A 72,089-nucleotide genomic window follows, 5' to 3' on the forward strand; every position below is an offset into this window, starting at 1 on the left:
ATAATTTACTGGTCTGGCGTGCTTTATGTGTATGACAGACACAATAACTTTAACTCTTTCCCCGCTATTAACATGTTAAATCTTCAATTAAGAGAAACTCTTGACTGCCAGGTTGCGCTCCCCAACTTATAAAACCCCGAAGTATGCTCTTAGGGCAAACAGTTCAAACTCCATGTATGTTTTGACAATCGTTCTTAATCTGATCTCTATCAAAAGTCCTTCACAAAAATGCAATTATTTCAGCTTTTTGCTGATAAAAAGAGAACAAAATGAAGGTAGGATGAAATGATCTGATATGCACCGAACTGTGACTTCTGTGTACTGTTACTCCCCTAGTGTGTATGTATCCCACAACGCTTTGATTTCAGATAACTTGGAGTTTATATGGATTATTAAAAATGGTTAACAATGATCATTTGGAGTTCCACTTTCATTTGAATTATATTAAAATGACCAACTCCGTGCCTAACCCTAACCCACAAAGGAAAGTCATACGAGAAAGTCAGAACCCACTGCGCAAAGTGACGTCGGAATTACGTCTTTTTCATGTAATTTTTGGACGTCCGAATCCAGTCCAAAAAAGGGGTTGTTTTGTAACGCCAGGCGACATTTTTTTTTCGACGTGTTCTGCACGTCTAAAAATGTTGACAACCGTAGGACCGCCGTGTAAGGAAAAGAGACATGAAAAAAGCAAAAAGACATGATTGCCTCTGCACTTCACCCATCCACCGCACCGAAACCTTTCAGACATTTCCTGCCGGCTGTGGGATTCGAACTCCCAATCTCCAGGTTACAAACAAGTCTCTCTAACCACTCGGCCATATGGCCATACTTTCAAGTCGTAAATAAGGCATTCTTATTGCATTCATATCATGAACAATTTAATATGAGAATATTTTCATGTTAAATTGTTAGTATGGTCATATACTTTTAATATAACGAACTACACATTTAATTACATATTTTGAATGGTACATTTAGATGAATTTTGTATGTAATTCAAGAAAGCAGAAAAAAACAGTACTGTAATAATAATATAGACTATTCGTATGTATTAATCATGTTGGTAAAATAATGATGATATTTGTAAATAAACACATTTTTATAGGCCTAATCATGTAATATAGACATAGACCTGTCATAGACGTCCTAATGACGTCCAAAAATTACCCAGTTTAAACGTCAAATGTGGCCCATAAATATGACGTCCAAATGACGTCCAAAAAATTACCCAGTTTAAACGTCCAATGTTGCCCGTCAATATGACGTCCAAATAGGGTCATGGTGGGACGTCCAAATAGTGGACCTAGTTTGGACGTCGAATACATGTCCAGAATTGGTCATGGACCGACGGACCCAATATAGACATGATCTGCACGTCTATCCGACATCCTGTGTTTAGTGGGAATTTACAATTTAAGTTAAGCCAAACCCTTTAACTTTAAACAGTGTAAATTTGGTAGGGCTGTGAAAATTAATCGTGCAAATGCGCGTTTTCTCAATGAATGAATTTGAATGAATTACGGTGAAATGGCGCCATATCCAAAACCCAGATGGCGCTCTCGTGCAGAAACTCCAATTGTGCCACAGAAGAAGTAGCATTGCAAACGCTATTCCAGGAAATGTCTATAAGAATATTTATATTGCTGTTTTTCAAATAGTTTCAGGTATTTTCATGATAATAAAGAATATTTTGAATGATTGTGTTTGACATGTTGCTTTTTTAAATGCACATTATAAATGACTCAAACTCAAAGTGATTTTAGATTGATAAGGACTTCCTACACAGAGTCGTAGTACACGCACAAGCTGAGCATGAAACACAGAATCGGAGACTTGCGATTCAGAATCGATTTCAGACAGGCATTTTTAATGGGGAACCTGATGCATCAATGCACAGCCCTAACATTTAGTACTAGACATTGACTAAACTAACAGGCTGGCTTTTAAATAAAATAAATGTTGAGAAATGTAAGAAAACTGTTGGGAATTAGTAAGCACACTGGAGGGTAAGAGCTAATCCCATCAAATAAGAGGAAGCAGAATAAATCCACATCAAACATAACCAATTAGTAAGCAGATAAGGATTGAAAGTCTTGCTATGACAGAAACAGAACATCTAAGGATTTTAGATGATGCTTCATAATAATGTTAAGTTAGTTTTTGGGTACTGATTACTTATCATTTATAAATCATTATTATACAGAACATGATGTATAAAGGTCACTTACACAAGTGTATATTGTATGTATGAAAGTCTCCAATATAATATGCATGTTTCAGTACACTATGTGCCCTGTGTTTTGAGCCATCAGTTGAGTTGTGGAAAAGTTCTATAAGAGATTCTGAATTGAGCTTGAAAGTTCACTTTCTTAAGTAAGACATTATTTGTATCATCAATCATTGTGGCGCAAGCTAGCTGGGGAAATACAATACGATAAAATGTTTTCTAGAAGTGACAAAATAAACTAATCCTGGAGGAAATTTATTTGTCCACATTTTAGAGAACAATATGTCATTTTACCACTTTTCATATTTGTATTATTTAAATTTCATTGCCAGTTGTTGGATTTAAAGGATTCAAATGTGGTACCTGATGAATTGTCCTGACATTATAAATGTTTGAATTATATAACGTTAACAGACATTTTTTTACATTCGACTGGGGCAAAGAGCTTGTATTTCTAATAATGTGATAGATGCTGCTTTTCTCTGTTTTAAGTTAAACATGCTGCCTGAAGGGGAAACGAAAATAAAATTGTATAAAATAAAACAACCTAACCACCTCACCTCCTCTGACACACACCTTGATATCATGAATATTAGGTACACATATGTGAAAATGAGCATGTTTTAGGGCAACATATGAGCAAAAAAGCAGTCAAAGCTGTCAGGCCACGATCCAACCTGCCATCTCAGCTATTTATCATGAACCACAAGGTCAAACAGAGCTGCTGATGCTGACTGAACACTGCGGCTACCAGGAAAGGAAATTGACTAGAAGAGAGGAAGAGGAAGTGAGGAAGGAGGATGATAAAATACAAAGGGAAGAACTATTGAAACTGCCTATTGTGTTAGGTATCCTTCGAAGATAGGCTACTTAGGGCCAGATTTACTAACAGCTTGTGTGAGAGCAAACAACTGTTTTTCCATTAAAAAGTCTGTCAGGATTTACTAAAGACCTGCACTGAAAAATTAGTGCAAAAAGGTGTGGACTTTTTTTGGGAAAACCCTTATGTCATATGCATCTGTAGGAACTTGCATAGACTCAATTTACTAAGGGTTGCGCTGGTCACTTTGCTGTACATGCAGAAATGTAGGCAGTGGTAAGTATGACGAAGGAGCCTGGGTTGCAACTGCTAGTCATAATCTGGTAAGACAACATTCTTGTGTTGGTCTGAGCATCCTGATCGGATCGACACAGTTACAATGACTCAATCAATGGTTTATGTTTGGGTTTTTACAGACCAGCGGCAGTTGGGGACCTGTTTAATCATTTACATAAAACTCTATGGCAGTGGTGAGTCCAGAAATAGGGTGGACCTCAATACCTACTCTTAAATTACATCATTTTACAATATGGTGGTTAAACAGATTATAACATTACATTTTTAATGTCATGGATAGAATAATTTTCAGCAAAAAAACTAAAATAAAAAAATGGAAATAAGGAAAATAAATTAAGAACAAATCAAGAAATTATAAGCATATGGAAATGGAAAAGAACAAAGTACAAATAAAGTTTAACAGTAGTGTTTAGAAACAGAAATAGGATCAAAAGAATAACAAAAACAAAACCATCATCTTCATTCTATAAATTAAATATAAATCTTTTTAAAGCTGCATAAGTGATTTTCCTTTTGTCATTTGAGTATGTGTGTGCATCTGTGTCCACAGAAAACAGCTCACTATATAATCTTCTTGCGCTCGAATTGTTTAAAATGGCTTGAATGTTAAACTGCCGTTTTTCGTTATCCCATTTTTCAAACCTTAGTTAGTGTGCAATAAAGCAATAAACCCCAAGAAGCAGTGGGTTACCAGCAGGGGCGGACTGGCCATCTGGCAAACCGGGCAGTTTCCCGGTGGGCCGACATACTTTTTGGGCCGATACATCTCATACTATCTTTGTCTGAGCAGCCCAGTTAGCGTCTTTTTTTTTAAGACCGGCCCACTGACATTTAAGCAGCAGCCCATTGTTTTTTTTTTTTTGAAAGACATTAAGCTGGCCCAATCACCGATTTGGTCTCTGTGTAAGCGAGCTAGCATCGTCGGTCAGTTCACGTGTCAAAATAGAGAGAGAGAGATGGAGAAAAAACGCAAGGGAGGCGCAGAAAAACTGCGCGACAATAAGAAACAGGCGCTTCAGGCATACGTTGCAAAATGTGTTAAAAAAACACAAATGTATTCTGCTGCAGCAGGACCTTCAACTCGCGTCGCTGGTGATGATGATGGTGGCGGTGGTGGCACTGGCAGCACCAGCACGCAAAGTGTCAGTGAGAATAGGGATAGATACGAGGGAGAAGTAAGTGTAGTCAAAAACACAAAATTATGGTAATAAAGCTGCAATAAAATAATTGCACTCTTTGCTCTGTGACTACGAGAGTGTATCTGATTCGTAGATTTTTCGTTGATTGTCTGTTTTAAAACGTATAATTTCTCTTCAAGCTAAATCAAACAATCCAGGAGATCTGCTTACAGAAAAAGATGTTTATTGTATATAACAACACACTGACAGATAATGTTAAAAATCTCTATTACTGTAATCACACAAGTTTAGTTCAGTGAATGTAGTGAATACTTTCCTGTAAGTACTGCAAGTAATAATCCGTTTTCAATATTAATGTAAGCAGCACTTGTATTTTGTAAAAGTCAGCAATTCAATGGCAAATTTTGCCAATTGCATGAAGCTTGTTTTAGGATTCATAAGTGTGGATTATACAGTTTTATTGTATAATAGTTTGTTGGGTAAACTCTCACTCTTTTCTACCTGCTATTAATGGGGTTTAGTGCTTTTAAGGAATTGGAGTTGCTATTGCTATACATATTTAAAGGCGTGCAAAGATGGATGGTATTTGTAATTTTACACTGCAAAAAATGATTGAAGAAAAAAAAATCTTAGTATTTTTGTCTTGTTTTCAGTAAAAATATTTAAACATTCTTAAATTAAGTTGCTTTTTCTTGATGAGCAAAATGACCCCCCAATAAAGTCTAGTTTTTAGACCAAAAATTTTAAATTTTAGTGATTTTGTGCATAAAACAAGCAAAAAAATATCTGACAATGGGGTAAGCAAATTGTTCTTGCATTTAGTGTTTAAGAAAAATGTTCAATACATTTTTGCTTACCCCATTGGCAGAATTTTTTGACAAAATCACTTAAATTTAAAATTTTTGGTCTAAAAGCGAGACTTGTTTTCTTGGATCATTTTGTTCATCAAGAAAAAGCGTCTTAATTTTAGAATTTTTAGATATTTTTACTGAAAACAAGACATAAATACTAAGAACATTTTTTCTTGAAAATCATTTTTTGCAATGTATGTAGTGTGGGCCGGTTTGGGCCAAAATGCCAGGGCCGAATTTTTGTCCCAGTCCAGCCCTGGTTACCAGTGCATTTTATAACAGCTAAGGGGCGTTGTTAGGCACGACGCGAAGCGTCGCCACCCAGTGGATATTAGCGGACGTATGAACTTAAGTTATAAACTCCTAAGACAACGTTTTCTCTTTATCGACGAGATGACTAAACAATATTTATTGACATTTATCTGGATATTGCCATTAATTGTGCAATTGTAGACAAATTTAAAATATGATTTAAGACTGTGGTGTTTATTTTCATAAATCAGTACGCAGCAACAGTGGCGCAGTGATACTTATGTAATGTGGTCTGAACCGTGAGGTTACCGGTGTATTTTATCACGGCTTAGAACACGTTTCAACCAATCAAAATGAAGAACCAGAACTGCCCGTTTTATAATGTTGCTTTTAGAGCATAAATAATACCTGCTAAATTTTATAGCTCCACATGGATCTAACGTCACACAATCCCATCTGTTTCAGCATGAGGAAGAAGTCACTTCAATCTGACAAGAGACATGAGTTTATGTTAAGAAAGTTTATGTTTGCTGCAAACGAGCGATCCAGCAATGAGGCAATATCAGATCAATAAGCAATAATTAACTTTACGGAGTGAAAATATTAATCTACCTAATGTGCCATTAAACTATATACACAATATTTTAAAGAACATAAAGAGTCCTAGTTTTAGATTTATGTAGAATCATTTATTTTAAATGCAGGTATGCAAATCTGTGTGTAAACATGTAGGTTAACAGAATTGTTTTAAAGGAGCGGTGAATCAAATACTCAATTTTAACTTGATAATTTGTTCTATAAGAGGTCATCCTACTTAAATGAACATCCTGCAAGTTTGAGAACTGAAAACGTCCGTGCTACTGAAATATAACAGTTTTTGGCACCAAGCCAGCTAAACACTCCAGTGTGGAATTTGGAAATCTATGACGTCAAAGTAGAATTGAAGCACCTCCCCATAGCCAAAATCAATGACCACTTTTGTAGCCCCGCCGACAGCTTTGCGTGACACACGTGTGTCAACAATAAGTAAACATGTATTTAAAGATTGCCAAATGTAACCAAAATGACTTTTAAATACATTTTTTCTGAGAGACTTTTATTTTGACGCGGTGATCTGAAGTAACCATGGAAATGCATTTTCGGTTGTGGAAGAACGGTCTATGGGAAGAACACAGACGCTGGATAACGGAGTCTCAACATTAGTGTATAAAGTTTGCTTTTGAAGAAGTTCCAGCTCGAGTGGGGAGTGTTTGTTTACTTTGTGTACACGGATTCATTTTACAAAGAAGTCGATGCTGGATTTGCAGAGAGACTGTGATTAAAAACACCACTAATATTGGATCTGACAAAAATGACACAGCAGTATGCAGTAAGACATTTTACTTTATTTAAGTCTGCGTTTCACTATTGCTTTGTTAGAAGAGATCGCTTGATATGTCCTGTTGTAACATCCATGTCTAAACACGTATGTTTGACTGTTTTAATTTACTAAAAACATTAAACGATTAATAAAGATACACCACTTAACAACACGACTGTAATTTAACGGTAGAAATATACAGTGTTATTGATAAAGAAGGATTTATCAGCCGCAGTTTAGATTCTGATGCCCGCTTACTGTGTTGTATACGGTAATTTAGGTGAGTTTCGTTTGAAAGGTCCAACACTCAACAAAGCTTTTTTATCATATAACTGTGGTATGTAACGTTACGTGTATGTCAGAGCAACCTCACAAGCACAATAGAAATATACAAAGTTATTGATAAGGATTTATCAGCCGCAGTTTAGATTCTGATGCGCGCTTACTGTGTTGTATACGGTAATTTAGTCACGTCCAGTTTACATTTTTGTTTCTACTTTACTATACGTATTGTCATTTATGTGTATCATCTTTAGCACCCAGAATCTTTTGTGGCTCAAACATATATGTGTTCGGCTGCTATTTTTACACATTAATGTTTTTAAAACATTTCCCCACATGTAATGACGGGTAATGAAGCTGTCCAATCATAGCAGTGGGTGTTTACGTCCAGGTCTTCAGTGCGGCCCGCCCCTTCAAACGAAGCATTTCTCCAGACAGCCACTAATCCATGTTACAAAATAGCGTATTACTTATTGCTTTTGATGTTTTTGAATGTAAAAACCACGCGAACATCATACATCAGACAACAGTATAAAACAATAAAATCGATAAATTCACCGCCCCTTTAATTCAGCCACATTTGAGGATTTTTAGTGGATTAACCACCTTTTTAAGTTCTAATTCAGGTCAGAACTTTGACTAAGCCACTCCATAGTCTTCCTTTATTTTTCTTCAGCCATTCAGAGGTGGACTTGCTGGTGTGTTTTGGATCATTGTCCTTCTGCAGAACCCAAGTTTACTTCGGCTCGAGGTCATGAACAGATGGCCAGATATTGTCCTTCATGATTTTTTGATAGACAACAGAATTCATTGTTACATTTATCACAGCCCCAGACCATCACACTACAACCACCATATTTTACTATTGGTATTATGTTCTTTTTTTTTGAAATACTGTGCTATTTTTACGCCAGACGTAATGGGAGACACACCTTCCAAAAAGTCTGTCAGTCCACAGAGTATTTTCCCAAAAGTCTTGGGGATTATCAAGATGTTTTCTGGCAAACTGAGACAAGCCTTTATGTTCTTTTTCCTCAGCAGTGGTTTTCCTCTTGCTACTCTATCATGCAGACCATTTCGTCCAGTCTCTTTCTTATGGTGGAGTCATGAACACTGACCTAAACTGAAGCAAGTGAGACCTGCAGTTTTTTAATGTTGTTGTGGAGTCTTTTGTGACCTCTTGGATAAGTTGTTGTTGCGCTCTTGGGGTAATTCTGGTCGGCCAGCCAATCCTGGGAAGGTTTACCACTGTTCCCTTTTTTCACCATTTGTAGATAATGGCTCTCAGTGTGGTTCACTGGAGTCCCAAAGCTTTAGAAATGACTTTATAACCTTTTCCAGACTGATAGATGTCAATTACTTTTTTTCTCAGTTGTTTCTGGATACAGTATCTTTGGATCTCTGCATGAAAGCTAGCCTTTGAGGATGCTTAACCCTAACCCTTTTGGCCTACTTCACTTTGTTAGGCATGCAAACAGAAATCAGGCCTGGGTGTGACTAGAGAAACTAAACTCAGGTGTGATGAACCACAGTTATGTTTCAATGGGTGGGGGCAAGCACTTTTTCACACAGGGCCATGTGGGTTTGGTTTTTGTTTTTCTTTTATAATAAAAACCTTTATTTAAAAACTGCTTGTTGTGTTCCCTTGTGTTATTTTTGACAAATATTTAAATTTGTTTGGTGATCTGAAACATTAACGTGTGACAAACATTAAAGTGCAAACAAGTTAACTCACCATTTGTATCTGCCATGATGATTTGAGTGATCTCTTCTCTAACAGAAGGATGATGATCCAACACACCATTTATCATTTCTCAGGCTATCAGCACGATTGTTCATTTTAAGCGTTGTTCTGTGCCCGCAATGTTTTAAACTTCTCCCAAACCGGGAGCGGTGTGTGCTGGATCCTTAGCGTGATGAGTTAGGCAATGTATTTTAACGTTTCTTTGTTTTTACAGATGTTGAGCATTTTCTTCAGTTCAAATTAAGAACATAGCAGGTATCTTTTGTTGATCAGTGATGGTGATCCAGATTTTTTAAACTCTTTTACAAAAGTTTTAAATCTGCTGGTTAATCCACAGATAAAGGTAAACGCGCATCTTGCAAGATACTCAAATAAACCTTTGTCCTTAATCACTTCTCTAGCCCCATCTGGCCCTCATTGGCCCAAGGTATTCAGTGGAACAGGGAAACCTGGACTTTGGCCACGAGGAAGCCCCAGCAAGGCATGATCAAGCACCGGATATAACAGTACAAATGCGACTGCCCTGGCATGCAATAGCGCACCGTTTGTGGCCCGATAAAGCAAGCACGGCTATTTTGGTGCTCATGTGACAGATGCGAGATTAAACCAGGCCCTCATCCTGTTATCCTCTGCTCTTCCCATAATTTCCTGTCATTTCCTCACTTACACTAATAACTAAACAGCACAAAAAACAAATATTGTTCCATATTCCAGCAACATATTGTCTGCAAACACATAATCAACAGTAAACCCAGGGAAGCGAAGGCCACGACAGCAAACCCTCTTTCCTGTGATTATCTTTAATAACAGTCTGTTTGTTATTTATCATCCAGCAAATTTCCCATTTAATTGTCTGATTTAAATATATCAACAGATGCCCACACAAAACATGGCTACCATCATTATGCAAAGTTAGCGCTAATTAATAACTCGCCATCATTTTGACAATCTTTTTTTAATTATGAAGATGAGCGTAAGTCTTTCATCTGAAGTAATGATAATTACCTGCGGCTGTGTTGTAAACTCATCATTCTTTCTTGCTGTCCAGGGTTAATATCATCAGGGTGCATTACGCCCCTTCTGCCCATTAGCTCAGTACCTTGTGTTTTTATGGATGTTTTTAAGTGGAACACCTACAGTAGCCATCCAGACACTTATCTCAGCAAGTATACAGACTGATGTATAGCCTGGGAGGTTAATGGGGGAATGTGTTTCATTAGTGTGTGAACACACATTACTTCACACGGACGAGGTTAGAACATGCCTCAGACAACACACAATACTGTAGATGCAGTCATATTGCAAACTTAAGTGGATTCTAGGATGTCAAAGAGACTGATCCAATAAATGAAAGGGGACACATGTAAAGATAATATGATCTGTATTTCTCCTACAGTCTATTCACAAAACATGCACACAGACAGACCTCAGAAGAGATGGAAAATGTCAGACAGTATGAGAGTTCTTTTAATCAGACTTTTTCAAAGCATTAAGCCCCAAATGCATTTGCAGAGGGAGGTCCAATCTGTTTGAACTATTTGAAGATTCTCGGGTACTGAAGGTACTCCCATCTGGCACACAACATTTTAAACCTGCCTTACCAACCATTTAAATACTAAATATTAGCACTTTTTAAAATTATATAAATTATACTGTGGCAATTTTCATTAAGTATGGTCTCCATTATAGCCTATTCTTGCCATGAGAGTCTATGTTCCCTGCCTTAAAAAAAAACAATAAAACCATTACAGAAAATTCTAATGGGTTCCATTAAAATACCAATAGGAACCATTAGCTTTTACCATTAAAACCACTACACTGTAGTGTGTTTTGGGCCATATTCCATTAGAACCAATAAAATTCCCAATAAAACCACTAAATGCACACAAGCAATGTTTTAGTAAGGCATGTTTGTTAAAACTAATTATATTTCATAATTAAACTAAGGCCTAGTCATGGCTTCAGCTAATCCCTGTCCAGGGAAACCACCCCGTAAAGTGCGTTATAAATAAAATTTATTATTGTTATTGTTATTATGGAAATTTTGTATGTTTGTTATTATAATTGGATTCAAAAGTTATTTGATTTTTTGCATTAAAAAAAATCAACAGATTACCTCAGCCGTAATTGTCATGCGAGTAAATACATTGAAGATACCGACATTTCTTCTACCTACATTTCTTCATAACCTTAAAATATGTTTCTCCTGGTACATATATCTGCATTTTTCAATTGGAGTGTCCACTAGAGGCTCTTATTTTTTATACGTTTTGATATGGATTCATTCAAGGTTATATACTTAGCATTATTGGCGTATATTTTCAGTTCATGCTTTTTTAACTGTGGTGGATAAACGTCTGATGTCTTTACTGTCAGGATTGTGTTTGGCCGAGGTGTGTCAAGAACTTGTTGTTTACATAGGAACATAGTGATGACTTACAAAAGGGACAGTAATAAAAAATTAAAATACCTTTGTATGTTCCAGTAGTCTGTGTTTTATTAAAACTAAACTGCAAGAACACCATAAGGGGCGGTTCACATTTCGCATCTTTTGCGTGCACAAATGCGTTCTTTTCAATATAGATGCGTGGCGGTTGCAAACAAATAGAGAGCTCTTTTTCAGGTGCGTCAGTACCGCAAGTCATGTGACAAGATCCAATCAATCAGCGTCACCCTTTGCATATCAACCATAGACTGTAAAAAATATGGACGCAGTGTCCGTGACGTCACCCATAGGTTTGTGAGGAAAGTAGGCGGTGCCTGCCGTCACATCTTATCACTGTGCATCACTCCCAGATAACCGAAAATGGGTAAAGAGGCGGGACATGAATGAAGCTGAGGCTGCTGGTTGCTGAAACCAAGCCCGCCTAGCTCGATTCTAGTGACAGCAGTGGCAGTTCACCCGTCACTCAAGTGGCCACACCCTTAACTCTGCAGAACTATAAGGCTTAATATAATTTAAACAGATGAGTAACACAAATTTCACCCCCCTCAAATTTGTCATAAAGGGCAAAATTAGCTATAGACCAAAAACATTTTGTACCAGGCTGTAAACATATTATTTTGCTGTAAAGTTGGGCATTTAAAACATGGTCTATGGAAATTTACTCCCTTCTGGAGCCTTCCCTTTAATGGCCAGTTGATGAATTGCTGTTTAAGTCACTTCCGTTTTGGCTTCATCGGAGAGATTGGAAGGTTGCCCTTCAGTATCAACATTGGGCCATGCACACATGGTATCATTCTATTTTAACTCAAGGTAGAGGAACAGCTGAACTATCAATTTTGACACATATACAAGAAGAAACAATGCATGGAGACACATTAATAAATTTATCGGGAGTGTGGCTCAATGTTGCTTTGCACATCCGCCCACACGCGTTTGAAAAACAGGAAAGCCGTATGGTTGTGTATTCCATGCGGTTTTAGATGCGAAATGTGAACCGCCCATAAACCATTATGTGTTTGTGCGCATATGACAATAAATAAGAACAAATGACACAAATCTACTTAACCAAGATGAGCAGGTTTTAATTTGTGTATTTGTCTGCTTCGTAACTTTTACGACCCTGCGTAAAAACTCTAGTGGATATTTTAACGAAAGATGCAGCGATAACCTGAAGCAATGTATTTTAGGTTATGCAGAAATGTAGACAGTGGTACATATGGTGGGTAAGTCTGGGTTGGAAGATACAGTACAGGAAAGTGTTGTCATGACAATACAGATTGGCAACTGCAACCACAAGAACATTGCATTCCCCCAAAAAGTACCGTAGGCTCATTTAATGCTCTCATGAACCATATTGTAAAAAATAATGAGTACTGAATTGAGTACTAGTAAAACATCCATATCCATTGATCTATAATTGTCTAATTGACAAGACCACTCGGAAAGTGAGTTCACGCTGAATCTATAGCCCTACAATATTTTTGTATTTAAGTATTTGTAGTTCATATTTAAGATACACCTATTTTAAATCAGGCACATACTGTATACCCGTTTTTATGGATGGCTCTGTAAGAACCACCAGACTACAATTTTGTTTTTTACTTATAGTCAAACTAAGTCCACATTTTATAGGATAAGGTAACATATTTGAAAGTAATCGCTGACAAATTATCCCTCCCCCAAATAATAATTTATCCAGGCACTCCATCTGGCCTCCATGAATGAGTTTGGCTGCAGCACAAGCCTCAGGTGTGAGAAAAAGGATCCCATCTCTTGCGGTGGAAGAAGATGTCATTCCAGAAGTGCTCCACTGCTCCACTCCCTGCTCCAGGAAAACTCCATACAGGGACATTTACTGCTCTCCTTCTTTCTGTTCTGTCTCTCCTCCCTTGAAATTGGACGGTTTTCTCGTTCTCTGTTCTTCCCTGGAGGTTATTGGCTCTCTTAAAAATACAGAATTCACATTCATTTTGGTGGCCAGTTGTTCCCCCAAATCTGTTTCATGCAGAAGGAAGACTACAAACACAGGGATAGGTCAAATGTATTTAAACAGTGTCTTTTGGCTAGGTTTTTCCCTGAAGAGTATTCTCATCTCATCATGCCCATCCGTGCCCAATGACAACACTATCGCAACTGGGCAAAGAAAGAGAGAGTGAAGGAGAGAGACTCCAGCTCTTGGCATAGTCTGATCCTGTCCCTACATAGTTCAAACAGTATTTTCCTACATCCATGGTGTTTCTCAATAGCTGGACTGGGGTTACCGAGTCTATACTTTGTTTTTCTCACCCTTATGCTGCGTTTACACCAACAGCAATTCAGGCATCAAAATCGCGTCTACCGCGCCTAGTTTGCCGCTTGAACAGTTTGAATGCATTCGCACGTCAAGAGCGAAGTAGATGCGCAGAAAAAGCAAGCATTTTACGCGCGTCAGAGGCAAAATACGCTTCTTGTGCGAGGGGCAAGTACTATGCGGTTGATGTTGACTGTGCATTTATCGAAAGAGTTACCAGTTTGTATGTAGTCACCTTACTATAGGGGGAAAATAAACGGTGCGGGACTCAAAAGTGAAATGTGTATTTACAACTTACTAGGTTGCCCAATGTCCTCACTGACACTCTTCCAAGCGAGGTCCTTTTTATTCCTGTCTCTATAGACCCTTTTACAGTTGGTAAACATTGTGACGTATTTGTGTGGGCGGGGCTTAGCTGGAGGCAGAAAGAGCCGCAGAGGCTATGTTGACAAGCTTAAACTAGCACGTTTTAGGAGGGATTTATTAAACATGGATGCAGAAGAAGTTTCGGATCTGTCCGAATATGTACAGTCACTGATTCTGCGGGACCGTGACAGGTATTTTTGTAAATTAACTCTTGCGATTTTAACCAGGTTTTAGATATTTCCTAGACAACATATGAATTACTTTCAGGTGGATTTGGGTAATTTTGTCTAGGCTTACTGTCTTATGTAACTTATCACTGGGCTAACTATGATTAGCAATGTGGATTATTTTAAGAGACTATTCAAACGATGGCATACACATCTATCGCTGTATTTTTGTTTAACATTTAAGCTAAACAATAGCGCGGTTGGCGACTTTTCACCTATAAAACAGAAACTTGCTGATTTGTACTAGATAAAACCAACACAACAGTACATATGCATAGATTATTTTACCTGATATGAAGTGTGCACTGCAAACACGAGTATTTTTTATTATCGTCTCCGTCTAGTCTGTACGCCGTATTGCATTCAACCACAATTGTCTTCTTGATTTCTGTGAAGAAATGTCTGCCGGGATCCGGTAAAACTTAATTTTTGAACCAAAAGTGCTGTTCCTTCTAATCTGGCAGCCAAAAACACAACAAGATGACATTTTAAAGTCAAAAACTCAAACTTTTAGCGCGCCGGCTATTAGTTCCTACTTATTTTTTGCCTCCAGCTAGAGCGGTGACGTCACAGTGACGTGGGCTGTAAAAGGGTCTATAGAAATAAGAACTTGTGTCGTATAGCTCCGGGTGACTGTTCACGGACAATATCAAGCCTTCATGCTGAATGAGTGACTCCGAGCGGGGCTGCCACCACATCAGCAAGCAGGATCCTGATTGGTTAACGCGGCTCGAAAATCCGGCAAAGTTAAAAAATTTCAACTCGGGCGTCAGCCGCAAATTCGCGTCAAATGCAAAATGCACAAAAAGCACCATTCGCGCTTACCGCGCGTACCATAAGCTCAATTCACGCGAACTAGACACGTTAATGAGGCGGAAACGCCTCTACAGTGTCGCGGGACCTCCAGACGCGCGTCAACGCGTCTTCACATTGACTTATAATTGAAATGACTTAACATTGAAATCACCCGCGCTTGCCGCCTCTACCGCGGCTGATTGAAAACAAAAATAGCAAGAGCCTTTTCTATATAGCTAGCTCCAATCTGTCTGTCGGTAATTTATTTATTTTTTGTAAGCGTAAACAGGGTTTTTATACATCTACATACTACAAAGGTTCTTTTAAATACTTCCAAATAAGTCAAAAGTCATTAGATTAGCTAGTTTCATGAAATTAAATCACAATAAAGCTTTTCATAGCCCCGTGGTATAATGATAGATGTAAGTGCTTTTTGGAGCTTCACTATGGCTCCTATTTAAGAAAATATCAATCATTAAGTCATTTTAATACAATTGTTTGTGTTAGGCTGAAGAAAGGAAGTCATATACATCTGGGATGAGATGAGGATGAGTAAATTATGAGAATCTTCATACTTGGGTGAATTAATCCTTTAGGCTACAGTACTGTGTGTAATATTTGGTTCAGTGTTGTCTCGTTTACTTTAAAATTTGATGCCTTTAGTTGTTGCTTGATGTTTTTTTTGCAACATTGCCATTTTTAACCTTCAAAATGGAAACAATTGCAATAGTCTACGGTCTATTTAGGCTTCCTGGACTGCTCAATGTGACCCTGTGACCTCTATACAAAACACAATGTGTAGTGTCTGACAAAGTGAGTTTATCCACATCAACCTCAGCTGAACGGTGAGGTGTGCAGGATAAATGAGCTCAGCTGCCCAAAACAGAGAAAATGAGCTTGTCAGTGTCTAGATACACCAGAGTTAGAGGAATAAGGCCAGCGTGATACAATCATAAGAAGGGTCACACCATTATAAACAAATAAAAAAGAAATAAGCAAAGAATTATGGGAAATAAAACAGTGCATGTGGAAGGTTTCTCTTGATGTGGCATTGCAACTGAACCTGCTGGGTCAAAAAGAAATGCAAGCAGAATTTGAGACATGAAAGATTGCCTCAATGAATCGCATACTTGTGGTGCTAGCATCAGTTTAATGAAAATGAAACTTTCCATTTTATTGTTTGGACCACCAATACACTATTATGGCAATTTGTACGTAATCATTTAATTTCCTAAGACCAAATTTGTACGTTTTTGCTTTCGCCCCTGTGACATTGGGTATACTTATTGTAATTATATAAAAATATGCAATTGAAAAAAACTAAATTGCATGCATTAAAATGTTTACAATTGATTTTTCATTACAGAATGTAAAAAGTGATAGAAATGACAATTGTTGATTCAGAAAAAAATTACTCTGAAAAAATAAAACAATGTAATTCTTCTGTGGTGTGTGTATATCCATTGTATGACTTGGGGAACGTTTAAAAAAACATGTTTCCCTTTTTTTTGACACCCAAAGTGCCAATAGCTGAAAAAAACCTTCAACGAGCTTAATGACATTGACACTGCTCAAGTAACCAAGTTGCGGACACTGACAGAGCAGATGTGTGATTCAGACTTCATTTAACATTTTATCTTTAGATGCGATAGATGAGCCAAGTCAACCATAGCGTAATGCAGCTGCTAATTTGGTATGTTTCTCACACAGTCACTGCAGCGCTTGTGCGACATGCTCGCAAGGCCTTTATCACAGCTAGCCAGAACTCCCACAATTGCAAACATTTGCTTCACTTCATTATGCCGTCAGCAGACAATGGGAATTCGAACGTTCCATTTCATCATTCCAATCGGAATAAAGCTGGCGACATGTAATGCAACCTGCCCAAGGGTAACAAGAGCGGCTCGACTGAGCGCTTGAGCGTATGCGCATATGTGCGAGCGCGGGCAAACTCGCACAGACAAAACAGGCACAGCATGAAAAATGGGTCCGATGTTCATTCGCCACTGTCATTCTGATTATTTCCTCGGCAGCAGAGGTCACTGCATCTCTGTCTGGTTCCGCCTGCGGAGGCTAAACTTAATTTAGTCGCGTATCTTTTCCGTTAGCAAGACACGCATCCAATACCACATGGCTCCCGAATGTAATCAATTATATTCGCTCAAACGATGGTGAATGCAGAATGCTGATAAGGGTTTGTTGACTTTTCCTAATGAAGAGTGGCGAAGTAAGAACGATTTGATTTAGATCCTTTGGGGGGAGTTTTAGTGTTTCTTCACAAAAAAAAAAAATGAGCAAGAAATGTTTCCTCTCAGGGGAAGAAAGTCTTCGCTTCCAATAAGTATATTTACCCTTGTCTGTGGGAATGGAGAGCTATATGGCCGTTTCTGTTTATATGTGAATGGGAATCAGGCAAAGCCTGTGGGTAATATGGTGCAGAGCATGTCAAAAACAGTGTATTGTCTCAACAACACTTAGGGCACACTTACATTATCCAAACCGCGCCCGAGCGCATTTGACCTCCAAAGCCTGGGTGGTTTGAGTAGTGTGATCGCTCTGTACCGTGCCCAGGGGCAGTTTGGTTAATCGCGCCCTGACCCATTTGCAGAGGTGGGATCGGGTATGGTTTACTTGGGCTGAGGCGCAGAATGTGCAGTGTGATCGCAAATCATGCCAGTGCACGGTTCACTTGTGTGACCGCTCACCTTCATCTGCTTTCGTAAAAACCTTCTGATGAACACAGCAGTGATGTGTGTGAATTTCTGAACTAAGCAATGTGAAAGAGCTGTGTGTTATCATGCCTCAAATGACTCCAGTTGGCTCCAGTGTTAAGAGAACGCTTTACATCCTGTTTTCTTAAAAACAATGGCATCCTGATGACGAAAACATGCTCAGGCTTGGATCGATAAAAAGTACAGTGATATTACAGTGAATTGTGCTGTGAATTATTTTCTTTCTCTCTCTTTCTCTCTGCTCTAAATGGCAGTGCTGTAGTTGGATTGTGCAGATTAAGGAGCGGTATTGTTATAATAAAATCTCCTTATGACATCATGTGTGTATGATTATTAATGATGTAGTATTTTAAGTTTATTCTGCTATGATAAGGAGAAAACACGTCAAAACGCGACACCGCGTTTTTGGACCCATTGGGTTAAAGCTATGGCATTCCTTGTTACATCCTAACAGAATATTGATAATGATAATAATTGTTGTTTTAGAGAATTATTGAATTTTTGAAAGGAATAAACCTTAAACTATACACTATAAACCTTTCACTAATGATTAATAACTACTTTGCATGACTCTGTGCATGAGCTCTCACAAGAGGAAGACCTAATTGTGTCCTCCTATAAAATGGGTCACACTGACCTTTCATAGAAATAACATCTGCAGGATGTTTAATATGTTTATGTGTGTTTTGCACCACTCAGGAACTGGCTGGGTGGCTGTGACTGCTGTTTGTTAAATATTTAACAATAATTCTGTGGCAATGAGCTCATAAAGAAACCCTCTCACTGGGTCAGGATGTCTGTCTGTCTTTTACGTTTCTCTAAAGTAAAAGATTCACTGCCCGAATCTAAGCCACTTTACCATCTAACAGAATGTGCATCTGTTCTTTTAAACAAATACACAGCACTGTGAAATTAAAAATCTTTAACTGCCCCTAAATAATGTTTTCCATAGTTATATGTATATATATATGTACGTACAGTAATACTAGCGTGTTTCTTTTTGGTTTCTAATCGTATTATGCATTGCATAAATTCTGTATCAAATGGTGCAGTTAAATTGAATTTTTCAGGCAGATTGTGGCTGAATGCTCATTCTTGCAAACTCGATTTCATGCTCTACTGGAGAACAGGGGCATATATCTTAAACATAAACAGGAAACTGTTGAAGTACCACTAAACAGGCTTTGGGATAATAGTCCATATCTGGTTTTATCATGCTTGCTCTCATCTCTATTGGTTTGATGATGCTGGTCTGTTGTAATGAAGCACAGAACTGTGAAAATGTCCTCCACAGTTTCTGTCACTGAAACCACACAAATTTTATTCGATATTAATACTATTAAAAAAGTTAAAATTACAACCAACAGTTTTAACCAGTGGCGAGGCTACCCTGGCCCACCCAATCAGAAGAGACACAAAATCATACATAAATTAAAATAATCTCTTTAATAATAAAATTTAATAATCTCTCAAATACCCATCATTCAGAAATATTTGTATAGAATTTATATAGAAAGTTCATCATTTGCATGTTTCTAAAACTTTTTTTAAACAATTTGAGCGCAAGATGTTACAGAGAGCAAAGACACACACACAAATTCAGTTGGACACCCAATATGCACGCACGGAGACGTGCGTTTCAAAAACCACACAAACACAGAATCTTAATATGCTTGACCGGACACATACCTGCAAAATTATCTCGAAATACCACAGTCTTGGCAAGTATTCTCATAAAAACAATCAGTTATGACTTAAAGTAAACACAAACAGATCAAATTAAATTGCTTTCCCTTTTTTGCTGATCCAAAAATTATGTTTGACTCAAAAAAACAAAAAAACAAACAAACCGTAATATAATCGATTTAATCACTTCTATATTGTAAAATTATGTAATTTGATAGTAGGCATTGATGTCCACCCTATTTCACCTAGGTCCACTTTGGTTTTAACCACTATTGATTTGTTTGATTACAGGGTCTAAAGCACCTCCATCGCCACCCTGGTCAGCGGAAGCTTCCCCAAGTTTTTTTTTGGGGGGGGGGATAGTTCCCGGACACAGGAAGGAGGCAGAGGTGTACCCAGATCCAAGCCTGCCTCATGACCCGGGTCCATTCCTGCCACATGACCCAGTTCCACGTCTGCCCCGTGACCCAGTTCCTCGTCTGCCCTGTGATCCGGTTCCACGTCTACCCCGTGATCCGGTTCCACGTCTACCTGTGATCCGGTTCCACGTCTACCCCGTGATCCGGTTCCACGTCTGCCCCGTGATCCGGTTCCACGTCTGCCCCGTGATCCGGTTCCACGTCTGCCCCGTGATCCAGTTCCACGTCTATTTTGTACTTTTTAAATTTGACAACCTGTTCTGGGGGGGATAAGCAATCATTTTATTTCTGTAATTCAGTTTTATTGTGTGAGACTGACGACTGCTGTGTTGACTTGTTTAACAGGTTGTTTCAGCAGATGTCAGCTGCTTTCCGAATACTACCACTGAACAACATACTATATCCGTGTTTGTGGGAGAGAAATATGCTTTTCTGGCTGTTTTCAGCGATTCAAGGTCAGAACCCAGGCAGTGAGTCCGATCGGTTCATTTAGAGATGGGAATTGAATTGTGAAGGTGTAGCTTCAGGCAACATGCAAGAGTATGGGGATCAAGGTACCTGTGGGTCGCCTGTACAGAAATTGAGATAAAGCAGTGCTGCATAAGAGATCTACAGTAAGCATATGCACTGTGATACACCTCATGCTAGGCCTTTAATAAATTCAGAGCTCAATTTTCATTTTATATTCAGCATACATTGAGGTGGGGTGGAAGAGCATTTGCCACTTTATTATTGGCACTTGAAAGGACACATGGAATTATTCAGTGAAAGGAGAGATCTACATTACCAGGAATGTAGCACTACACATCTGAATTTACATTTTCATCCATTTCATAGACAATATAATTATTACTTTCTATTATTCATACTTGATTGAGTATGTGTGTAGACACTCATTCGCACAGCGAGAAATACTCTTTCGGACTCTGACAGCGATGTGGGAACTGTGTACATTATTGAACACTTGCCAATTAGAATTCTCTAAGCACTTCTCAAAGGTCTCCGCGCTATGCATGAACTGAGTGATCAGCCAGAGGAAAATAAATGACTCGCGTGAAATTTTGTAGTGTGTTAAGCACAAATGGCGGGCTTGGTGGCATGATTAGGGATCTCGGAAAAATATTTAGGAAGCCCGCTAAATATACCGCCCCTGAGACACTTCTCATGGCCAAGCTAACCAAGTGTGAAATAGCTTTGGCTAAGTAAGAAGAGGGAACCATTAATATTGATAAAAACAGGTGAGGTGCTCTCAAGGTGAAATGGAAGTTCTAACTAAAGAAAGTGATTAATGTCACCTTTAGCTCAGGTTAGAGAAATACATTTATTAGGGTACTGTGAAGATTGGGTGCACATCCACACTAACCCACTCAACTCTCCCTTTCTCTCTCTCTCTAACTGCCTGTATCCCTGGCTTTCTATTGCTCTCTCTGTCTTTCACATGTCACTACAAGATTAATGTACTTAGAATCTGAGAAGTTATTGATTGAAGTCATGATTAAAAGAATAGTGTACCCAAATGTACTCACCATTATGTCTTTCAATTTGTTCCGTTCAATTCAAGTTTATGTCTATAGTGCTTTTCACAATTTTGCATTGTTGCAAAGAAGCTGAACACAATAAAGGGGGGGGGGGTGAATAAACAATCAATATAAACAGTAATAAAATATAGGAAAATTTGAAAATATATAATATTATATAGTACAGATTAAAATGTATTCACTGTAAAAAATGGTGCTAAATAGCACTAAAAGTGGTTCACTGGCTTGTAATCATTGGGAACCACTTTAAGCACGACATATCACCCATGTTGAACCGTAAGTGGTGCTATAGTCCTGCATAGCACCACTTATGGTTCTAGAGAGATGCTATATAGGTGCTCTGTAGTGCTAAAAATGGTTACCCTATGATTACGAGCTTTTAGTACTATTTAGCACCTTTTCTGAGTGTACAGTAGTAAATGCTAAATGGGCATATTCATGCATGTGCAGTGTCAACACGCAAGGGCAAAGCACGTCCTGATTTTGCCAAGTGGCTGATGTCCTCAGACCAACTTTTTTAATGTTGTTCCTGGAACAACAACTGCCGCTACCAATCAACGCTTGAGGTGTCATCAAATTGAGCCGCGCTCAAAAACTGGGGAGGTGCTTAACGCGAAATTGTTCAACCGCTCCAGGAGTGAAGGATATCAGGCAGGTTGCAGATTTATAAGTTGCATCGGTAAGCAAATTTTTATAAAATTATGCATTGAAAATGTGTTTCTACTGAGCACGATGTATTGCTTGTAGTTTCGCGAAGAAATAAAATTTGCGCAAAACCAAAGCTGTTAGCTCGCTCATGTAACGTAAGTTAACGAACCGAATCCATTTGCACGCTCGCGGCAGGATGGCGCGCTTGACTGTTTCTCTGTCTGCCCCCCGGGAGATCGTAAAGCCGGATCTGTTCACCCGTTTCGCCCCAATATATCGCACAATACTATATCATATTTATAATATTATTTATTCTGCAACGCGACGACGCCTTCAGACCATCATTTAAGTGTTGATCTCAAGTCATCTTATCATATATATTTATTCTGTAACGCGACGATGCCTTCAGACCGTCATTTAAGTGTTGATCTCAAGTCATCTTATCATATATATTTATTCTGTACGCGACGATGCCTTCAGACCGTCATTTAAGTGTTGATCTCAGTCATCTTATCATATATGTTCATTCTGTAACGCGACGATGCCTTCAGACCATCATTTAAGTGTTGATCTCAAGTCATCTTATCATATATATTTATTCTGTACACGACGATGCCTTCAGACCATCATTTAAGTGTTGATCTCAAGTCATCTTATCATATATATTTATTCTGTACACGACGATGCCTTCAGACCATCATTTAAGTGTTGATCTCAGTCATCTTATCATATATATTTATTCTGTAATGCAAAGATGCCTTCAGACCGTCATTTAAGTGTTGATCTCAAGTCATCTTATCATATATATTTATTCTGTAACGCTACGATGCCTTCAGACCATCATTTAAGTGTTGATCTCAGTCATCTTATCATATATATTTATTCTGTAACGCGACGATGCCTTCAGACCGTCATTTAAGTGTTGATCTCAAGTCATCTTATCATATATATTTATTCTGTACACGACGATGCCTTCAGACCGTCATTTAAGTGTTGATCTCAGTCATCTTATCATATATATTTATTCTGTACGCGACGATGCCTTCAGACCGTCATTTAAGTGTTGATCTCAAGTCATCTTATCATATATATTTATTCTGTAATGCAAAGATGCCTTCAGACCGTCATTTAAGTGTTGATCTCAAGTCATCTTATCATATATATTTATTCTGTAACGCGACGATGCCTTCAGACCGTCATTTAAGTGTTGATCTCAAGTCATCTTATCATATATATTTATTCTGTAACGCGACGATGCCTTCAGACCGTCATTTAAGTGTTGATCTCAGTCATCTTATCATATATATTTATTCTGTACACGACGATGCCTTCAGACCGTCATTTAAGTGTTGATCTCAGTCATCTTATCATATATATTTATTCTGTACGCGACGATGCCTTCAGACCGTCATTTAAGTGTTGATCTCAAGTCATCTTATCATATATATTTATTCTGTAATGCAAAGATGCCTTCAGACCGTCATTTAAGTGTTGATCTCAAGTCATCTTATCATATATATTTATTCTGTAACGCGACGATGCCTTCAGACCGTCATTTAAGTGTTGATCTCAAGTCATCTTATCATATATATTTATTCTGTACGCGACGATGCCTTCAGACCGTCATTTAAGTGTTGATCTCAGTCATCTTATCATATATTTATTCTGTACGCGACGATGCCTTCAGACCATCATTTAAGTGTTGATCTCAAGTCATCTTATCATATATATTTATTCTGTACGCGACGATGCCTTCAGACCATCATTTAAGTGTTGATCTCAAGTCATCTTATCATATATATTTATTCTGTAATGCAAAGATGCCTTCAGACCGTCATTTAAGTGTTGATCTCAGTCATCTTATCATATATATTTATTCTGTAATGCAAAGATGCCTTCAGACCGTCATTTAAGTGTTGATCTCAAGTCATCTTATCATATATATTTATTCTGTACACGACGATGCCTTCAGACCATCATTTAAGTGTTGATCTCAGTCATCTTATCATATATATTTATTCTGTAATGCAAAGATGCCTTCAGACCGTCATTTAAGTGTTGATCTCAGTCATCTTATCATATATATTTATTCTGTAATGCAAAGATGCCTTCAGACCGTCATTTAAGTGTTGATCTCAAGTCATCCTATCATATATATTTATTCTGTACGCGACGATGCCTTCAGACCATCATTTAAGTGTTGATCTCAAGTCATCTTATCATATATATTTATTCTGTAACGCGACGATGCCTTCAGACCGTCATTTAAGTGTTGATCTCAAGTCATCTTATCATATATATTTATTCTGTACACGACGATGCCTTCAGACCGTCATTTAAGTGTTGATCTCAGTCATCTTATCATATATATTTATTCTGTACGCGACGATGCCTTCAGACCGTCATTTAAGTGTTGATCTCAAGTCATCTTATCATATATATTTATTCTGTAATGCAAAGATGCCTTCAGACCGTCATTTAAGTGTTGATCTCAAGTCATCTTATCATATATATTTATTCTGTAACGCGACGATGCCTTCAGACCGTCATTTAAGTGTTGATCTCAAGTCATCTTATCATATATATTTATTCTGTACGCGACGATGCCTTCAGACCGTCATTTAAGTGTTGATCTCAGTCATCTTATCATATATTTATTCTGTACGCGACGATGCCTTCAGACCATCATTTAAGTGTTGATCTCAAGTCATCTTATCATATATATTTATTCTGTAATGCAAAGATGCCTTCAGACCGTCATTTAAGTGTTGATCTCAGTCATCTTATCATATATATTTATTCTGTAATGCAAAGATGCCTTCAGACCGTCATTTAAGTGTTGATCTCAAGTCATCTTATCATATATATTTATTCTGTACACGACGATGCCTTCAGACCATCATTTAAGTGTTGATCTCAGTCATCTTATCATATATATTTATTCTGTAATGCAAAGATGCCTTCAGACCGTCATTTAAGTGTTGATCTCAGTCATCTTATCATATATATTTATTCTGTAATGCAAAGATGCCTTCAGACCGTCATTTAAGTGTTGATCTCAAGTCATCCTATCATATATATTTATTCTGTACGCGACGATGCCTTCAGACCATCATTTAAGTGTTGATCTCAGTCATCTTATCATATATATTTATTCTGTACACGACGATGCCTTCAGACCATCATTTAAGTGTTGATCTCAGTCATCTTATCATATATATTTATTCTGTAATGCAAAGATGCCTTCAGACCGTCATTTAAGTGTTGATCTCAAGTCATCCTATCATATATATTTATTCTGTAACGCTACGATGCCTTCAGACCATCATTTAAGTGTTGATCTCAGTCATCTTATCATATATATTTATTCTGTAACGCGACGATGCCTTCAGACCGTCATTTAAGTGTTGATCTCAAGTCATCTTATCATATATATTTATTCTGTATGCGACGATGCCTTCAGACCATCATTTAAGTGTTGATCTCAGTCATCTTATCATATATATTTATTCTGTACACGACGATGCCTTCAGACCATCATTTAAGTGTTGATCTCAGTCATCTTATCATATATATTTATTCTGTAATGCAAAGATGCCTTCAGACCGTCATTTAAGTGTTGATCTCAGTCATCTTATCATATATATTTATTCTGTACACGACGATGCCTTCAGACCATCATTTAAGTGTTGATCTCAGTCATCTTATCATATATATTTATTCTGTAACGCTACGATGCCTTCAGACCATCATTTAAGTGTTGATCTCAGTCATCTTATCATATATATTTATTCTGTAACGCGACGATGCCTTCAGACCGTCATTTAAGTGTTGATCTCAAGTCATCTTATCATATTTATTCTGTAACGCGACGATGCCTTCAGACCGTCATTTAAGTGTTGATCTCAAGTCATCTTATCATATATATTTATTCTGTACGCGACGATGCCTTCAGACCATCATTTAAGTGTTGATCTCAAGTCATCTTATCATATATATTTATTCTGTACGCGACGATGCCTTCAGACCATCATTTAAGTGTTGATCTCAAGTCATCTTATCATATATATTTATTCTGTACGCGACGATGCCTTCAGACCATCATTTAAGTGTTGATCTCAGTCATCTTATCATATATATTTATTCTGTAACGCGACGATGCCTTCAGACCATCATTTAAGTGTTGATCTCAAGTCATCTTATCATATATATTTATTCTGTAACGCGACGATGCCTTCAGACCGTCATTTAAGTGTTGATCTCAAGTCATCTTATCATATATATTTATTCTGTAACGCGACGATGCCTTCAGACCGTCATTTAGGTGTTGATCTCAAGTCATCTTATCATATATATTTATTCTGTACGCGACGATGCCTTCAGACCATCATTTAAGCGTTGATCTCAGTCATCTTATCATATATATTTATTCTGTAACGCGACGATCCTTCAGACCGTCATTTAGGTGTTGATCTCAAGTCATCTTATCATATATATTTATTCTGTACGCGACGATGCCTTCAGACCATCATTTAAGTGTTGATCTCAGTCATCTTATCATATATATTTATTCTGTACGCGACGATGCCTTCAGACCGTCATTTAAGTGTTGATCTCAAGTCATCTTATCATATATATTTATTCTGTAACGCGACGATGCCTTCAGACCGTCATTTAAGTGTTGATCTCAGTCATCTTATCATATATATTTATTCTGTAACGCGACGATGCCTTCAGACCGTCATTTAAGTGTTGATCTCAAGTCATCTTATCATATATATTTATTCTGTAACGCGACGATGCCTTCAGACCATCATTTAAGTGTTGATCTCAAGTCATCTTATCATATATATTTATTCTGTACACGACGATGCCTTCAGACCGTCATTTAAGTGTTGATCTCAAGTCATCTTATCATATATATTTATTCTGTAACGCGACGATGCCTTCAGACCATCATTTAAGTGTTGATCTCAAGTCATCTTATCATATATATTTATTCTGTACACGACGATGCCTTCAGACCGTCATTTAAGTGTTGATCTCAAGTCATCTTATCATATATATTTATTCTGTACGCGACGATGCCTTCAGACCGTCATTTAAGTGTTGATCTCAAGTCATCTTATCATATATATTTATTCTGTACGCGACGATGCCTTCAGACCATCATTTAAGTGTTGATCTCAGTCATCTTATCATATATATTTATTCTGTAACGCGACGATGCCTTCAGACCATCATTTAAGTGTTGATCTCAAGTCATCTTATCATATATATTTATTCTGTAACGCGACGATGCCTTCAGACCGTCATTTAAGTGTTGATCTCAAGTCATCTTATTATATATTTATTCTGTAACGCGACGATGCCTTCAGACCGTCATTTAGGTGTTGATCTCAAGTCATCTTATCATATATATTTATTCTGTACGCGACGATGCCTTCAGACCGTCATTTAGGTGTTGATCTCAAGTCATCTTATCATATATATTTATTCTGTACGCGACGATGCCTTCAGACCATCATTTAAGCGTTGATCTCAGTCATCTTATCATATATATTTATTCTGTAACGCGACGATCCTTCAGACCGTCATTTAGGTGTTGATCTCAAGTCATCTTATCATATATATTTATTCTGTACGCGACGATGCCTTCAGACCATCATTTAAGTGTTGATCTCAGTCATCTTATCATATATATTTATTCTGTACGCGACGATGCCTTCAGACCGTCATTTAAGTGTTGATCTCAGTCATCTTATCATATATATTTATTCTGTAACGCGACGATGCCTTCAGACCGTCATTTAAGTGTTGATCTCAGTCATCTTATCATATATATTTATTCTGTAACGCGACGATGCCTTCAGACCATCATTTAAGTGTTGATCTCAAGTCATCTTATCATATATGTTTATTCTGTACGCGACGATGCCTTCAGACCATCATTTAAGTGTTGATCTCAAGTCATCTTATCATATATATTTATTCTGTACACGACGACGCCTTCAGACCATCATTTAAGTGTTGATCTCAAGTCATCTTATCATATATGTTTATTCTGTACGCGACGATGCCTTCAGACCATCATTTAAGTGTTGATCTCAGTCATCTTATCATATATATTTATTCTGTACGCGACGATGCCTTCAGACCATCATTTAAGTGTTGATCTCAAGTCATCTTATCATATATGTTTATTCTGTAACGCGACGATGCCTTCAGACCATCATTTAAGTGTTGATCTCAAGTCATCTTATCATATATATTTATTCTGTACACGACGATGCCTTCAGACCGTCATTTAAGTGTTGATCTCAAGTCATCTTATCATATATATTTATTCTGTAACGCGACGATGCCTTCAGACCATCATTTAAGTGTTGATCTCAAGTCATCTTATCATATATATTTATTCTGTACACGACGATGCCTTCAGACCGTCATTTAAGTGTTGATCTCAAGTCATCTTATCATATATATTTATTCTGTACACGACGATGCCTTCAGACCGTCATTTAAGTGTTGATCTCAAGTCATCTTATCATATATATTTATTCTGTACGCGACGATGCCTTCAGACCGTCATTTAAGTGTTGATCTCAAGTCATCTTATCATATATATTTATTCTGTACGCGACGATGCCTTCAGACCATCATTTAAGTGTTGATCTCAGTCATCTTATCATATATATTTATTCTGTAACGCGACGATGCCTTCAGACCGTCATTTAAGTGTTGATCTCAAGTCATCTTATCATATATATTTATTCTGTATGCGACGATGCCTTCAGACCATCATTTAAGTGTTGATCTCAGTCATCTTATCATATATATTTATTCTGTACACGACGATGCCTTCAGACCATCATTTAAGTGTTGATCTCAGTCATCTTATCATATATATTTATTCTGTAATGCAAAGATGCCTTCAGACCGTCATTTAAGTGTTGATCTCAGTCATCTTATCATATATATTTATTCTGTACACGACGATGCCTTCAGACCATCATTTAAGTGTTGATCTCAGTCATCTTATCATATATATTTATTCTGTAACGCTACGATGCCTTCAGACCATCATTTAAGTGTTGATCTCAGTCATCTTATCATATATATTTATTCTGTAACGCGACGATGCCTTCAGACCGTCATTTAAGTGTTGATCTCAAGTCATCTTATCATATTTATTCTGTAACGCGACGATGCCTTCAGACCGTCATTTAAGTGTTGATCTCAAGTCATCTTATCATATATATTTATTCTGTACGCGACGATGCCTTCAGACCATCATTTAAGTGTTGATCTCAAGTCATCTTATCATATATATTTATTCTGTACGCGACGATGCCTTCAGACCATCATTTAAGTGTTGATCTCAAGTCATCTTATCATATATATTTATTCTGTACGCGACGATGCCTTCAGACCATCATTTAAGTGTTGATCTCAAGTCATCTTATCATATATATTTATTCTGTAACGCGACGATGCCTTCAGACCATCATTTAAGTGTTGATCTCAAGTCATCTTATCATATATATTTATTCTGTAACGCGACGATGCCTTCAGACCGTCATTTAAGTGTTGATCTCAAGTCATCTTATCATATATATTTATTCTGTAACGCGACGATGCCTTCAGACCGTCATTTAGGTGTTGATCTCAAGTCATCTTATCATATATATTTATTCTGTACGCGACGATGCCTTCAGACCATCATTTAAGCGTTGATCTCAGTCATCTTATCATATATATTTATTCTGTAACGCGACGATCCTTCAGACCGTCATTTAGGTGTTGATCTCAAGTCATCTTATCATATATATTTATTCTGTACGCGACGATGCCTTCAGACCATCATTTAAGTGTTGATCTCAGTCATCTTATCATATATATTTATTCTGTACGCGACGATGCCTTCAGACCGTCATTTAAGTGTTGATCTCAGTCATCTTATCATATATATTTATTCTGTACGCGACGATGCCTTCAGACCGTCATTTAAGTGTTGATCTCAGTCATCTTATCATATATATTTATTCTGTAACGCGACGATGCCTTCAGACCGTCATTTAAGTGTTGATCTCAAGTCATCTTATCATATATATTTATTCTGTAACGCGACGATGCCTTCAGACCATCATTTAAGTGTTGATCTCAAGTCATCTTATCATATATATTTATTCTGTACACGACGATGCCTTCAGACCGTCATTTAAGTGTTGATCTCAAGTCATCTTATCATATATATTTATTCTGTAACGCGACGATGCCTTCAGACCATCATTTAAGTGTTGATCTCAAGTCATCTTATCATATATATTTATTCTGTACACGACGATGCCTTCAGACCGTCATTTAAGTGTTGATCTCAAGTCATCTTATCATATATATTTATTCTGTACGCGACGATGCCTTCAGACCGTCATTTAAGTGTTGATCTCAAGTCATCTTATCATATATATTTATTCTGTACGCGACGATGCCTTCAGACCATCATTTAAGTGTTGATCTCAGTCATCTTATCATATATATTTATTCTGTAACGCGACGATGCCTTCAGACCATCATTTAAGTGTTGATCTCAAGTCATCTTATCATATATATTTATTCTGTAACGCGACGATGCCTTCAGACCGTCATTTAAGTGTTGATCTCAAGTCATCTTATCATATATATTTATTCTGTAACGCGACGATGCCTTCAGACCGTCATTTAGGTGTTGATCTCAAGTCATCTTATCATATATATTTATTCTGTAACGCGACGATGCCTTCAGACCGTCATTTAAGTGTTGATCTCAGTCATCTTATCATATATATTTATTCTGTACGCGACGATGCCTTCAGACCGTCATTTAGGTGTTGATCTCAAGTCATCTTATCATATATATTTATTCTGTACGCGACGATGCCTTCAGACCGTCATTTAGGTGTTGATCTCAAGTCATCTTATCATATATATTTATTCTGTACGCGACGATGCCTTCAGACCATCATTTAAGCGTTGATCTCAGTCATCTTATCATATATATTTATTCTGTAACGCGACGATCCTTCAGACCGTCATTTAGGTGTTGATCTCAAGTCATCTTATCATATATATTTATTCTGTACGCGACGATGCCTTCAGACCATCATTTAAGTGTTGATCTCAGTCATCTTATCATATATATTTATTCTGTACGCGACGATGCCTTCAGACCGTCATTTAAGTGTTGATCTCAGTCATCTTATCATATATATTTATTCTGTAACGCGACGATGCCTTCAGACCGTCATTTAAGTGTTGATCTCAGTCATCTTATCATATATATTTATTCTGTAACGCGACGATGCCTTCAGACCATCATTTAAGTGTTGATCTCAAGTCATCTTATCATATATGTTTATTCTGTACGCGACGATGCCTTCAGACCATCATTTAAGTGTTGATCTCAAGTCATCTTATCATATATGTTTATTCTGTACGCGACGATGCCTTCAGACCATCATTTAAGTGTTGATCTCAAGTCATCTTATCATATATATTTATTCTGTACACGACGACGCCTTCAGACCATCATTTAAGTGTTGATCTCAAGTCATCTTATCATATATGTTTATTCTGTACGCGACGATGCCTTCAGACCATCATTTAAGTGTTGATCTCAGTCATCTTATCATATATATTTATTCTGTACGCGACGATGCCTTCAGACCATCATTTAAGTGTTGATCTCAAGTCATCTTATCATATATGTTTATTCTGTAACGCGACGATGCCTTCAGACCATCATTTAAGTGTTGATCTCAAGTCATCTTATCATATATATTTATTCTGTACACGACGATGCCTTCAGACCGTCATTTAAGTGTTGATATCAAGTCATCTTATCATATATATTTATTCTGTAACGCGACGATGCCTTCAGACCATCATTTAAGTGTTGATCTCAAGTCATCTTATCATATATATTTATTCTGTACACGACGATGCCTTCAGACCGTCATTTAAGTGTTGATCTCAAGTCATCTTATCATATATATTTATTCTGTACACGACGATGCCTTCAGACCGTCATTTAAGTGTTGATCTCAAGTCATCTTATCATATATATTTATTCTGTACGCGACGATGCCTTCAGACCGTCATTTAAGTGTTGATCTCAAGTCATCTTATCATATATATTTATTCTGTACGCGACGATGCCTTCAGACCATCATTTAAGTGTTGATCTCAGTCATCTTATCATATATATTTATTCTGTAACGCGACGATGCCTTCAGACCATCATTTAAGTGTTGATCTCAAGTCATCTTATCATATATATTTATTCTGTAACGCGACGATGCCTTCAGACCGTCATTTAAGTGTTGATCTCAAGTCATCTTATCATATATATTTATTCTGTAACGCGACGATGCCTTCAGACCGTCATTTAGGTGTTGATCTCAAGTCATCTTATCATATATATTTATTCTGTACGCGACGATGCCTTCAGACCATCATTTAAGCGTTGATCTCAGTCATCTTATCATATATATTTATTCTGTAACGCGACGATCCTTCAGACCGTCATTTAGGTGTTGATCTCAAGTCATCTTATCATATATATTTATTCTGTACGCGACGATGCCTTCAGACCATCATTTAAGTGTTGATCTCAGTCATCTTATCATATATATTTATTCTGTACGCGACGATGCCTTCAGACCGTCATTTAAGTGTTGATCTCAGTCATCTTATCATATATATTTATTCTGTAACGCGACGATGCCTTCAGACCGTCATTTAAGTGTTGATCTCAGTCATCTTATCATATATATTTATTCTGTAACGCGACGATGCCTTCAGACCGTCATTTAAGTGTTGATCTCAAGTCATCTTATCATATATATTTATTCTGTAACGCGACGATGCCTTCAGACCATCATTTAAGTGTTGATCTCAAGTCATCTTATCATATATATTTATTCTGTACGCGACGATGCCTTCAGACCATCATTTAAGTGTTGATCTCAAGTCATCTTATCATATATGTTTATTCTGTAACGCGACGATGCCTTCAGACCATCATTTAAGTGTTGATCTCAAGTCATCTTATCATATATATTTATTCTGTACACGACGATGCCTTCAGACCGTCATTTAAGTGTTGATCTCAAGTCATCTTATCATATATATTTATTCTGTAACGCGACGATGCCTTCAGACCATCATTTAAGTGTTGATCTCAAGTCATCTTATCATATATATTTATTCTGTACACGACGATGCCTTCAGACCGTCATTTAAGTGTTGATCTCAAGTCATCTTATCATATATATTTATTCTGTACGCGACGATGCCTTCAGACCGTCATTTAAGTGTTGATCTCAAGTCATCTTATCATATATATTTATTCTGTACACGACGATGCCTTCAGACCGTCATTTAAGTGTTGATCTCAAGTCATCTTATCATATATATTTATTCTGTAACGCGACGATGCCTTCAGACCATCATTTAAGTGTTGATCTCAAGTCATCTTATCATATATATTTATTCTGTAACGCGACGATGCCTTCAGACCATCATTTAAGTGTTGATCTCAAGTCATCTTATCATATATATTTATTCTGTACGCGACGATGCCTTCAGACCGTCATTTAAGTGTTGATCTCAAGTCATCTTATCATATATATTTATTCTGTAACGCGACGATGCCTTCAGACCATCATTTAAGTGTTGATCTCAAGTCATCTTATCATATATATTTATTCTGTACGCGACGATGCCTTCAGACCATCATTTAAGTGTTGATCTCAAGTCATCTTATCATATATATTTATTCTGTACGCGACGACGCCTTCAGACCATCATTTAAGTGTTGATCTCAAGTCATCTTATCATATATATTTATTCTGTACGCGACGATGCCTTCAGACCGTCATTTAAGTGTTGATCTCAAGTCATCTTATCATATATATTTATTCTGTACACGACGACGCCTTCAGACCATCATTTAAGTGTTGATCTCAAGTCATCTTATCATATATATTTATTCTGTACACGACGACGCCTTCAGACCATCATTTAAGTGTTGATCTCAAGTCATCTTATCATATATATTTATTCTGTACGCGACGATGCCTTCAGACCATCATTTAAGTGTTGATCTCAAGTCATCTTATCATATATATTTATTCTGTACACGACGACGCCTTCAGACCATCATTTAAGTGTTGATCTCAAGTCATCTTATCATATATATTTATTCTGTACGCGACGATGCCTTCAGACCATCATTTAAGTGTTGATCTCAAGTCATCTTATCATATATATTTATTCTGTACACGACGACGCCTTCAGACCATCATTTAAGTGTTGATCTCAAGTCATCTTATCATATATATTTATTCTGTACACGACGACGCCTTCAGACCATCATTTAAGTGTTGATCTCAAGTCATCTTATCATATATATTTATTCTGTACACGACGACGCCTTCAGACCATCATTTAAGTGTTGATCTCAAGTCATCTTATCATATATATTTATTCTGTACGCGACGATGCCTTCAGACCATCATTTAAGTGTTGATCTCAAGTCATCTTATCATATATATTTATTCTGTACACGACGATGCCTTCAGACCGTCATTTAAGTGTTGATCTCAAGTCATCTTATCATATATATTTATTCTGTAACGCGACGATGCCTTCAGACCATCATTTAAGTGTTGATCTCAAGTCATCTTATCATATATATTTATTCTGTACACGACGATGCCTTCAGACCATCATTTAAGTGTTGATCTCAAGTCATCTTATCATATATATTTATTCTGTACGCGACGATGCCTTCAGACCATCATTTAAGTGTTGATCTCAAGTCATCTTATCATATATATTTATTCTGTACACGACGATGCCTTCAGACCATCATTTAAGTGTTGATCTCAAGTCATCTTATCATATATATTTATTCTGTACACGACGATGCCTTCAGACCATCATTTAAGTGTTGATCTCAAGTCATCTTATCATATATATTTATTCTGTACGCGACGATGCCTTCAGACCGTCATTTAAGTGTTGATCTCAAGTCATCATATCATATATATTTATTCTGTAATGTGACAATGAATTCAGACTGACAGAAGGTTTTTAATGCCTCTTTATAAAGATCATTATCTTTCCAACTATTCAATACATGCAGAGCTCAGAATCTACATGGCATTTTATTGTTTTGAGATTTTAGTTTTTTTACATTGTTGGTGTTTGTAGACTAATTTTTCGTTTGTTTCCCTTTGCTTTTAGGTGTTATTCTGTACATCTATAATGGATGATTATATAAAGACAGCTGTGTTCAAAGAGGAGAGATGTAAAGGAAACAACAGAAATACTGATATTACAGTTCATGTTCTGAAAACGATTCTGAAGCTTCTAAGTTCATTCAAGATAGGCTAACCACCATAAACACCTCCAAAGATGCAAATTTTAGGATTGTGAATTCTGCAAGTCTGCAAAATCAGAGAGATGGATATTTTTTGTTTACATGCAAACGCTCTGGAGCATGCATGCCCCGAAGTTATCGAGCCAAAGGATGTAAGGCCTATGTTTCCTTTAAAAGGAGGACAGATTGGGTCAATAAACTGGATATAGTTGAAAGGATTTACAGTATTCATTCAGGACATGACCCAACAAGTTCTTCTGAGGTTCACTCAGAAAAAATTTGTGAAGAGCTAGTAAAGCATATTCAAGATCTTTTATCTCTTGGTGTTAAGCCAGATACAATTCTCCTAAAATCTCATGAATGGTCCAAGGAACAAGGGCATACTGATCTTAACAACCGAGCATATTTTGTTACTCCAAAAGATATAGACAATATTCGGACATGTATGATGCGAAAAAATCAGCAACACAAAGATGATGCCAATAGTACAACACAACTTCTTGAGGGCCCTTTTAGAGAGTGTGTTGTTTTTTATCAGCTTTACAGCCCCCAAACAGATCTTGTCATAGTTTTGCAAACACCATCGATGAGAGACAACCTTCGAGAATATGGAAAAGATATTGTCTTCATGGATGCAACACACTGTGTCAATCAGTATGGATTTCCTTTATTTACATTAATTGTTAGGGATAGCCATGGTCATGGCATACCTGTTGCCTATATGATCTTGGGAAATGAAAAGCAGGCTACAATTCAGCTGGCACTAGAAAAGCTGAAACCAACGTTTTACATAGCTCCAAGGTAATATAAAGTGATGTAAACTAATTAATTTCAAAGGATACAATAATGATGTGTTAAGTGTTTCTTTAATATTTAACTTTTATGCATGTCTTTCATTTTAATTGTCTTTATTTTTAAGAGAGGTCTGAAATAGATTTGAATGGTTTATATAGATTCTAGTTTCTCTGCCTTTAAGCCTAAAATATTTGTATTTTTAGGTGCTTCATGGTCGATAAAGACCAGGGTGAAATCAATGCCATCCGCAAGGTATTCAAAGAGTCAGATGTCCTGCTTTGCTGGTACCATGTCACACAAGTAAGTACTAAGTTAAGTTGAAATGAAAACTGCTATGATTTTTGCTCCTTTTAATAGTAATGGAATAGAAGTGTATTTAATTGTAACAGTTACAATGATTACATAATGTCTGATGATTTAAAGGTGGTTTCCTGGACATGGATTAGGTTAAAGGTGCTCTAAGCGAATTCATGCATTTTAGACAATAAAACATTTTTTGTTACATACAGCAAACATCTCCTCACTATCTGCTTGCCGCCTGTCCACTGATCAAACTGTAAAAACCGCAATCTCTGTAGACAGCCCAGGCTCCACAAACTGCAATAAAGACACAGTGGCCAAACCCATAGATATGTATAAAGGCTAGATGTCTCGCCCGCGCTGCTGGCCAATTGAGTGGAACGTCCGCATTTTGGCGGCCATCTTACCACATGACGCTCGCTCACTCGTACGATTGAGTTTTAATGGTACAGGTACTTTTAAATGACCATAACTTGCTTAATTTTTTACAGATTTTCAAACGGTTTGTTTTTTTATAAACATCAAAGATGTACCTATGACACTGCATGCTTATACTAAAAAAATAGAAAAAATTCATGAAAAATGTTAAAGCATCCAGAATTATAGCCACGTTAATAACGTTTGTAAGAAACCAAACCGTTTGAAAATTGGTAGAAAATTGAGCAAGTTATGGTCATTTAAAAGTACCTGCACCATTAAACTCGATGCTTAGAGTGAGCGAACTGTCTGTGGTAAGATGGCCGCTAGGTGAGGACGTTACAGACTCCGCCGTAAGACATCTAGCCTTTACATATCTATGGCCAAACCTACCACCACGAAACATAACAAAGTGTTCCAACCAATAAACGACAAGAAGGATTTGGGGGTGGGTGTTGGTCGCGTTCATGAAAGCACGGAAGGGAGGGGATTCACAGATTCCCTTAGACCGCCTTTAAGACAGTTAATTAGGAAAAATAACTTGTTTAAACAAACATGCCTTACTTAAAACATAACTTGTGTGCATTTTGAAACAAAACAAAGGGCACTGATGTATTTTAAGATGTGTCAGTGCAAATTGTTTTCAGTTCAGACATTATTCAGCTCTTACATTTAGACTATTATAGGACTAGTCTAGTCCCTGTCTGGGATAAACCAACAAGTTTAAATGAGAATGGTCTACTCTTAAATGTCCCAGATGGTCACTTAGTTTTAGACATGGTGTTTGCAAAGTAGCAGGACATTTCAAATATAAGTTTTGTCATAGTTTAATCTAGAGGACTATCTACAGGTGCAAGCAACTACAAATAATTGAGAACAAGTTTTCATTGTAGCCTAGTGGACTATTTTATTAATTCTTTGATTGCTGTGTTGATTTTTTCCGTTAACACAGCATTACTCTCATTTTAGTGCTCAGACTAGTTTAGCCAAATGCATTGGATCAATGGAAGGTTACAGCATAAATATTTTCTTTACATTTTCCCATCATGATTATACACAGGCAGTTATCCGTTGGCTGTCAAGGTCAGAGTCTGGAGTGAGTGGACCTGAGAAGGCAGATACAAGAGGACAAATCATGCAATTGATGGCAGAGCTGAAATCCTGTTCCACGGTGTGTTACTTTTTCATTTACATATTTTCAAATAATTCAATTACAACATTGATAACGTGCTGTAATGCAATATGAACATGCAGTGCCTGGCTTAAGAAAACCTTTTAGATATTGTATAATTTTTTTTACATAGATTATCATGAAAAACAGCTATCATAATTCAGTTTTTAAAATTCTTTCACATAAGAAATTGTACACCTGAAAGGGTAGATGAGTTGAGTAACACAAACATATAAAAAATATTTCAGTCTGTCCTTGATAAGGTGTGTCAATGTGTTACTGTAAATACAATAAGCATATGGTTATTAAATGTCTTCAGTTTCATATTGGCCTAAATTGTTATAAAACCATCAATCATGAACATGACAGAATCTCAGAATACACAAACTGGGGTCAAGGATTACATAAATGCCCTGGGGTCCGTTTCAGTAAGGAGGTTCAACCAAATCAGAGTTAAAACTTGAACTCTGAGTTGACTTTCTCTGAGATAGAAAAAAACGAGTTTTCAGTTACAAAACAGCTGAACTGAGTAAGTTCAATTGACTCAGAGGTAGGTTGACTCAGAATTAAGCGTGTGCACAACCACTATGTAAAAATGAACACTCAAAATCACGTGATCACGCGCTGTCAAGAGCATGCCACACCAGCAGGTGTTGATACAACTCAAATCGTAAAGCCACCTTGGCCAATCAGAAGCCTAACAAAAGTGACGTTGCAAGGCAAAAACCCTGGTTTTACTGTCAACACGACAACACCGCAACCTGCGTTTCTTAAAATACTCACCCTGGTAGGGGTTTTCCAAAATGTTCTGTTTCAGTGACGTCATATTGCGTTTCTGTGTGGACGGCCGGCCGAACCGCGTAAAAAGTCACGGTGACAAGGCCTTAACCTACTTTCTGGAATGGCCCCTGTAAATCATTTGCAGTTCAAACTAATAATATTGTATTTTTTGTCCATTTTCACAGGAACATGAATTCAAAGAAAAGGCTGGGATATTCCATTGCAGGTTTAAGAACTTAAAAAATGTGTGCATGTATTTCCAGAACCACTGGGAGCCAATTGGTCATCTGTGGTCAGACTTTGGAAGATGCTATAAGCATGGAAACTCTGACACAAACAATCTAATAGAACGGTATATATTTTATGCATGTTCTCTTCATTGCTGATTAATGCCAAATTTTCCAAGATTTTTATAACTTATATTTACTTGTCATTTTTATTATTCAAATTGTTTAATAACATTTTCCGTTGTGTGACAAACTCGAAACACACATTTAAAATAGCTTTACGCAACATTTAAATTTTGGTTTTAAAATTCACAATGTGAAAAATTGTGTGTTGTTTGTAGTACTGCTCAACATGTGTATTATGCAATGACTTTAATTGGCTTATTTATTTAGTCCTTCTACTCTTCTGATTTGCCTATTTCTCCCAATCATCAGCTGCTTTCAGCTTGACTACAATTTTTCAAAGAAAACATACTTATGTAAATATGTTTGACTTTTATAACTTGTTAAAGCCTGACTAAACCAATAGTACATTCAAATTTGATCAAGTCTATTACCACTTAACTAATCAAGCGGTCTCTTTGTTTTTTCCCCTAGTTTCTTCCACCGTTTAAAATACCAGTTCCTCTGTGGTATCCGGAATCGCAGATTGGATCACCTGATTGATGTGCTACTGAACAAGACAGAGAAGTACTTCAATATAATACAGGATCTACAGTCTGTTGGGAGAGTCTATAATCCTCTGCAATGTAAAATAGAAGAAATGAAAAATTCTGCTCAAAGGATGCTAGACAATGGTTGGGCCAGAAAAGTTAGTGTAGCTTCAAGAGAAACGTACATCTACAATGTTCCATCTGAGAACAATCCACATTTAGTTTACTGTGTATGCCCTGCAGAACAGTTCTGCAGTTGTATAGCTGGTACAAGAGGATGTACATGTAAGCATCTAATTTTATTAAGTCTTCTCACTTGTGGTGATAGTGAGACTTTTCCAGACATAAACACACAATTGCAAGCCCATGCCAACAACCTAATTCAAAGGAACAAGTATCGCATTTTATGCAAAGCCTCAAAAGAATTTGAGGTTGAAAGTTTGTTTGGCAGAGCAGCATCAAAACCTTGTGTTGGGACAAATGTATGTGAATGCTGTACTTTCTCATATCATAAAAAATGTGCATGTCTGCTACTTGCAAAGGGACTTTTAAATGAGGTATGTGAGACAAAGTCAGAAAACATTGAAAACATTCCAGTGGAGCCTATTCAACATGAAACTGAAGATAAAGATAGGCACAGTTCGACTATTTGGAAACTGGAAAACATACTGAACACTCTACAGACATGGAAGAAAATACCTGAGGATATTGCCCATAAAGTCAATGAACTGGATGTGCAAATACAGAAAGAAAATGTGAACACTCAAAGATTTGAAAAACTTTGTGATGACAACTCGCGTAAAATACGTCCACTATTTACCAATAGAAAAAGAAAGACCAACAGAGACATTGCCACAGAGACAATGAACAATATCACCAGTTTCCCTGTCCAGCCAAGAAGAAAACAAAGAGCAGTCATTGGTCCAAAAAAGAATACCAAAATCAAGGTTTGAACAAAGTCGCATTTATTAAAGACTATTATTTTTGTATGTATGTATTTGTCTCCAATGCTAAATAAAATACAAAACAAAAAGTGTCACGTGGATTTTGATTTAAAAAAAATTCTTAATTACATTTCTGGGATGGTAGTGTTGTATGTGTGCATGTTAGTCCCTTCTGGGTCCTGGGTTTTTAAAGAGTCCTCTAAAAAAGAAAAGAAAACATCAGCTGCTGTGGGCCCAAAGCGGTGAGTGGCCAAATCCAACTCAGATTCAGGTCCTAGGTTTTGCATGTTAATCTTCATTCTTTCAATGCTTCGCCTGCAAATAAAGATGCTCATGTTACTCAAGTAATCATTCAATCACCGTAATGGCAAAATAAGGCATTTTTGTTTACATATATATTATTTACACAAACAACAACCATGTATGGTGGTAACATTTATAAACCGTGAATAAAGTGTTAAACTGTGCACTGTTACTGTTATTATTGACAGTTACCATCAATAGACACATGCTATCAAATTATTTTAAATAAAACCTGAACAAGAGAAAGGTGAATCCATCAAAACCCTTTGACCCAAGTTTAAAGGTATAGTTTTTCCAAAAACACTTAATCATTTACCATCATGTTGCTCTATATGAGTTTATTCTGTTTACTCAAAAAAGATATGGATAAATGATGGCAAGCACACAGTTGACAATACCAATTGATTTCCATAGTATTGTTGTTGTTGTTAAAGTCGCAATGAAAGTGTGAAATTTGTTTTGAAATTTTGTGGGTTTTTTTTACAAAACACTTATCTGTGAGCTTCATAATTTTAAATTCATGTGCCCTCATAATCTTTAAATCAAAAACACAAATCTCCTCTCCTCAAACTGAGCTCTCTTTACTTCCGGTCATACGGTATGACAGGTGGGCGGGGTCCAGAAAAAGATAACAGTGATTAGCAATTAGGAACATGACCAAACTTAAAACAATTCAATAAATTCTCAATGGAAGAATTTAAGTCCCAGATAACCTTTTTTTATAGAAGCTGTTTCACTCGGATATAAATCACCACAGGGAAAATAAGAATCACTACTTCTGTTTCATGTCGACTTTAATGTGTACCGTCAACTGTGTGCTTACAATCCTTTATCAAAATATCTTCTGTGTTCATCTGAAAAAAAATATACTCATACAAGTGTAGAACAACATAAGGGTGAGTAAAAGATGACAAGAGTTTTTGGGTGAACTATCCCTTTAATGCAGTGTTTCCCAATCGTGGTTCTCAAGTACCCCCTCCCGGAATGTTTTAGATGTCTCATTATTTAACACACCTGATTCAACTCATCAGCTTGTTAGGGAGACATGTTAACCAGTCTGGAAGGAGGCTGAAGAGTTGAATCAGGTGTGTTAAATAAGAAGACATCTAAAACTTTCTGTGAGGGGGTACTCAAGGAGCAGGATTGGGAAGCACTGCATTAATGCACCTGTGTGAGAAAGTAAGAGATAAGACACTCACAGCGTTGCTGGAATGTCGTCTTCAGGTATCCCAGTAAGTAGCTTCTCTTTGGGCACATGTTTAGCCAATGCCATGCCAAAGCCTTTGGCAAGGTCTTCTGCCTCTCCCTCTGTTAAGGTGCTGAATATTGTCACCTTTGTCTTTGCCTTTCTAGGCTGCTGCAATACATTGGGTGGAACATCCTTTTTGTTGACCTATGTTTGAAGAAGAAGTGTCCCAGATTTAAAGAATGAAAGCAGGCTGTCGAAATACAATGTGCCATATTGCGTATGACCAAACTATTAAGGGGAGAGTAGCTAAGAGTTTTGATTTAAGAAAAGTTGCTACACATCTATTAAACCACAAAAACATGGCAGTCTTAGACCTATAATTTGACGTTAAAACTTTTGTGCTTTATACTTAAATGCATGTATATAACAGAAATACAAACCCTTATTAACATTCGAAACATGTTTGTGGACATGTTTTCTCCTTTGACCCTCCTCCTCAACTCATCTTCATCTACCTCGTAACACTTTCTTTGTGACGTTAGCCTCCCTAAAACTTTGTACACTTTCTTTTCTTTCTCCACCTTTCCCTCATCTTCCCTATGTCTTTCTTGGTTGTCTTGCTCATGCTTCTTTTCTTCCTTGTCCTCCTCTTCCATCTCTTCCTCAGTGCAACAAGCCATAGGTATTCCTATGGTGCCCAACATGGCCATAACTGTTTCTTCTGTGCAAAAATATGTCAGAATACATGTTGAAGTGTCATGTCTACAACAATGTATTTACGAGAAAAAACATTTTCACCACTTCATTGGAGTTTAAATAACACAGTATTAAGATCCTAAACTTCCTTCCTAATTACTACAAGTTACTGGAGATGTCCAGACATCTCATATGAATAGAGATAAATACAATGAAAATGGTATTGAATTATCAAGGATTATCAATTGAATTAAAATGTATATCCCCAAGTCCAACCTATTTTCAAGCCATTTTGCCTCAGGGGAAACTGTTTATAAACAAAACCCTTAACTTTACCTCCTTCCTGGAGCCACAAACCTAACCCTACCCTAGCGATGAAAAATATTTTAATAATAATTACTTCCTGTAAAACCATGGGTCCCCAAAGCAGAACAACATGAAAGTTGTCTGTCCCAGGAGAAGTGACTAGAAGAGAGTACATGGGAAGTTTAGTTAACTCAAAAAATGAAAGAATTTGAACAGTTACCCTGTTGAAGTGCAGAGCATTCTGCAGATCTAGAGAATTGTTCTACCAGGTCAGTGTCAGCTGTGTTAAAAATAACACAAGATATAAACATGTCTGAGATTATCTAAAAGAAACCTTTGCACGACTGATAAAAAATCTAACCAGTAAATAAAAAAGTTACCCAGGAGCGCTGACGTGGCTGCTGTAGGCAAAGAGATCTGGGATAACGAGTTGCTGTCATCTGAACACAATAATACAAAACACAAAATCTGTGGTGTCAAGCAACAGCACACTTGTTCATAATCATAACTATTTATCTGTCAAACAGAAAATTAAGATTTTTTGCTTGGCTGGGCAGGGTGAAGGAGATTATATAACATATGTGCCTGGGTGATGAGACTGCATCAATATAGTACCTTGGCATATGTAGCACACAGGTGTGGCTGCACACTGTAAATGCAGCACTGCCCCACAGGTGCATGTTGCCTGTGAAACAATATACATAGAAATCATATACAGTAGGTGTGTAAATCACATACATACATACATACATACAAACACTTTAGACAAGTATTGGGATGCCCCATCTAATTAAGATGTTTGGGACACACAGTGATCATCCCACACAGAGCTCAGCTTTCTTACAGCAAGAAGATCCCTGGGTGAGTCAGGAGGTCTTTCTGTGTGAAGTTTACATGTTCTCCCTGTGTCAGCATTGGTTTACTCTGGGTATTACAGTATGTGGTTTTGTTCCACAGTCCATAAACTATACACATATAAACACACCAAGAGAAGGGCAATTTGAAATCTCCAGTTTGGCTCAGACCTTGCAAGTCAGGTGTTCAGCTAGGTTTTGGTCTGGGCTTTATGCAGACCAGTCAAGTTCTTCCACACCAGACTAAATCAATAATTTATTTTTGAACCTTGCTTTGGGAATTGTCATGCTGGAATGGAAAAGTTGCTCTGCCTAAAAAAAAACAGGATAATGGTGCTAATGTGCTGTCTTAAAGCTCATGTTCTTTCTGTGTTTTTGAAGCTTTGATTGTGTTTATAGTGGGCAATATAACGTGTTCATGTTTTGCGTGTAAAAAAAGCAGTATTTTTCACACAATTTACTTATCTGTATAGCGCCTGTTTTCACTGTCCTAAAAACGAGCTGATGTCTTCCTTGTTCTTTAAGGCCCCTGATTGTGTAGTTTGTTTAGTTGTGTTGTGATTCGACAGGAGCATCCTATGGGCGGAGTTTAGTAAAAAAAACGTTTTACTGATGTCAAAGCAGGAAGTAGAGGGCTGTACTCCAAACCGACCGTTCGCTGTAGGCTTTGAAAGGGGAATTCTATTAAAGAAAATATATCGCCTGGCAGTGGACTTTGAGCTTCATCATTTTACAGCTATTATTTATGCTATTATAGCAAAATTACACACTAACTAGGGTTAAAAAATGGGTTAATGAAGAATGTGACCTTTAAACCATATTGTCACACAGCCATACTATGTTGTTTATATTTATAAAACGATATAAAATTAAGTTCCAGTCCTTGATTCTGATTGGTCAGTAATTGTACTTTACTCCACTTTGCATTGTGCCTAATACGATAAAGCATTTAGTATCAGAGGGTTCCTGCTCCATGCCTCTCTCATCTAAGGTGTCTCTTCCCCGAAAAACACTAAAGACCCCTGCTCTAGGATATCATTATATGCTATAGCACTAAGATTTGTGTTACTCAAACCTGTTCAATAGAAGTGGGTATCCCAAAACCTTTGTCTATATTTGTGCCTGTATGTCAAATTTAAATGCACAGTTAAAACAAGAATATGAAAGTTTACTGTGCCCAGTGTGTATGTTTTCATGTATGTGTGTATATTTTTATATGCATTTTGCGCATTTTCAATAATGAATGCCAGCCACAGAATCCGATGATAATGAATGCCAGAGAATGTGAAAACATGACTTACTCTTTTTCTCCCCAACACATTTTTGGAACAAATTCCACATGTTTTGGTTCGGTCTGGAAATATGAAAATTCACAGTCAATATTTCTTTGTCTTTTTATGCTTATTAAAAATGCTTATTTCATCCCTTATCCCATTTCTAATTTTGACTAGTTTTTTTCCTCATGATATGCTTCATATCGAATATCCACTTTTTGCAGTTAAGTAATCTGACTACTAAGTGTGTACCAAGATAGCATGCAACCATTGAAACAATGTTAAAAATTGTTGATTTGTCAATGTTAATACCATTGAATCAATATCACGTTTGCACCCTCCATTACTATTGAAAAAATATTGAAATGTCAACAAATTACCATTATTGTGATCCGTGTTTGCTTTAGTTGGGTCATTGGGCTCTCTTACACCTTGCGCAATGCGCAACGCAAGTGTCTTTCGCTAGTTTCCACCCTGCGCAATTAAAAATTTCACGTTTAGCGCCACGTTGTTTAAATAGCAAATGCATTTGCGCCCATGGGCGTTCTGGTCTGAAAACGAGGTGTGTTCAGGCGCATTGTTGGCGCGTTGCTATTTTTGAGGCAACTAAAATAGACTACGCCATTGACCAACAAAAACCTGCTCTAAAGTCTACAGTCAATGGCGCAATATGTTTTTTTTGTTATTTAAAGAGCGCATTAGTAATATGCCCCTATAAATGGGAGGACAACGCGGGTTTCATTATCACATATTACATGAATGCGAAGCAGCACAAAAACGCTTTTAAATATGAAACATTAAAGGATTGAATGTAAAAGATTATTATTCAGTCTCTTGGACATAAATGAGGACCAATTATGAGACATTAGAAGAGCTGCTTCACCTGTAGCCTGGTAAGTAAATAAATGCTTTGCTTTAAACAAATGCATCTGTTTTTTAAATGTTTTTTTTTAATGCTACCTCACGGATTTATTGTATATGATGACCTGTGAATATGGTGAGATGAGAAACATTTTTAAGCAATAAAAAAACTCTTTGCTAAAAAAACGCTGTCCAAGTGCTGAACCTGCTGGAGAGCCGTTTGTAAATTCTTTATCTCCTGTTTGTTACAAATAAAGTATTTTTAGAGTACAAACCTTATCTTACATACGTGTAAATAATTTTTTTATGATATTGGACAGCCATACATTTAAAGCAATTAAAAGCCTGCTTTTTTACTTCCATGACTAAAAGAAAACAATTTTTAAAGGTTTTAAATAAAAAATAACAATTTCAATACAAGTGAAAAACAACACAATTATTTAACATTAATCTTAAACTGGGGATCTTCTTCCTCCGCTTAGTTTTTCAGTTTACGAAGTCCGTCATCTAAATAGGGATTAGACATAGCGCCAGCACAACAGGCTTTTAAAGGGGATGAGAGCTGTGACTCTCATTGGTTTATTGCATGTTACGCCCAAAATACTCCCATTACAATAGGACCTACCCTTTTCGACCATGCGCTCGGCGCACAAACCATTTTTCCCGTCGTTAAATTAGCAAAAGTGAATTCGGACACGCCCATTTAGACGTTGTGCTGTGCGCTTTAGACAATGCGCTTAGATCGTTAAAAGAGGGCCCTAAGACTCTTGACGTTAACTAAGTTAATTTTGTTCTTTTCTTTTTTAGTGTTTGTATGTGTTTATGTAGAAACACGTGTGCATTGGTAAAGAAAGATGTGTTTCAAAGTTCAGTTGAAACTGATTGCTTTTTGTGAAGATGATATAAAATTGAGCTGCTTAACATGATTATGTTGATCCATTTTTGACAATTATAATTGTTTTGGTTTGTAAATACACTGTGACTAGTCAAACAGAAAAAATGCTGACACATTCAGACATCATTACTCATCCTACAAATCTCAACAATGGTGACAATCATCAAACAAATTCAGATAAAACGATCAACAGCAATGCATGCTGGGAGTCATAAATTAGTTTAGTACTACGATAATCCCCAGCATGCATTGCAGCATGAAGCTTTCTTTTGTTGATTGTCACCATTGATGAGATTCATAGACCGATTCATGATGTCAGAGATAGATTCAGTAGCTTGATCTTCTTAATGTGTTTTTATAATTCTCAACATAACAGACCTGACCCTGCTTCCAACGAGTACTGTAAAATCCATTTCTTACACATCTTTAACAGTATTTCATTAATATTATTTAGGTATATCTACAAGAATTAAACTACTTAATAACATTAGATCTTTGTTTTCTTCACAATAGCAGATGTATTTTAAATCACTGCTTCAGCAGCCAAAGAAAACTTACCATTAAAACACAAGAGTCAAGTGCGCAACTAAAGCAAACACTGATCACGATAATGGTGATTTGTTGACATTTCAATATTTTTTCAATATTAATGGAGGGTGCAAACGTGATATTGATTCAACGGTATTAACATTGACAAATCACCGGTTTTCAACATTGTTTCAATGGTTGCATGCTATCTGGGTAACTTATTCCATGCAAAGTAAAGCCGTTTGTTTCTGATGCACTTTTTATTATGATTTAAATGCTTTTTACAGTGGGCCGTTACTGTGCTTTTGAAGCTAACAAAGGAGGAACTGGGTATCCAGTACCCTTATTACCTTCAACAACATTGTTGATGAGTGAAAAATAGAAATATAAAAGTAAAATTCTGAACTTAAATTTATTTACTTATGATTACATTTATGGGGCACATACCTAAAGACCGGTACAAAAGCAAGGCAAGGCGCGTTCTCTCCTGTTGTATTGCAGGGCACTGGAAGGAGGTAATGCAACCACCAGACTTTATAAATTCTGTGGCAAACTTTAAGACAGACAAAACATATTTTAAAACAATAAGAATGAAATATATATATTGGTCTGGTCACCAAATTATTGGCACTTAATGTAACAGTAATGAAAGAATGTGTGAAATGGGTTACAATTTTAAAGCCACACCCATATGTCATTACAATATAATTTTAATTTAGACTTTTTAACATTTGCAAAAAGGTAATTAAAGTTATAACACAAAACATATTTAAATGGCCTCTTATAAATAACCTAAATAAAGAACTGTAAAAAAAAAGAGATCTAGACACTGGCCATCACATATACATCAAGTAATGTTAAGCATCTGCAACCTAACACAAGGTCCTAATCTTGGCAATAGAAATGAACTTACTGCAAGTGTGTGGACACCACATGAGACAGAGTCTGTTTGCAAACTGTGTTTTGTAGTTTTGAGGACCCACTCTCCTTGAACTCCCCTTGCAGTGGCAAAATCACTGTAATCAACAACAAATTAATTAAAACATTAAGAGACAATGTCTTGTACAACTCACATATCAGCAGTTGTACAGTAATGTTAAATCAGACTCAAAGTTTCTTTGTATGAAGGATTTTTTTTTATCTGTAAGGATCCCTCTGGGAAACAAAACAATAAAGGCCAAGGACCGATGGAAGATGGAAATTAAAGAGGCAACATAAGGTTAAGTAATGGATAATGTACCAGCAGCCATTTATTATTGCAATATAAACCACAACAGGGTGGTATGAACTTCAAAGAGAAGACAACAGACAAATTTTATCATTCTGAAAGGGTATATCTGTAAGGGGCTTATTTTGCAAGTGGAGAAAATACTATAAAAAGTCAATGGTTGCTATCAGACGCTCATGTTGTTCAAAACCTGTTTGTGTAAATTATGACAGAACCTTCATATTTTGGGTGAACTATCCCTTTAAACCAAGACATATTCAAGGTCAAAGTTCAACTTCAAACAAGTTGGACATGCATTTGGTTTAATCTGTAAATATAATCGAAGATGTTATTAATTAGGCATATTTACATTACAAGATGAGATGACTCACAGTAAATGGATGAACCAGTGTTATTAGTTTCAAAAAATTGGTATCTGAAAAAAGAACTGGCCAATCAGAATTAAGTAATCCAGAGTGCTATATAAGAAAAGCGTTTACTGTCAATTTATTTTGGTTCTTAAAATAGCCTTAAATTGGTCCATATAGCAAAACAATGAATAATACATACCACCAGTGTTGGGCAATTGCTTGGCACTGCCACTCCATCTCTCCAAAGGAGTTAAAGTAAGTGATACATCTTTTGTCAACATTGCAATGCTAAAACAGAATAACTCAAGTTATAATAGCCATACATAACCAGACACTTCAATTATTAGCTTTTGATTTATGGCTTAGACATGTTCTAAATCCTGAGTTCCATAGCTCAAAACCTCATATCATCAGACAGTTATACCAGATTACATGATCACACAGCTTATGTGCAGAGTGCCAGCCTTTCATTTTCTTAAGATCAGCATGTAATGTAATGAACATTGTCTGTAAAATTTCGCAGCTTCACCAAAGATGGTGTGAACTGTTGCTTTCTGTAACTGTAGTTAACTTTTCTTTCAGATGCATATTAAGGTGAATAGTTGTTTTTTTGAAATAGGGAAAGTGAAGCCTTGAATTTAGCCCTACAGGTAGCTCTCCACTGCTTGTGTGCGCATAGTGACTTTTTCTGCCAAATCACTGCAGCTTTAACACATACTGCAAATTTAAGAAATCCAACTTGGTTGACTACTAACGTTAGTGGGCATTTTTGTCAGATTTGTTAATTGTCCTGGTTTTATGTTGTCCTTCAGCAATATTTTTACCTACAAGATTTTCACAACAGGCAGTGGTAAATTGACAAAAAAAATTTTTTGAATATTTTTTCAAGACAAGAACAAACTGGAACCCACAAGTGAGAATGTTTTATCTTTAAAATGGTACGACTCAAAAAAATGTCCAGTGATTACCACCCTCGAGATAAGGGCCAAACACCTCTGTTGTCCCCTCAAAAATGTTATTCTATTAAGAGAAAACAGAAAAGAAAATGAATTAAACAGCACCTCTAACAATTTTTATACAGTCAATCTTATACAGTAATTCTAATTGAGTCAAGCTCACTGAAACCTAGCAGATATTCTTTGTATAAAAGATGCAGGTCAGTTACAAAACCATTGAGTCATACCTTGACAAAATAGTGGCTTTTTGCCCTTTTGGACCCATCCAATATTTTGGTTAGTGCCTGAGAATTTATATGTACAACACCTGGGCGAATCTAAATTCAGGTAGAGGAACAATGTACTTTGTATTGCATTTCAACAGAGGTGAAAGTTACATTTCTTTACATATTGTTAACAGTAAAGTATTTATAGATGCCAGTTAAGTATTTATAAATTAAGCTTACCCTGCTTAGAACATCACATATGGAATCCATGACCTGAAATTTCAAGTAACAAGATAAGGTAAAAGAATCTGACTGCTAAATACTTGAAAACGGCAATGCTCAATATCTTTGACCAGTCACTGTCACAGATAAATACTATGAGACATTTATCAGCAGTCTTGTAGCCTGAACCATTGTGGCATCTGGCAAGCCAATAAAATAGATAAAACTGTAGATTTTATTTGATCTCTGTCTCTTTGTGAATCACATGCAGAATTTGATGGTGAAATATTAGTGTTCAAAGTATTTCCATACCCTTACTATAAAAATATTACCTTACCTCATCAGAAACTTTGTCGTCTTCCACTAAAGTGGTCAAACTATTTATTTGGATGTTATATGGCCCAACACTTCCAACTTTGAATGTTGGCCTCTTCATTTTCAAACGTTTTAATACTTCAACATCTACAAAGAACAAATTTAAAGATGACTAACTTCTGAAAGCACAAACTGAACATATGACTTAACACTGCAACAGCATGTGTTAGCTAGAGAGAAATGCACTTTGTTGGAATTAAAACATGTTAAAAAATAAATTCTGTAAAATTATAGTAACGTAAAATTATACCTTCCATTCTCTCAACTCTTATTTCCACTTGCTGTCCTTTATACACAGAAGCAAGAATTTAGATCATGTTTCATTGATACAGTAGTTATACTCTTGACACCATTCTATGACACTATTAAATTTTAATTTATGTTATTTAAAAAGGCAGAACAACCATGGTATTTAAAATCTAAATCATGTATAGACCATTTCAAAAGATGTAAACAACACTGGTCCAGAAACACTTCCTGTTACAGTTTGTGACAGTATTTTTGTTTATTTCACATATATCATTATTATATTTAAGATGGTTGTTTAACTTCAGTTAATTCAGTTCTATATGTTCTGTTGGTTTATTTTATCCCAACGTTTATCTAGTGTTAAAAACCTGAAACAGGAAGTGCTTCTGGACCAGTGATGTTTACATATTTTGAAACGGTCTATATCACACCCTTTCTAATGAGATGTCATATAAATGACTCTGACAACTGCTACAGACAACTGTGCAGATTTGAGACATACCATATATACCGTCGTATGTCATATTGGCTCACTACCACACATCAGATGAAAATAATGGTCAATGTCTTACAACAGAATAAATACAATATGATGACTTGAGATCAACACTTAAATGACGGTCTGAAGGCATCGTCGCGTTACAGAATAAATATATATGATAAGATGACTGAGATCAACACTTAAATGATGGTCTGAAGGCGTCGTCGCGTTACAGAATAAACATATATGATAAGATGACTTGAGATCAACACTTAAATGATGGTCTGAAGGCATCGTCGCGTACAGAATAAATATATATGATAAGATGACTGAGATCAACACTTAAATGATGGTCTGAAGGCATCGTCGCGTTACAGAATAAATATATATGATAAGATGACTGAGATCAACACTTAAATGATGGTCTGAAGGCATCGTCGCGTTACAGAATAAATATATATGATAAGATGACTGAGATCAACGCTTAAATGATGGTCTGAAGGCATCGTCGCGTACAGAATAAATATATATGATAAGATGACTTGAGATCAACACTTAAATGACGGTCTGAAGGCATCGTCGCGTTACAGAATAAATATATATGATAAGATGACTTGAGATCAACACTTAAATGATGGTCTGAAGGCATCGTCGCGTACAGAATAAATATATATGATAAGATGACTTGAGATCAACACTTAAATGATGGTCTGAAGGCATCGTCGCGTACAGAATAAATATATATGATAAGATGACTGAGATCAACACTTAGATGATGGTCTGAAGGCGTCGTCGCGTTACAGAATAAACATATATGATAAGATGACTGAGATCAACACTTAGATGATGGTCTGAAGGCATCGTCGCGTTACAGAATAAACATATATGATAAGATGACTGAGATCAACACTTAGATGATGGTCTGAAGGCATCGTCGCGTTACAGAATAAACATATATGATAAGATGACTGAGATCAACACTTAGATGATGGTCTGAAGGCGTCGTCGCGTTACAGAATAAACATATATGATAAGATGACTGAGATCAACACTTAGATGATGGTCTGAAGGCGTCGTCGCGTTACAGAATAAACATATATGATAAGATGACTGAGATCAACACTTAAATGACGGTCTGAAGGCATCGTCGCGTTACAGAATAAATATATATGATAAGATGACTGAGATCAACACTTAGATGATGGTCTGAAGGCATCGTCGCGTTACAGAATAAATATATATGATAAGATGACTGAGATCAACGCTTAAATGATGGTCTGAAGGCGTCGTCGCGTTACAGAATGAACATATATGATAAGATGACTTGAGATCAACACTTAAATGATGGTCTGAAGGCATCGTCGCGTTACAGAATAAATATATATGATAAGATGACTTGAGATCAACACTTAAATGATGGTCTGAAGGCGTCGTCGCGTTACAGAATGAACATATATGATAAGATGACTTGAGATCAACACTTAAATGATGGTCTGAAGGCGTCGTCGCGTTACAGAATAAATATATATGATAAGATGACTTGAGATCAACACTTAAATGATGGTCTGAAGGCGTCGTCGCGTTACAGAATGAACATATATGATAAGATGACTTGAGATCAACACTTAAATGATGGTCTGAAGGCATCGTCGCGTTACAGAATAAATATATATGATAAGATGACTTGAGATCAACACTTAAATGATGGTCTGAAGGCGTCGTCGCGTTACAGAATAAATATATATGATAAGATGACTTGAGATCAACACTTAAATGATGGTCTGAAGGCATCGTCGCGTACAGAATAAATATATATGATAAGATGACTGAGATCAACACTTAGATGATGGTCTGAAGGCGTCGTCGCGTTACAGAATAAACATATATGATAAGATGACTGAGATCAACACTTAGATGATGGTCTGAAGGCGTCGTCGCGTTACAGAATAAACATATATGATAAGATGACTGAGATCAACACTTAAATGACGGTCTGAAGGCATCGTCGCGTTACAGAATAAATATATATGATAAGATGACTGAGATCAACACTTAGATGATGGTCTGAAGGCATCGTCGCGTTACAGAATAAATATATATGATAAGATGACTGAGATCAACGCTTAAATGATGGTCTGAAGGCGTCGTCGCGTTACAGAATGAACATATATGATAAGATGACTTGAGATCAACACTTAAATGATGGTCTGAAGGCATCGTCGCGTTACAGAATAAATATATATGATAAGATGACTTGAGATCAACACTTAAATGATGGTCTGAAGGCGTCGTCGCGTTACAGAATGAACATATATGATAAGATGACTTGAGATCAACACTTAAATGATGGTCTGAAGGCATCGTCGCGTTACAGAATAAATATATATGATAAGATGACTGAGATCAACACTTAAATGATGGTCTGAAGGCGTCGTCGCGTTACAGAATGAACATATATGATAAGATGACTTGAGATCAACACTTAAATGATGGTCTGAAGGCATCGTCGCGTTACAGAATAAATATATATGATAAGATGACTGAGATCAACACTTAAATGACGGTCTGAAGGCATCGTTGCATTACAGAATAAATATATATGATAAGATGACTGAGATCAACACTTAAATGACGGTCTGAAGGCATCTTTGCATTACAGAATAAATATATATGATAAGATGACTTGAGATCAACACTTAAATGATGGTCTGAAGGCATCGTTGCGTTACAGAATAAATATATATGATAAGATGACTTGAGATCAACACCTAAATGACGGTCTGAAGGCATCGTCGCGTTACAGAATAAACATATATGATAAGATGACTTGAGATCAACACCTAAATGACGGTCTGAAGGCATCGTCGCGTTACAGAATAAATATATATGATAAGATGACTGAGATCAACGCTTAAATGATGGTCTGAAGGCATCGTTGCGTTACAGAATAAATATATATGATAAGATGACTGAGATCAACACTTAAATGACGGTCTGAAGGCATCGTCGTGTACAGAATAAATATATATGATAAGATGACTTGAGATCAACACTTAAATGATGGTCTGAAGGCATCGTCGCGTTACAGAATAAATATATATGATAAGATGACTGAGATCAACACTTAAATGATGGTCTGAAGGCGTCGTCGCGTTACAGAATGAACATATATGATAAGATGACTTGAGATCAACACTTAAATGATGGTCTGAAGGCATCGTCGCGTTACAGAATAAATATATATGATAAGATGACTGAGATCAACGCTTAAATGATGGTCTGAAGGCGTCGTCGCGTTACAGAATGAACATATATGATAAGATGACTTGAGATCAACACTTAAATGATGGTCTGAAGGCATCGTCGCGTTACAGAATAAATATATATGATAAGATGACTGAGATCAACACTTAAATGATGGTCTGAAGGCGTCGTCGCGTTACAGAATGAACATATATGATAAGATGACTTGAGATCAACACTTAAATGATGGTCTGAAGGCATCGTCGCGTTACAGAATAAATATATATGATAAGATGACTGAGATCAACACTTAAATGACGGTCTGAAGGCATCGTCGTGTACAGAATAAATATATATGATAAGATGACTGAGATCAACACTTAAATGATGGTCTGAAGGCATCGTCGCGTTACAGAATAAATATATATGATAAGATGACTGAGATCAACACTTAAATGATGGTCTGAAGGCATCGTCGCGTTACAGAATAAATATATATGATAAGATGACTGAGATCAACGCTTAAATGATGGTCTGAAGGCATCGTCGCGTACAGAATAAATATATATGATAAGATGACTTGAGATCAACACTTAAATGACGGTCTGAAGGCATCGTCGCGTTACAGAATAAATATATATGATAAGATGACTTGAGATCAACACTTAAATGACGGTCTGAAGGCATCGTCGCGTACAGAATAAATATATATGATAAGATGACTGAGATCAACACTTAAATGATGGTCTGAAGGCATCGTCGCGTTACAGAATAAATATATATGATAAGATGACTGAGATCAACACTTAAATGATGGTCTGAAGGCATCGTCGCGTTACAGAATAAATATATATGATAAGATGACTTGAGATCAACACTTAAATGACGGTCTGAAGGCATCTTTGCATTACAGAATAAATATATATGATAAGATGACTTGAGATCAACACTTAAATGACGGTCTGAAGGCATCGTCGCGTACAGAATAAATATATATGATAAGATGACTGAGATCAACACTTAAATGATGGTCTGAAGGCATCGTCGCGTTACAGAATAAATATATATGATAAGATGACTGAGATCAACGCTTAAATGATGGTCTGAAGGCATCGTCGCGTACAGAATAAATATATATGATAAGATGACTTGAGATCAACACTTAAATGACGGTCTGAAGGCATCGTCGCGTACAGAATAAATATATATGATAAGATGACTGAGATCAACACTTAAATGATGGTCTGAAGGCATCGTCGCGTTACAGAATAAATATATATGATAAGATGACTGAGATCAACACTTAAATGATGGTCTGAAGGCATCGTCGCGTTACAGAATAAATATATATGATAAGATGACTTGAGATCAACACTTAAATGACGGTCTGAAGGCATCTTTGCATTACAGAATAAATATATATGATAAGATGACTTGAGATCAACACTTAAATGACGGTCTGAAGGCATCGTCGCGTACAGAATAAATATATATGATAAGATGACTGAGATCAACACTTAAATGATGGTCTGAAGGCATCGTCGCGTTACAGAATAAATATATATGATAAGATGACTGAGATCAACGCTTAAATGATGGTCTGAAGGCATCGTCGCGTACAGAATAAATATATATGATAAGATGACTTGAGATCAACACTTAAATGACGGTCTGAAGGCATCGTCGCGTTACAGAATAAATATATATGATAAGATGACTTGAGATCAACACTTAAATGATGGTCTGAAGGCATCGTCGCGTACAGAATAAATATATATGATAAGATGACTTGAGATCAACACTTAAATGATGGTCTGAAGGCATCGTCGCGTACAGAATAAATATATATGATAAGATGACTGAGATCAACACTTAGATGATGGTCTGAAGGCGTCGTCGCGTTACAGAATAAACATATATGATAAGATGACTGAGATCAACACTTAGATGATGGTCTGAAGGCATCGTCGCGTTACAGAATAAATATATATGATAAGATGACTGAGATCAACACTTAGATGATGGTCTGAAGGCATCGTCGCGTTACAGAATAAATATATATGATAAGATGACTGAGATCAACGCTTAAATGATGGTCTGAAGGCGTCGTCGCGTTACAGAATGAACATATATGATAAGATGACTTGAGATCAACACTTAAATGATGGTCTGAAGGCATCGTCGCGTTACAGAATAAATATATATGATAAGATGACTGAGATCAACACTTAAATGATGGTCTGAAGGCGTCGTCGCGTTACAGAATGAACATATATGATAAGATGACTTGAGATCAACACTTAAATGATGGTCTGAAGGCATCGTTGCGTTACAGAATAAATATATATGATAAGATGACTGAGATCAACGCTTAAATGATGGTCTGAAGGCATCGTTGCGTTACAGAATAAATATATATGATAAGATGACTGAGATCAACACTTAAATGACGGTCTGAAGGCATCGTCGTGTACAGAATAAATATATATGATAAGATGACTTGAGATCAACACTTAAATGATGGTCTGAAGGCATCGTCGCGTTACAGAATAAATATATATGATAAGATGACTGAGATCAACACTTAAATGATGGTCTGAAGGCGTCGTCGCGTTACAGAATGAACATATATGATAAGATGACTTGAGATCAACACTTAAATGATGGTCTGAAGGCATCGTCGCGTTACAGAATAAATATATATGATAAGATGACTGAGATCAACGCTTAAATGATGGTCTGAAGGCGTCGTCGCGTTACAGAATGAACATATATGATAAGATGACTTGAGATCAACACTTAAAGGACAAGTTCGGTATTTTAGACTTAAAGCCCTGTTTTCAGATTGTTTATGGTCAAATAGAATGGTTTTGACTGAAATTTCGACATTTTCGGCTGCCCTGAGAATTTTCGCTTGTTTGTGTTTCAGCTCAGACCTCTACAATGGCTTTATAGGTGCACTGGAACAATCCTTCCTAAAATGCATTAAACTTTCGTTTACAAAGACGAGAAACTCACCGAGTGGTCAGGGGTGTTCACTGATATGCTCACACAAAAATCGCGTCAAAAGATGCTTTCCAACAGCTGTTTTACCATTCGTTGTTAACTTGTGGACCTATTTCCCCAAACGCCTCACACCCGTACATTCTTCCGCTTAGAGCTTGAATAATAAACACTCCAGCCCAGGAGGTGGCGCTAATCCGCCTTTGCCAATTGCAAGAATAGAAACAAAGTTCCCGGCGCGGAGTAATACCGTACCTCACAGGACGTCTAATACAGTCAATGGAGTTGGTAAAAACTACGATAAAACCTGTTGGAATGCGTCTTTTGGAGCGATTTTTGTGTGAGCATACCAGTGAACACCCCTGACCACTCGGTGAGTTTCACGTCTTTGTAAACGAAAGTTGAATGCATTTTAGGAAGGATTGTTCCAGTGCACCTATAAAGCCATTGTAGAGGTCTGAGCTGGAACACAAACAAGCGAAAATTCTCAGGGCAGCCGAAAATGTCGAAATTTAAGTCAAAACCATTCTATTTGACCATAAACAATCTGAAAACAGGGCTTTAAGTCTAAAATACCGAACTTGTCCTTTAAATGATGGTCTGAAGGCATCGTCGCGTTACAGAATAAATATATATGATAAGATGACTGAGATCAACACTTAAATGATGGTCTGAAGGCGTCGTCGCGTTACAGAATGAACATATATGATAAGATGACTTGAGATCAACACTTAAATGATGGTCTGAAGGCATCGTCGCGTTACAGAATAAATATATATGATAAGATGACTGAGATCAACACTTAAATGACGGTCTGAAGGCATCGTCGCGTACAGAATAAATATATATGATAAGATGACTGAGATCAACACTTAAATGATGGTCTGAAGGCATCGTCGCGTTACAGAATAAATATATATGATAAGATGACTGAGATCAACACTTAAATGATGGTCTGAAGGCGTCGTCGCGTTACAGAATGAACATATATGATAAGATGACTTGAGATCAACACTTAAATGATGGTCTGAAGGCATCGTTGCGTTACAGAATAAATATATATGATAAGATGACTGAGATCAACGCTTAAATGATGGTCTGAAGGCATCGTTGCGTTACAGAATAAATATATATGATAAGATGACTGAGATCAACACTTAAATGACGGTCTGAAGGCATCGTCGTGTACAGAATAAATATATATGATAAGATGACTTGAGATCAACACTTAAATGATGGTCTGAAGGCATCGTCGCGTTACAGAATAAATATATATGATAAGATGACTGAGATCAACACTTAAATGATGGTCTGAAGGCGTCGTCGCGTTACAGAATGAACATATATGATAAGATGACTTGAGATCAACACTTAAATGATGGTCTGAAGGCATCGTCGCGTTACAGAATAAATATATATGATAAGATGACTGAGATCAACGCTTAAATGATGGTCTGAAGGCGTCGTCGCGTTACAGAATGAACATATATGATAAGATGACTTGAGATCAACACTTAAATGATGGTCTGAAGGCATCGTCGCGTTACAGAATAAATATATATGATAAGATGACTGAGATCAACACTTAAATGATGGTCTGAAGGCGTCGTCGCGTTACAGAATGAACATATATGATAAGATGACTTGAGATCAACACTTAAATGATGGTCTGAAGGCATCGTCGCGTTACAGAATAAATATATATGATAAGATGACTGAGATCAACACTTAAATGACGGTCTGAAGGCATCGTCGCGTACAGAATAAATATATATGATAAGATGACTGAGATCAACACTTAAATGATGGTCTGAAGGCATCGTCGCGTTACAGAATAAATATATATGATAAGATGACTGAGATCAACACTTAAATGATGGTCTGAAGGCATCGTCGCGTTACAGAATAAATATATATGATAAGATGACTGAGATCAACGCTTAAATGATGGTCTGAAGGCATCGTCGCGTACAGAATAAATATATATGATAAGATGACTTGAGATCAACACTTAAATGACGGTCTGAAGGCATCGTCGCGTTACAGAATAAATATATATGATAAGATGACTTGAGATCAACACTTAAATGACGGTCTGAAGGCATCGTCGCGTACAGAATAAATATATATGATAAGATGACTGAGATCAACACTTAAATGATGGTCTGAAGGCATCGTCGCGTTACAGAATAAATATATATGATAAGATGACTGAGATCAACACTTAAATGATGGTCTGAAGGCATCGTCGCGTTACAGAATAAATATATATGATAAGATGACTTGAGATCAACACTTAAATGACGGTCTGAAGGCATCTTTGCATTACAGAATAAATATATATGATAAGATGACTTGAGATCAACACTTAAATGACGGTCTGAAGGCATCGTCGCGTACAGAATAAATATATATGATAAGATGACTGAGATCAACACTTAAATGATGGTCTGAAGGCATCGTCGCGTTACAGAATAAATATATATGATAAGATGACTGAGATCAACACTTAAATGATGGTCTGAAGGCATCGTCGCGTTACAGAATAAATATATATGATAAGATGACTGAGATCAACGCTTAAATGATGGTCTGAAGGCATCGTCGCGTACAGAATAAATATATATGATAAGATGACTTGAGATCAACACTTAAATGACGGTCTGAAGGCATCGTCGCGTTACAGAATAAATATATATGATAAGATGACTTGAGATCAACACTTAAATGATGGTCTGAAGGCATCGTCGCGTACAGAATAAATATATATGATAAGATGACTTGAGATCAACACTTAAATGATGGTCTGAAGGCATCGTCGCGTACAGAATAAATATATATGATAAGATGACTGAGATCAACACTTAGATGATGGTCTGAAGGCGTCGTCGCGTTACAGAATAAACATATATGATAAGATGACTGAGATCAACACTTAGATGATGGTCTGAAGGCATCGTCGCGTTACAGAATAAATATATATGATAAGATGACTGAGATCAACGCTTAAATGATGGTCTGAAGGCGTCGTCGCGTTACAGAATGAACATATATGATAAGATGACTTGAGATCAACACTTAAATGATGGTCTGAAGGCATCGTCGCGTTACAGAATAAATATATATGATAAGATGACTGAGATCAACACTTAAATGATGGTCTGAAGGCGTCGTCGCGTTACAGAATGAACATATATGATAAGATGACTTGAGATCAACACTTAAATGATGGTCTGAAGGCATCGTTGCGTTACAGAATAAATATATATGATAAGATGACTGAGATCAACACTTAAATGACGGTCTGAAGGCATCGTCGTGTACAGAATAAATATATATGATAAGATGACTTGAGATCAACACTTAAATGATGGTCTGAAGGCATCGTCGCGTTACAGAATAAATATATATGATAAGATGACTGAGATCAACACTTAAATGATGGTCTGAAGGCGTCGTCGCGTTACAGAATGAACATATATGATAAGATGACTTGAGATCAACACTTAAATGATGGTCTGAAGGCATCGTCGCGTTACAGAATAAATATATATGATAAGATGACTGAGATCAACGCTTAAATGATGGTCTGAAGGCGTCGTCGCGTTACAGAATGAACATATATGATAAGATGACTTGAGATCAACACTTAAATGATGGTCTGAAGGCATCGTCGCGTTACAGAATAAATATATATGATAAGATGACTGAGATCAACACTTAAATGATGGTCTGAAGGCATCGTCGCGTTACAGAATAAATATATATGATAAGATGACTGAGATCAACGCTTAAATGATGGTCTGAAGGCATCGTCGCGTACAGAATAAATATATATGATAAGATGACTGAGATCAACACTTAAATGATGGTCTGAAGGCATCGTCGCGTACAGAATAAATATATATGATAGGATGACTTGAGATCAACACTTAAATGATGGTCTGAAGGCATCGTCGCGTACAGAATAAATATATATGATAAGATGACTGAGATCAACACTTAGATGATGGTCTGAAGGCGTCGTCGCGTTACAGAATAAACATATATGATAAGATGACTTGAGATCAACACTTAAATGATGGTCTGAAGGCATCGTCGCGTTACAGAATGAACATATATGATAAGATGACTGAGATCAACACTTAAATGATGGTCTGAAGGCATCGTCGCGTACAGAATAAATATATATGATAGGATGACTTGAGATCAACACTTAAATGATGGTCTGAAGGCATCGTCGCGTACAGAATAAATATATATGATAAGATGACTGAGATCAACACTTAGATGATGGTCTGAAGGCGTCGTCGCGTTACAGAATAAATATATATGATAAGATGACTTGAGATCAACACTTAAATGATGGTCTGAAGGCATCGTCGCGTTACAGAATGAACATATATGATAAGATGACTTGAGATCAACACTTAAATGATGGTCTGAAGGCATCGTCGCGTTACAGAATAAATATATATGATAAGATGACTGAGATCAACGCTTAAATGATGGTCTGAAGGCATCGTCGCGTACAGAATAAATATATATGATAAGATGACTGAGATCAACACTTAAATGATGGTCTGAAGGCATCGTCGCGTACAGAATAAATATATATGATAGGATGACTTGAGATCAACACTTAAATGATGGTCTGAAGGCGTCGTCGCGTACAGAATAAATATATATGATAAGATGACTGAGATCAACACTTAGATGATGGTCTGAAGGCGTCGTCGCGTTACAGAATAAACATATATGATAAGATGACTTGAGATCAACACTTAAATGACGGTCTGAAGGCATCGTCGCGTTGCAGAATAAATATATATGATAAGATGACTTGAGATCAACACTTAAATGACGGTCTGAAGGCATCGTTGCGTTACAGAATAAATATATATGATAAGATGACTTGAGATCAACACTTAAATGATGGTCTGAAGGCATCGTCGCGTACAGAATAAACATATATGATAAGATGACTTGAGATCAACACTTAAATGATGGTCTGAAGGCGTCGTCGTGTACAGAATAAATATATATGATAAGATGACTGAGATCAACACTTAAATGATGGTCTGAAGGCATCGTCGCGTACAGAATAAATATATATGATAAGATGACTGAGATCAACGCTTAAATGATGGTCTGAAGGCATCGTCGCGTTACAGAATAAATATATATGATAGGATGACTTGAGATCAACACTTAAATGACGGTCTGAAGGCATCGTCGCGTACAGAATAAATATATATGATAAGATGACTGAGATCAACACTTAAATGATGGTCTGAAGGCATCGTCGTGTACAGAATAAATATATATGATAAGATGACTGAGATCAACACTTAAATGACGGTCTGAAGGCATCGTCGCGTACAGAATAAATATATATGATAAGATGACTGAGATCAACACTTAAATGACGGTCTGAAGGCATCGTCGCGTTACAGAATAAATATATATGATAAGATGACTGAGATCAACACTTAAATGACGGTCTGAAGGCATCGTCGCGTTACAGAATAAATATATATGATAAGATGACTGAGATCAACACTTAAATGATGGTCTGAAGGCATCGTCGCGTTACAGAATAAATATATATGATAAGATGACTTGAGATCAACACTTAAATGATGGTCTGAAGGCATCGTCGCGTTACAGAATAAATATATATGATAAGATGACTGAGATCAACACTTAAATGACGGTCTGAAGGCATCGTCGCGTTACAGAATAAATATATATGATAAGATGACTGAGATCAACACTTAAATGACGGTCTGAAGGCATCGTCGCGTTACAGAATAAATATATATGATAAGATGACTGAGATCAACACTTAAATGATGGTCTGAAGGCATCGTCGCGTTACAGAATAAATATATATGATAGGATGACTTGAGATCAACACTTAAATGACGGTCTGAAGGCATCGTCGCGTACAGAATAAATATATATGATAAGATGACTGAGATCAACACTTAAATGACGGTCTGAAGGCATTGTCGCGTTACAGAATAAATATATATGATAAGATGACTGAGATCAACACTTAAATGACGGTCTGAAGGCATCGTCGCGTTACAGAATAAATATATATGATAAGATGACTGAGATCAACACTTAAATGACGGTCTGAAGGCATCGTCGCGTTACAGAATAAATATATATGATAAGATGACTGAGATCAACACTTAAATGATGGTCTGAAGGCATCGTCGCGTTACAGAATAAATATATATGATAAGATGACTTGAGATCAACACTTAAATGATGGTCTGAAGGCATCGTCGCGTTACAGAATAAATATATATGATAAGATGACTGAGATCAACACTTAAATGATGGTCTGAAGGCATCGTCGCGTTACAGAATAAATATATATGATAAGATGACTGAGATCAACACTTAAATGATGGTCTGAAGGCATCGTCGCGTTACAGAATAAATATATATGATAAGATGACTTGAGATCAACACTTAAATGATGGTCTGAAGGCATCGTCGCGTTACAGAATAAATATATATGATAAGATGACTGAGATCAACACTTAAATGATGGTCTGAAGGCATCGTCGCGTTACAGAATAAATATATATGATAAGATGACTTGAGATCAACGCTTAAATGATGGTCTGAAGGCATCGTCGCGTTACAGAATAAATATATATGATAAGATGACTGAGATCAACGCTTAAATGATGGTCTGAAGGCATCGTCGCGTACAGAATAAATATATATGATAAGATGACTTGAGATCAACACTTAAATGACGGTCTGAAGGCATCGTCGCGTTACAGAATAAATATATATGATAAGATGACTTGAGATCAACACTTAAATGATGGTCTGAAGGCATCGTCGCGTACAGAATAAATATATATGATAGGATGACTTGAGATCAACACTTAAATGATGGTCTGAAGGCATCGTCGCGTACAGAATAAATATATATGATAAGATGACTGAGATCAACACTTAGATGATGGTCTGAAGGCGTCGTCGCGTTACAGAATAAATATATATGATAAGATGACTGAGATCAACACTTAAATGATGGTCTGAAGGCATCGTCGCGTTGCAGAATAAATATATATGATAAGATGACTGAGATCAACACTTAAATGACGGTCTGAAGGCATCGTTGCGTTACAGAATAAATATATATGATAAGATGACTGAGATCAACACTTAAATGACGGTCTGAAGGCATCGTCGCGTTACAGAATAAACATATATGATAAGATGACTTGAGATCAACACTTAAATGATGGTCTGAAGGCGTCGTCGCGTTACAGAATGAACATATATGATAAGATGACTTGAGATCAACACTTAAATGATGGTCTGAAGGCATCGTCGCGTTACAGAATAAATATATATGATAAGATGACTTGAGATCAACACTTAAATGATGGTCTGAAGGCATCGTCGCGTACAGAATAAATATATATGATAGGATGACTTGAGATCAACACTTAAATGATGGTCTGAAGGCATTGTCGCGTACAGAATAAATATATATGATAAGATGACTGAGATCAACACTTAGATGATGGTCTGAAGGCGTCGTTGCGTTACAGAATAAATATATATGATAAGATGACTTGAGATCAACACTTAAATGATGGTCTGAAGGCATCGTCGCGTTACAGAATAAATATATATGATAAGATGACTTGAGATCAACACTTAAATGATGGTCTGAAGGCATCGTCGCGTTACAGAATAAATATATATGACAAGATGACTGAGATCAACGCTTAAATGATGGTCTGAAGGCATCGTCGCGTACAGAATAAATATATATGATAAGATGACTTGAGATCAACACTTAAATGACGGTCTGAAGGCATCGTCGCGTACAGAATAAACATATATGATAAGATGACTTGAGATCAACACTTAAATGATGGTCTGAAGGCGTCGTCGTGTACAGAATAAATATATATGATAAGATGACTGAGATCAACACTTAAATGATGGTCTGAAGGCATCGTCGCGTACAGAATAAATATATATGATAAGATGACTGAGATCAACGCTTAAATGATGGTCTGAAGGCATCGTCGCGTTACAGAATAAATATATATGATAGGATGACTTGAGATCAACACTTAAATGACGGTCTGAAGGCATCGTCGCGTACAGAATAAATATATATGATAAGATGACTGAGATCAACACTTAAATGATGGTCTGAAGGCATCGTCGTGTACAGAATAAATATATATGATAAGATGACTGAGATCAACACTTAAATGACGGTCTGAAGGCATCGTCGCGTACAGAATAAATATATATGATAAGATGACTGAGATCAACACTTAAATGACGGTCTGAAGGCATCGTCGCGTTACAGAATAAATATATATGATAAGATGACTGAGATCAACACTTAAATGACGGTCTGAAGGCATCGTCGCGTTACAGAATAAATATATATGATAAGATGACTGAGATCAACACTTAAATGATGGTCTGAAGGCATCGTCGCGTTACAGAATAAATATATATGATAAGATGACTTGAGATCAACACTTAAATGATGGTCTGAAGGCATCGTCGCGTTACAGAATAAATATATATGATAAGATGACTGAGATCAACACTTAAATGACGGTCTGAAGGCATCGTCGCGTTACAGAATAAATATATATGATAAGATGACTGAGATCAACACTTAAATGACGGTCTGAAGGCATCGTCGCGTTACAGAATAAATATATATGATAAGATGACTGAGATCAACACTTAAATGATGGTCTGAAGGCATCGTCGCGTTACAGAATAAATATATATGATAGGATGACTTGAGATCAACACTTAAATGACGGTCTGAAGGCATCGTCGCGTACAGAATAAATATATATGATAAGATGACTGAGATCAACACTTAAATGACGGTCTGAAGGCATTGTCGCGTTACAGAATAAATATATATGATAAGATGACTGAGATCAACACTTAAATGACGGTCTGAAGGCATCGTCGCGTTACAGAATAAATATATATGATAAGATGACTTGAGATCAACACTTAAATGATGGTCTGAAGGCGTCGTCGCGTTACAGAATGAACATATATGATAAGATGACTTGAGATCAACACTTAAATGATGGTCTGAAGGCATCGTCGCGTTACAGAATAAATATATATGATAAGATGACTGAGATCAACACTTAAATGATGGTCTGAAGGCATCGTCGCGTTACAGAATAAATATATATGATAAGATGACTGAGATCAACACTTAAATGACGGTCTGAAGGCATCGTCGCGTTACAGAATAAATATATATGATAAGATGACTTGAGATCAACACTTAAATGATGGTCTGAAGGCGTCGTCGCGTTACAGAATGAACATATATGATAAGATGACTTGAGATCAACACTTAAATGATGGTCTGAAGGCATCGTCGCGTTACAGAATAAATATATATGATAAGATGACTGAGATCAACACTTAAATGATGGTCTGAAGGCATCGTCGCGTTACAGAATAAATATATATGATAAGATGACTGAGATCAACACTTAAATGACGGTCTGAAGGCATCGTCGCGTTACAGAATAAATATATATGATAAGATGACTGAGATCAACACTTAAATGATGGTCTGAAGGCGTCGTCGCGTTGCAGGATAAATAATATTATAAATATGATATAGTATTGTGCGATATATTGGGGCGAAACGGGTGAACAGATCCGGCTTTACGATCTCCCGGGGGGCAGACAGAGAAACAGTCAAGCGCGCCATCCTGCCGCGAGCGTGCAAATGGATTCGGTTCGTTAACTTACGTTACATGAGCGAGCTAACAGCTTTGGTTTTGCGCAAATTTTATTTCTTCGCGAAACTACAAGCAATACATCGTGCTCAGTAGAAACACATTTTCAATGCATAATTTTATAAAAATTTGCTTACCGATGCAACTTATAAATCTGCAACCTGCCTGATATCCTTCACTCCTGGAGCGGTTGAACAATTTCGCGTTAAGCACCTCCCCAGTTTTTGAGCGCGGCTCAATTTGATGACACCTCAAGCGTTGATTGGTAGCGGCAGTTGTTGTTCCAGGAACAACATTAAAAAAGTTGGTCTGAGGACATCAGCCACTTGGCAAAATCAGGACGTGCCAAGGGCAAAGTTAAATTACTTTCTTCTGTGAAACACAAAATGGTGATTTTCTTAAGAGATATTCTCACCACTTTATTTATATAATATATAGTGGCACGTGTTATATTTTAAATATTTTTAAGTTATAATGGCTTTTTGGCTGTCATGTTTTTAAGTTTATTTAAACTAGTCTCAGCTTAATGTGGCAATATACAATTTGTGGATGAAAGATCTTTTTGTTGAATCAGCTGATCGAGTTCATGAAACCTGATTCATTCATTCATTCTATTTATAAACTGAACAGATCATGTTCTTGTGTTCTTGGGCATGAAAGGTAATGAGTGAATACTTTCCAACCAATTTCAAAACGTGCACTGTTTTTTCTTTAGATAATGCACTCTCAAAAACGAAGGTCCTACATCAGGGGTCTTCTCTTCTTCGAGGGCCAGATTTTAAAAATGAAAATATGATGTGGGCCAAACTTTTACCCCATTCTAGCCTTTTATATTTTTTTTACTTTTACCTATTATATTATTATTATATATTATAACATCTTGTATCCAGTATTTTGCCTTTTAATTACTGACAACTCATAATAATATTTTAAAAACAATCCCAGTTTAACAATGCAAGAGACAAATGTAAATAGTAATATTGCACTTTGTTTTCTTTTTTAATATTTTGAAGATATATAGGCTAAACTGCCTTTCCATTGTATACTACATTCGGTCGGAGTTCGCCTCCTAGTGGCAGTCGTAATGAAATTTCAGTCTAATCGTAAATCTTTGTCAACATGGGAGAGAAGCTCATTCCAGTGCAAGTGTCAGGGTTTTGGTTCCATTAAGTTCTTTTTTATCATTGTTCATTATTACTCAATGGGCCCTATTTTAACGATCTAAGCGCATTGCCTAAAGCGCACAGCGCAACGTCTAAATGGGCGTGTCCGAATCCACTTTTGCTAATTTAACGACGGGAAAAATGATTTTTGCACCGAGCGCATGGTCGAAAATGGTAGGTCCTATTGTAATGGGGGTATTTTGTGCGTAACGTGCAGTAAACCAATGAGAGTCACAGCTCTCATCCCCTTTAAAAGCCAGTTGCGCTGGCGCTATGTCTAATCCCTATTTAGATGACGGACTTTGTAAACTGAAAAACTAAGCGGAGGAAGAAGATCCCCAGTTTAAGATTAATGTTAAATAATTGTGTTGTTTTTCACTTGTATTGAAATTGTTATTTTTTTATTAAAACCTTTAAAACCCGTTTTCTTTTAGTCATGGAAGTAAAAAGCAGGCTTGTAATTGCTTTAAATGTATGGCTATCCAATATCATCAAAAAATAATTTACAAGTATGTAAGATAAGGTTTGTACTCTAAAAATACTTTATTTGTAACAAACAGGAGATAAAGAATTTACAAACGGCTCTCCTCACGTTTCAGCACTTTGGACAGCGTTTTTTTTTAGCAAAGAGTTTTTTTAAGCATTACTTAAAAAATGTTCTCATCCCACCATATCCACAGGTACAGAGTAATCATATACAATAAATCCGTGAGGTAGCATTAAAAAAAAACATTTAAAAACAGACGCATTTGTTTAAAGCAAAGCATTTATTTACTTACCAGGCTGCAGGTGAAGCCGCTCTTTGCGCCTTCTAACGTCTCATAATTAGTCCTCATTTATGTCCAAGAGACTCAATAATAATCTTTTACATTCAATCCTTTAATTTTTCATATTTAAAAGCGTTTTTGTGCTGCTGCGCATTCATGTATGTGTTAAGCAAACCCGCGTTGTCGTCCCGTTTAGGCGCATATTACTAATGCGCTCTTTAAATAACAAAAAAACATATTGCGCCATTGACTTTAGACCAGGTTTTTGTTGGTCAATGGCGTAGTCTATTTTAGTTGCCTCAAAATAGCAACGCGCCAACAATGCGCCTGAACACACCTCGTTTTCAGACCAGAACGCCCATGGGCGCAAAAGGGGGCGCAAATGCATTTGCTATTTAAACAACGCGGCGCTAAATGTGAAAATTAGGGTGGAAACTAGCGAAAGACACTTGCGTCGCGCATTGCGCTGCATTGCGCCGGGTGTAAGATAGAGCCCTTTGTGTTTGTTACCTTTAATTACTCACACCTGTGTTTAGTTAATCAATCATTATAAGTTACAGCTGTCATTGTCATTAACCTTTATAATCTGCCCTAATGTGCCTGTCCTTTGTCTGATCTCGTCTGTATGTTACCTTGTCGTCGTGTATGCTGTCCTATGTGAATAAAGTCCTGTAAGTTTTGTAATCTTGCCTTATGTCATTCGTTATGTATGGAGAACTGTGACAGCAAGAGCCTTTAATCTATGAGTACATTTATACTTATTCGTTAGCACCCAAAGCTCAAACTGAATCGGGGAAATTATGAACCTGCAGATGGTTCGCACCCCACGCAGCCACTTTCCATCTCTCCTTCCGGTTTATCGGATGTCATTTGTCAAGTACAGTGGAAAGGTATAAGTAACCAGGCTGACTTTAAATCAGACAAAGATGACCGGCGGGCAGGATAAAGATGATTGGAGAAGTGTTGCAGGTCGGAGCGGACCACCCCTATCGTGAGTCGTGCTCCTCCCTCCGTTTCCACCCTGAGGAGGTCCCAGAACACCCCAATGACCAGACAAACAAGAAGTATAAAAGTCAACAAGTTTTATAAAATATTAAAAACAAGAAGGGGGATTTAAATACTAAAAAGAGTCTCTAGCGGGCATCTCCTTGCCACGCACATGGACCGCAGGCAAGTCCTCTGGCCATCATCTCCTGGCTCACACAGGGGCATTCAGGTAGGTATGCAGGCACGTAACACAGCTCTTAGCTTCAGGCAGGTAAGTACACGGGGCCTTTAACTCTGGGCATACAGGTAAGTACACAGGGCCTTTAACTCTGGGCATACAAGTGAGTACACGGGGCCTTTAACTCGTACATGGGGCCTTTAACTCTGGGCATACAAGTGAGTACACGGGGCCTTTAACTCGTACACGGGGCCTTTAACTCTGGGCATACAGGTAAGTACACGGGGCCTTTAACTCTGGGCATACAGGTGAGCACACGGGGCCTTTAACTCTGGGCATACAGGTAAGTACATGGGGCCTTTAACTCTGGGCATACAGGTGGGCACACTGGGCTTTTGGTTCTTGGGCAGACAGGTAAGTACACGGGGCCTTTAACTTTGGGCATACGGGTCGGCACACTGGGCTTTTAGCTCTTTACACAGCAGAAAGGGCAGAAGGGAACTGGCCATCAGCTGACATCCTCCACAGCGCCAGACGGGGAGGAAGGCTGGACGGATCCCTCAGTCGTGTACGGGTATGAAAACGGCTGTCCAACGCCACCAGTTGGCTCCTCATACACAGGGCTCTTTCCTCGGCCTAGGATATGACTACTGACAAACACTGATGACAGCACAACATGACAATTCTCCACGTGTACTCACTTCAATAAAATCACCCACCGCAATCTTCACACTCACAGTGAACTAGGGTCAGTGTCACAGCTTCGGCCCGTGTTTGGAGACCTGGATGACCAAATGACAGAGGCAGGAGGACAACACGTAAAAGCGTAGAAGCTTAGATACTAGGAGTCCTCCTTCTTCTCCTCCACTAACTCCCACACACACAGTAACTGAAACAGACTCACAACAGACGTCCCAATCCTCCGAGGTTTTTGGCCAGCAGACTACGTCAAACTCCTCCGTCTCCGCGTCCTCTCTTTTAGATCCACTTGCTACGTTCGTTCGACATCTCCAGTTACTTCAATACACATGACAGGATCACAATAGCACTGCAACAATGAATGGTCTTCCACTTATCTCTGTGCTTTAGTTCAGCCCGATGTCCGTCTTTCCTTCGCCCATCCTGTAAATCCACATAAAA

General features: G+C 37.0%; 1 protein-coding gene across 4 annotated transcripts; it reads left to right on the plus strand.

Moving 5' to 3' along the window:
• Positions 1-36,124: 36,124 nt before the first annotated feature.
• On the plus strand, positions 36,125-40,881 carry LOC141281439 (uncharacterized). 4 transcript variants are annotated; one of them, XM_073813200.1, is made up of 6 exons: positions 36,125-36,349; positions 36,547-36,643; positions 38,121-38,231; positions 39,197-39,363; positions 39,674-39,717; positions 39,836-39,999. In XM_073813200.1, exons 1-6 carry the CDS (start codon positions 36,135-36,137, stop codon positions 39,850-39,852), a joined length of 651 nt encoding a protein of 216 aa, XP_073669301.1. In that variant the 5' UTR covers positions 36,125-36,134; the 3' UTR covers positions 39,853-39,999. The 4 variants fall into 4 exon arrangements, with proteins under 4 accessions (XP_073669301.1, XP_073669302.1, XP_073669299.1 ...); XM_073813201.1 differs by having other exon boundaries at positions 39,275-39,363; XM_073813198.1 differs by lacking the exon at positions 39,674-39,717 and having other exon boundaries at positions 39,836-40,881.
• Positions 40,882-72,089: the final 31,208 nt, after the last annotated feature.

This window comes from Paramisgurnus dabryanus, chromosome 22 (genome assembly GCF_030506205.2).
Source record: "Paramisgurnus dabryanus chromosome 22, PD_genome_1.1, whole genome shotgun sequence".
NCBI classification, from domain to species: domain Eukaryota; kingdom Metazoa; phylum Chordata; class Actinopteri; order Cypriniformes; family Cobitidae; genus Paramisgurnus; species Paramisgurnus dabryanus.

Excerpts from the sequence above, each read along its gene's own strand:
- LOC141281439 (XM_073813198.1), top strand. The coding sequence starts at position 36,135 with ATGAGAGACAACCTTCGAGAATATGGAAAAGATATTGTCTTCATGGAT. Across the intron at positions 38,232-39,196 it reads AGCTGAAATCCTGTTCCACG|GAACATGAATTCAAAGAAAA; the intron begins GTGTGTTACTTT and ends CCATTTTCACAG. Across the intron at positions 39,364-39,835 it reads ACAAACAATCTAATAGAACG|TTTCTTCCACCGTTTAAAAT; the intron begins GTATATATTTTA and ends TTTTTCCCCTAG.